Source organism: Grammomys surdaster, unplaced genomic scaffold (assembly GCF_004785775.1).
Source record: "Grammomys surdaster isolate TR1022 unplaced genomic scaffold, NIH_TR_1.0 63, whole genome shotgun sequence".
Lineage (NCBI taxonomy): Eukaryota > Metazoa > Chordata > Mammalia > Rodentia > Muridae > Grammomys > Grammomys surdaster.
Window position 1 is genome coordinate 19,361,510 of NW_021604565.1, and position 70,064 is coordinate 19,431,573.

General features: G+C 38.4%; 2 non-coding genes across 2 annotated transcripts; both read left to right on the forward strand.

The window, feature by feature from the left end:
• Positions 1-40,197: 40,197 nt before the first annotated feature.
• Positions 40,198-40,259, forward strand: LOC114621913. The gene has a single exon (XR_003711491.1). It is a non-coding gene; the product is annotated as a U7 small nuclear RNA (small nuclear RNA).
• Positions 40,260-40,272: 13 nt separating this feature from the next.
• On the forward strand, positions 40,273-40,335 carry LOC114621927. The gene has a single exon (XR_003711498.1). It is a non-coding gene; the product is annotated as a U7 small nuclear RNA (small nuclear RNA).
• Positions 40,336-70,064: the final 29,729 nt, after the last annotated feature.

The window sequence follows — 70,064 nt, forward strand, 5'->3', positions numbered from 1 at the left end:
AAGTCTCTGTCGTATCCTACTTATTCCGCAAATGACTAATTTTTGTTTGACACTCTCCAACTTCCTAACTCCACCCTTCATACCCTTTTCAAGGCAAATCATGGAATCAATAAACTTTAATTTAAAAAAATAAGATTTACTCGTAGGCCTGGGTAGTTTCATTTAATGTACTGCAATAGAGATATGTTTTTGCTAAATTTATCTTGAAATCATTTGTGTTAAAGAATAGCTAGCACATGATACTTACACTATAAAAAGACATAAAATAGCAGATTTTAATAATTCTTAGGTGCCTCTATACAAAGCAGATGTTCTATTATACTTTCCAGATGCTGGACACAAGCATGATTAATTAAAGGCAGTGCCTACATATCATTTTGGTACATTTCCATTCTCAGTTAAATCTATGTTAAAGAAAAGAGAGAATGAACAAAATCTAGGACTACCTGGCTGCTCAGGGAATTGCCAAAAATGATTAACTCTAAATATGCTATGCCAGTAATAGGCAAAAGTACAAAGCATCTGTAACCAAAGAAAGAGGTATTTCCTTGGTGTTCTATGACACCAACTGCTCCAATTTACATATAAAATGGACCCCCAAAGGAGCATGTGTTGACAAAATGGTACCCAATGTGGCATTCAGTAGTGGAGCTTTGGGAAAGTGACAGAATTGCATGAGTGATGGAGTCATATTTGAGTTGACTGTTAAAAGGAAATAGAAATTGTAAAAGGTAGAATCTGATTGGAGGAAGTGAGTTTCTAGGGAGGTGCCTTTGAAGGGTATTTTCTATCCTTCACCCTTTCTTCTTTCTGTCTTCCTCTGTTTCCCTGCTGCCCTCTGGCAGCCACCTCATGTCCCTATGGTCATGATGTTCTTTCTTGCCACAAAGCTAGAAACAACAGAGCTAGTTGATCATGACTATAAGCTTGGAAACTGTAATCCAAAAATAAATGCTTCTTTCTTTTAAGATTTTTATGTGAGACATTTTGTTACCATTTGTTCAAATTTATGCACAGTATATGGTTTTTGTTAAGATTCAAACATACGTATTTGTTAGATATTAATTAAGATACTAATAATGCATTAGGAATTCAATAACCTGACAATACTCAGACCAAATGGTTTTTATGCATTTTACTAGAGAAGATAAATATTTTTGTTCAAAGAATACATTTATTTCTCTACATTTTATCTGTACCATATATTGCACCATATACCTGCACCATATGTTTTGAGCACTGTCTTGTGTCTTATGTGATATATAAAGTCTTTCTGTTTAATATTAGCACAATTAAATATGCAACAAATAACAGTATGTTCAAAGTCCTGTCACGCAGGGCAGAGGTAGAAATGAACTGTCTAGAGCTCTTGGCTCGGAGATCTCACTTTCATTAAGTCTACCTATTCTTCATCAAATTCAGTACCTAACTCATCAACTGTCCCAGTTGTATTTTCCACCAGATTTTATGTTGAGTTCATCATGGTGAGTTTACCTGAGTCATCACAATCTCTATCACATCTGTAACTAAGTAGCATTTTAAAGAGAGAAAACACAAGTTGTAATTCATGCATTAAACAAATACATTAATTAATGTATTAAAATTGATGTATTAAAGTTAAATTAATTAATTTAATTAACATATTGAAATTAAAATTGATGTATCAAAATTAATGTATTTTTTAAAATGGCGCATTTTGAAACTGATCATAAGGGTATATATAGCAGTGGTTCTCAACCTTTCTAATCCTGCAACCTTTTAATAGATTCCTTCATGTAGGGACCTCCAGTCATAAAATTATTTTTGTTGCTACTTTTTAACTGTACTTTTGCTACTATTATGTATAATAACGTAAATATCTGTGTTTTGAGTGGTCTTAGGCGACAATCTGTGTGAAAGGGTCCTTCGACCACAAACGGATTTCAACCCACAGGTTGAGAACCACCAGTACATAGGACTGATTCATTTACAACAAATAGTGCTACCTTCTTACACAAATGGTGAGATAATCAGAAGTGAGCAACCCGCTCTGAATGATTAAGTCACCTGTTCTTTACAGTTTATTTTTGGATTGCTGGAGAATATGCCATCTCCTTTCCCTCTTGTATTCTAAACTGCCACAGTGGGAGAATTCTGTGTGAGTTTACTCTAAACACATCAACAGAGACTCTTCGTTTATTTTTCTCTTTTTAAAAAAATTATTTAATTATTTATTTATTCACTTTACATCCCAATCAAAGCCTCTTCCTTCCTCTCCTCCCAGTTGTACTCTTACAAACCCCTCATAACCCTCCCTACTTCTCAGAGCAGGGGAAGCCCACCTGTGTGTACCGCCCCACCTTGGGACATCAAGTCACAGTCGCCCATCCTCTCCTACTGAGGCCCAGCCAGGCAGTTGAGCTAGAGGAAGGGAATCCAATGGCATGTCACTGACACAGTTATTTTTTTTTCTAATGGTCACTTTCAAAATGGTCTGTCTTTATAAAAATTAAAAACAAATAACTTGGCCTATTTGCTTAGCTTAAACCATAAAGTCACCTATGCATTTTCTGAAGTTCCAAGTGACAATTTTGTGTAGTTCAAGCTACAAAACTCTGGCTTGTAATTTCAATATACCATCTCAGGAAATTAATCATTTTAAATTAATAAAAGTGCTTCAATAGGGTTTGACTCTTCTTGCATTTGATGTCATCACAGGTTTTCAGCTCTATTTTCTCCTAGCTGAGTTTTGGTTCTTCAGGAGTATTTGTGCTGTTTCATGACCAGCCTGGCCAGCTAAGGTAGCTGGAATTGCTGTGCTCTTGGTTCAGTGAGAGACTCAGGTTTAAAGTGAAGACCAACTGAAGAAGATACCAGAAGGCAATTCTGAGTTTTGAACTGCAGGTACACACATTAACATGAGTGCACACATGAGCTTAGATATGTACACATGTGCACCATACATAAATATACATGAATAACCAAAACCCAGCTCAGAGAAAATCTAGCTGAGAAACTTGGGAGACAGGCAGCATCCATGTCTACCCCGATTTTTGCTTATAAACTTTAAATTTGTTTTTCACATAATACATTTTGATCACATTCTTTCCCCACCGCCATCTCCTCCCAGATTCTACCAGTTTCCTTACTCACCCAACTGCATATTATTTCTTTCTCAAAAACAACCACAAACAAAAAATAAAATGACAGTAAATAAACAAACAACAAATAAAGCAAAGCTAAAAAGCCATTTTAAAAAATCGCTGGAGTCTGTTTTTTGTTGGCAAGCTGCTTCTAAGGTTGGGGCCTGCCCTGACTGCCTTTTTTTAAAATGGGATTCTGAAGATCTGAACTCTGGCTTACATACATGAACTATATCTCCCAAGGCCTGATCTGATCACTTTGAAAAAATATTTTGTTTAAAAACGCAAAACAGAAAAATGAAAATGGAACCAAAACGCAATCAGTCACAACTTCTTGTGCAGTGAAACCAATCAACATGATAAATTTGAGAGTCCCCTCATCCTGAGGGAGCATACTGGGGCTTAGTTGAAAGCCTCTCTGAAGAGTTCTCCTTCAGGCAATGGTTGAGAGGAGGTACACAGGTACAGAGATGTGTGGCCACAGCTTGCCTCTGAGAATCAAATGTTTTCTTCTTTTACTTTAAATTTCTTTCATTTAAGTTTTTAACATAATCTATTTTGATCACATTATTTCCCCTCTCCAACACCTTCTAGATTTATCCTACACTCACCCAACCTCATATCTTTATTAATTAATTATTTAATTAATTTCATCATTATGGCATTTTATTTTGTCTAATTCTTCTTATCACTTTGTTGAAAATAGATTATTTCTCATACAATATACCCTGTTTATAGTTTAGGGGAAACTCCACTCCAGTTCCTCCACCTCTCATCTCCTCTGGACCTCCTCTCTTTTTGTCTTTCTTTAGAAAAAGAGAGACTTCTAAAAGATAACAATCAAATATGACAAAATAAAATATAAAAAGATGAAGCAAAAACTACCATACTGAAGTTGGCCGCAGCAACCTAACAAGAGAAGAGTCCTAAGAGCAGGCACAAGAGTTAAAAACTCCTCATTCTCAAAGTCAAAAGTCCCAAAAAATACTAAATATCTACAATATAGACACAGAGGACTTGGTGTTGCCTAAGGCCCTGTGTTTTGCTTCAGACTCTGAGAACATACGTGCATTGCTTAGTTGATTCAGAGGACCTGGTTCTCCTGGTGTTCTCTACTACTTCTGGATCTCATAGTCTTTTATTTTTTTCCTCTTTGTTGTGATTCTCTGAGCTCCACAGGGAAGAATTTGATGGAGATATCCCATTTTAGATGCTTTCTTTACAGACTGTCTGGCTATGGGTCTTTGTATCTGTTCATGTCTGCTTCGAGAAGAAGCTTCACTGATGATGACCTGTGAGTATAGCAGAATATCATTAGGAGTCATCATTTTGTTGATCCTTTATATTTTTAGTCCAATAATGTTTAGTTTTGCCCTCAGTCTCTGAGCTATTTAGTCTTTGGTTCTTGGTTACTCACAGTGTCAAATATGGATTCCTTCTCATGGAGCGAGCCTTAAGTCAAATTCCATATATGTTGGCTACTCCTTCAAGTAGAACTGAATATTTGCTTAGCCCATTAGACTTATTCCTTCTTAACACAAGTCCTACTGAAAAATGACTGCCGGAAACCATCAAACCATCCACACCAAGTCAATTGAAGTTAACCAAGAGCCTCATACTCAGGCACTGAAATGAACTCACCTTCCACATTCCCTTGCTATCATTCTTCCTTTGTTCCCAGAAGTGCATCGACCCAAGAAGATCACATTATGCCTATCCTGGCCTTACCTATAGTTTTAAGATTAAAAGACAAATGGATGATTAGTGGAAAAACAAAACCAATAAATCCTGTCCAGATGCACAGGAGTGAGGAGACGAACATACTTTATCTAGTAAGACAAGATGAGTGTATTATTGAACTAAGCTATGATACTTGGCTGGCTCTGCTTGGAAGTGGTTGAGGCTGTTGAGCAGGCAGTGTTGAGATGACTTGAGTGCCTTCTCCTATGATGTTCTATTAGTGTGCATATCTGCATACCTTGGGTTTTGGTCTATTCTGAAAAGCTCAACAGAGACACTGATAACTATTGTTATAAACCTGATTGTAAAGATCTCTCTCTGGCTGTTTGTGACCCACTCCTTTGACCACAGAGGTTTGAGACAGACACAGAAAAATCTGAGTTTAAGACTATGTTAGTCCATAAAGTATTTTTGAAGAAGCCCTGTGCTTCATAATTAGAACCTGTCTTTAAAAACAAGGCCAAAAAAAAAAAATCTATGGGAGATGCTCCACTGCAATCTGGCTGGCATGTGTAGCAAGATCAATATATTGTAAGTGGCAAGCTGTCTTTTAGAATCGGCAAAATACACCCAGAGGGTTTGCTGCAGTCCCTTTCTAAGCCAACTCCTTTCAGCTAACCTATTAGCACTCATCACCTCTAGTTTTTCTCTGCTGCGCATGTTTACTTTGCCTTGCTTACTGTCTCTCTTCCTCTACTTCTCCTAGAAGGCAAACGTCAGAATAAATCAGAGCTGTCTTGTTCATGGTACACTCTATGACAAGTGTCTAAATCACATTAGACATCCAGGGAATACTTAGCCAAGGCTATGGAATTAATTATCTGAGTGATGCAAACTGTAGCATATAGCACCCTTAACACCATCTAGCCCCACGAAAGCAGGAAAATATAGACAATCCCTTAGTTGGAACTCATTTCTCTCCTTTTTGATACTGTTTCCTCCAACCTTTCAAATATCATAGACATTTGTCAAGCATCCACGCCTAGGCTATGAGTAAGAAAGTATTTACAAAACTGAATTTCTGGTTAGAAAGCATCATATGGAAATAAAAACATACTTGTGTGGTTGACAAAATAAGTACCTCTTTATTTATTCACCAAATTAAATGTTCTCTGGGTCTCTAGAGCATGACCAACACTTGACACCAATTATGGGGCCACAGGAGTTCTTCCAGGTAGAGCATATGCCTCTAGGTTTGCTAGAATGAAGCTCATGTTGAGTGAGCCTATAAGAGTCTACAGACTGAATCTATCTTACTTTAGCATTTTACTTTAAAATACTTTAGTATACTTTAAAATACTTTATACTTTAAAATACTTCAGTGTTTTAGCATCACCTGTTCCCCCATCCCCACATGGAAAACATATCAGTACTTTCTTTTTCATGTCTGAACAAGAAACATGTCTTGGTCATGGAGAATGTTTATTCTTATGAAAAAGACTTGTCTAAGTGGAGGCAAAAGCCAGTGTTTAGGAAGTAATGCTATAGATTAGAGTGGCTTTGTTCCTATGGACAAAATGATCTTGTTCTTAGTGTCCACAATTTAGTCACCTTAGTTATAAAACAAGGATGATAAGTAATAACTCCTAGGCATTAGTTATAATAAACAAATCCACTGTGGGGCTTAATAGAACATGGTACAATTCCATTTCTTAAAAAAAAAATAAGTGAAAATATGCAACCAAGCCTCTCTTGTCTAAAGTCAGAAATCAAACAGATGATGTTTTCATCCCTGGGCAGAAAAATGGTTTGAAATTTAAAAACAAAGTCTACACAGAGATAGAGAAGGAGTTGGCATTCTTCATAAGGAAAGCTATGAACTTTTCATACAGATTTTCAGCATTTCAAACTTTTTCTTCTGTTATGTGAATTTTCATAGCTGTGGAGACAGACCTACCAACACCGAAGTCAAAATATTGGAACAAACTCATCCTTTCTCTAGCCTTTTTGGAGTACCTCAAATCACAGCTGTATGGAGAGATACTCCATGTTCCTGAAATTATCTTGTTTAAAATTATAATTCAATGGTTTTAATATATCTGCAAAATTCTAAACCATCACCACAATTTTACATTTTCAGTATCCCCTTACTCCTAAACCCAATGCCCATACTCGCTTCCCTTCAACATCCCCAGCTCCATTGAACCATGACTGTATTTTGTGTACCTATGGCTTTTGTTTGGTCATATTTTAAAACAGTGTTTCTTTATGTATCCTTAGCTTTGAAATCACTGTGTAGTCCAGATTGAGCCCCAACTTGAGATCCTCCTGCTTCAGCCTCTGAGGACAGCGATTACAGGGGATGTGCCCTGTAATACATGGCTCCATGATGTATTTTTTTAAAATGAAAGATATGAGGGTTAAATCAATGGATGAACTAACATGACATAGAGTGTATAATGTTTTACAATGCAAATTTGAATCATTTCTTGAATGTGTAGAGATTCAGATGTTAAGGTGTATATAAGAGACAGATGATATTGACAACATGTGTTGCTTGTTCAGCATCACATTTTCAGGTATATGTAAATCACATATTTAAATACTACACACAGTGAAGTTGAGGTGAAGAATAACACTCTGGCTGTTTACAACATATCTGAGAAAAGAGTATGTGGATGAGATTGGGTGTGTTTGTGGTTGTCTGACTGTAGACAATACAGATAATGAGGATGCCTGAAGAGAGTGTAAAGTAAGAAGACCAAATGGTTAGGTCTGTGGGTACACAGGAGAAGAAAGGTCTCTGGCAACTGAGGCAGACAAGAAAAGAAACTTCATTTAGGCAGAAAAAGACAGGGAGAGAAGGGTGGGCAAGGATTTTAATGTTCAACTCCAAATAAAATTTCTCAAAACATGGAAAGATCAATTATAAGTATATAATGTATATTATAATATACTTATATATACTTATATACATAATATAACATTTAGAATTAGGTATAGTTCAGAAATAAGTATTGGAAATGTAGTTTTCCCACTGAGAATTGTGCAGAGAGCCTTGCCTTTACTAGCAAGCCCCCTACTGCTAGGTTACATCACCAACTCGAAAACATGTTTGCAGAAACAACAGCCATATGAGCCACATGTGAACAGCTTGTTTCTTTTGTGTTCCTCATTATTAACTGTCAAATTTTGTTTTAAGGATTATGTTGCAACTTCTGAAATCAAGAAAATCAAATTTGGGGAAATTGCAGGGGGAAAAGAAGCAACAACTCTCTACACCACTATCAGAGGAAGACAGGGTTTAGTCAGCTTGATTCTCAGTCTTAACTCTAACACTATGTCAATGCATTGCCTCTACTAGAAGTTCTCCAGAGGCTTCTTTAAAAGTGATTGCTGTTCTGTGCCTTGCTTCTGGATCAAATGAGAGAAACAAGGCATGGACTATGTGGATGGATGCTATACAGAGAGCTAGGTCAGATGGTATTTATACATGGCACTGACCTCACCTTTGATGGATGGATAGATAGAGAATCAGATGAATTCTGTCCTCTCCCTGCAGCTCCATGTAGGGAGGGCAATGGGCCCAGTTATTTCACCAAAGGTACCATGTAAAATCAAATACTGATACCTCCTGAGGCTGCAGATAACTAGGTTATCAAGACTGAATGCCCAGCAGAAACACTTAAAGGTTTGTTAAAACTCAGTGCTGGCTTCACCTGAAGAGAGTTTTATCCAGGTTTGCAATTCTCACAAATGTTTGGTAATCCTGGTGCTGCTTGTGTGCAAGGGCCACACCATTCGGGGACGAGGACCAGTGGTGCAGAAAGGGGTTAAGATCATCACATTCTATAAGCATAGAAGACATCTGCCACAACTCCACAATGGCACTGGTCCTACTCAGTTGCCTTTGCCCACTGAGGTTAGGCATCAAGGCTAGGACACAGGACTCGGACACAGTGGCACTAAGATGCTTGCTGGACTGAATATTAATGTCGCATTGTTTGATTTCCATGCCAACCAGTGTGCAATAATAATACAAAAAAAGGTTGGAAATATTATTTTGAACTTTCACCCATTTTTTAAAAGCTGAACTCTCCTGCATCTTCATTTGTTCTTGATTCTGATACGTGATTCTCTGCATCCTGGGGGTAAATAGATGTAAACTAAGAATGACTAGGGGCCCTGGGCTGCCAAAACGCCTATTTATGTACAATTTTTCTCTGAAAGTACCAGAAATTCTGCCCCTGAAGGGCATTTGTGTTCTGCTATGTCTCAGGAGGGATTTAATAGTTGAGTAATTGGGAAATTAAAACCAAGAGTTTGGCTTTTCCAGCGTAATTCTAAGTGAGGTTTACTTATGTTTCCTTCATTGGACATCTCCTATTTGTGCTCTTGCTGATCCGGCCTATATTCAACATGTCTAGGTTGTATTCTGACTTTTCAAGGGCACAGAGGGAATTGTAATTCTTTGCTTTTTGAGGCATGTTTTAAAAATACATCAGGCTACATTAAATTTAAGATGATCTTGCTAATAACAACAACAAAACAAATTACAGATCCTAAACAATTGAAAGAGAGTAAACACGTCGAAAAGGAAAAGATGGATGTAATAAGAACGTGAATCCAGAACCTAGAAATGACATAGTAATAATGCTCAGGGTTTTATACTTGCAGAAGCTTCTTCCCAGAGCCTGGAGTCGCTAAAATCCCAGAACTGCTCTGTGGCTGCCCTCTACTGGCCAAATTGCAAAGTGAAACTCAGAACAAAGACCATACTGGACTTTCAACAAGACATTCCCAGCATTATACGTATATTTCCAGTGTTTGTAAAAGGTTTGTGTGGCCTTTATTGACAGTACTTCTGCATAACAGAAGTAATTCACTTGAGCTTAAACATTTCTGACACCATCTTGAGTTTTCAGTCTGTAATCTGTATTGTCTAAGGGGGTTTCCAATAATGATTACAAAAGTGTTGACCACACACGAGGATTTCAGTGTATTGTAAAATATGATTCACTATTGTCAAGCTGTGGAAGAAGTATAGGATTTAAACTTGTAGCCGAATTCCATGTCATTTCTCATTCTCAACTTCAGTTTATTTACATGGTCAGCAAACAAGCACAGATCTATGGAGCATTTTTTAATTATTGGAATTGTAACACTGGTTTGTAACACTTTAAAAACTTTTAGTCAGGTGAAGGGACCAGAGAGATGGCTCAGGAGGTATGATTGTTGCCTGTGCAAGCATGACGACCTGAGTTCAAGACTCTAACACATACATAAAAATCAGACATGATGGACCATGCTTTTAACACTGGCATGGGAGAGAAGGCAGAGGAGATAGGCAGGCTCTGGGAGCCCACTGTTCCTGCTATCCTAGATAAAAGAATAACTTTAAGGTTTCTTGAGACACTTTGTCTAAAGAGAATAAAGTAGAAAGCAATAGAGGAAGACCTGAATGGTATTCTCCTCTGGTTTCCACATGTTCATGCATAGATACAGTATCTGCATACTAATATGCATCCATTATACACACACACAAACATACACACAGAGAGAGGAAGAGAGAGCACACCCTATACATGTAAAATTAATTGATTAACAAGATAAAATAAAAACCTTAAAGCTCCAAAAAGGTTAACTGAGGTTAAGCGCATCCAAGAAAACATAAGAAGTAAATAATCCCACAACAGCAAAGTTAAAAGAAGGGATATATATGAATAAATATATATATGTGAATAACAATAAAATCACAAGAATCAATCATTAGGCATTGATATCTCTCAACAAAAAAGAAAGTAGCAAACCAATTTTCCATAACAAAACAGAAGCAAAACTTCTCAATAAAATACTTATAAATCAAATCCGAAACCACTTCAAAAATATCACTCATCATTATCAGTCAGGCGTCATTCCAGAGATGCAGAGATGGTTCAACATATTTAAATCAATAAATATAATACACCATGTAATCAAACTAAAAGGTGAAAACCACAAGTTCATCTAATGAGATGCACAAATGGCCTGTGATACAAAGCCACCGTTTTCATGATAAAAGATAAGTAGATATAGACACACAAGGGACATACCTCAGCATAATAAAAGCAGTTTACAGCAAACCAATAACCAACATCAACATAAATAGAAAACTCAAAGTAATTCCAGTAAAATCAGGAGGAAGACAAAACTGACCACTATTTACATACCTATCCAATATAGTACTTGAAGTCTTAGCTGGAGCGATAAGACAGAGGATCAAAGAGATACAAGTTGGAAAGCAAGAAGCCAAAGTGACCTTATTTGAAAATGATATAATACTATTCATAAATGTCCCAAAAATTCCACAGAAACTCCTACAGCTGATAAATACTTTCAGCAAAGTAGCTGGATAGAAAATTAACTCACAAAAATTATAGCACTCCTATCTACAAATGCCAAACACTATGAGAAAGAAATCATAGAAACAACACCTTTCACAGTAGCCCCAAATAATATAAAATATCATGAGATGACTCTAGCCAAACAAGTGAAAGACTTGAATGATAATAAATTCAAGTAATTGAAGATATTAGAAGATGAAAAGATATCACACATTCACTCATCAGAAAAAAAAAACACAAATGGTCATCCTACCAAAAGCCATCTACACATTCAATGAAAACCCCATCAAAATTCCAACAGAATTCTTGACAAATCTTGAAAGAACAATCTTTGTGTGGAAACACAAAAAATCCAGAATAGCTAAAACAATTTTGAATAATAAAAGAACTGCTGAACATATCATCATTCCCAATTTTTAGTTGTACTACTAATTCATTGTAATAAAAACAGTCATGTTGATCAATGGAATCAAACTGAAGACACAAATAAAAAGTCACACACCTATGGATATCTGTAGGACCATGAAGGACAGTCTGGTTTCTGGTTGAGCACTGGCTGGAAAGTGCTGAAGACCCCAGGTGATTCTGAGGGGCCCCAGGTGGGACACAGATGACCCTAAAGAACAGCATGCATTTCACCATGCTCCCAGACTCCAGGCTCCTGACATGAGGCCGCAGACCTCCATAGCTCTGTGCCTTTCAGTCATGTGGGACAATGCCCCCTAGCCTCTCCACAGGTAGAGGTCATGACTACAGGCCTTGAAGCCTCAAGATAGATCTCCATGTTAATGAGATACCTAAAGGCCAGAGGGGCATAGCCAATTAAACATTCCTTCTCAGACCTTCCTCTTTACAAAAGGTATTTAACCTCTGGCCTGCCGTGAGGAAACTGGGGTATAGTTTTTCATCTACTTTCTACCATTACAATAAAGACCTTAAGACCATGAACTGTTTTTCTTCTTCAGAATCCACTGTGGGGAACAGTGGAGCAGGCCTTCATCTACAGAACCACCGTCTAATCTCCTGCAGAAGACCTTTCTGCATTTCCAGACCCAGCCAAGTGAGACTTTCATCCCCGCAGGTTGCAGCCAGAGACTCTCTCCCTTTCTCCCCCTTCAGCTACAGGCCAACCTAGCCCATACGCTCCCACTTTGTTCTCCGCCCTTCCGTGGCACCCCCAGCGGCACCTGGGGGCCCAAGAGCCCAAGAACCAACTGGCTTCTGGCTGCCTTTTGGCCCAGGGAGCCCAAAGCCAAGAGCTTCAGCTCCTTGTGGGACCTCAGGTTGTGCTTCCCGATCCCAAGCCAAGTTCTGCAGCTTTACATAGCCCAATGTCCACCTGGCTCCAGCGTGGAGTGAACACAGTCAAGTTCCTGCACCTCTGTCCCCATAAAAGGCCCTAGCCTGATGGCAAGACAGACATGGGACCCACACATAAACCCACACACACTACAACCCAGATATCTGTTTTTATAAAGAAGCTGGAAAGACACACTGAAAAAAAAAAGACAGCATCTTCAACTAAAGAGGCTGGTATAACTGGATGTCTGAATGTAGAAGAATGTAAATAGATCCATACTTATCACCCTGCACAAAACTCATGTCCAAATGGATCAAAGACCTCAATATAATACCAGATACATTGATCCTGACAGAAGAGAAAAGGGAGAATACTTTTGACCTCATTGGTACAGGGAAGAGTTTCTGAACAGAACACCAAATAGCTCAGGTACTGAGATCAACAATTAATAAATGAGACCTCAGAAACTGAGAAGCTTCTCTAAGGCAATAGACACTATCATTTGGACAAGCGAAAGTCTACAGAATGGTAAAATATTTTTATCAACCACACATCTGATAGAGTGTTAATATCCCAAATATATAAATAACTAAGAAACTAGATGTTAAGAAAATAACCCAATGAAAAATGGTGTACAGATCTAAACAGAAAATTCTCTATTAAGGAAACTCAAATGTCTGGGATACACTTAAATATTCAACATCTTTAGTCATCGGCAAAATGCAAATCAAAATTACTTTGAGATGTCATCTTATAACTGCAATGATGACTAAGAGCAACAAAACAAGTGACAGTTCCTGCTGGCAAGGATGTGGAGGAAGAGGATCACTCATATATTGCTAGTGGGAAAAGAAACATGGACAGTCCCTGTAGAAATCAATATGATGGTTTGTCAGAAATCTGGGAATCAATCTACCTCAAAATCCAGCTCTACCACTTCTGGGCACATACCCAAAGGATGCTTCATCCTATCACAAAGACAATTGCTCAAACATTCTCATTGCTGCGCTATGTGTAACAGCTAGATACTAGAAACAACTTAGATGTCCCTTAACAGAAGAATAGATAAAGAAAATATGGTACATTTAAAAAATGAAGGATTACTCAGCCATTTAAAAAATGACATCATGAAATATGCAGCAAAATGGATGACACTAGAAAGAACATCCTGATTGAGGTATCTGCAGTATTCCCATCTGCTGCAGGAGGAAGCTTCTCTAATTATGACTGACCAAAACACTGATCTATGCAGATAACAAAATATTATTAGGAGTCATTTTATCACTGTACTTTTTCTGACCCAGTAGGACAAATATAGTATATGCCTCTCATATAGCTAAGTCGGTGATAACAAAGATATAATCTGCAGGACCACAGAGAGAAAGACTAGAGAAAACAGATCTCATTAGAAAAATGAGATAAAGTAAATATTGGTAAATGGGTGACTAGAACAGGAGGATCAAGTTAAGAGTGGAAGAGGAGGAAGAGGAAGAGGGAGTGGAAGAGAGGGAAAGGAAGGTTGTACAAGGGAATACAGTACAAGGGAATACAGGAAGAGACAGATACAATTAAGAGCCAGTTTACAGGTAATATGGAAACCTAATATAGTAGAGACTAAATAAAATATATACATATATGAAGGTGAACTAAGTAATGGGGGACACAGAGCCCCTAGTGGGCTTTTGTCACCAAACAAAGATTCTGATACTGGGGTTAGGTTACATCTAATTAAATTGTTGGCCAAAGAGAACTTATGGGAATCTTCAAACAACCAAAGCTATGGTCAAGACTATAGGTTGCTCTCCACAAACTAACAGCAAGGCCCAGTTGCTGAAGGGAATGCCTATACAACTCAATTAAAATGGAGATGTTGAGCCGTTTCTTACACAGAGCATACACACACCTATGTTCTAGTGTCTTTGGTACAGAAAGGTACTCTGCATGCTAACAAAAGAAAAAATGTAAACATCAACTCATCTAAAACTCTTTAATCTCCAATGTTGTACTCCCAGCAAAATAGGCTAGGGTAGTAAAGGCACAAAGCTTATGGTACCAATAACTGATTTGACTTAAGGTGTACTCCATTAGATGCTATTCCTTAGTACAATCTTAGTGAGTAAGGGTACGCCATACTCAACCCTTCTTGGGTGACCAAGAATCAAGGACTAAATAGCACAGGGACTTAGGGTAAAACCAAACAATACTGGCTTTGGGTGGCTGGGGGGAGTAGTGAAATAAATGACTATATTCTGTATATATTCTGATATACTCATAGTTCAATACCTTGTTCAGCCACCAAAACAGAAGCTTCCTCCTGTAGCAGATAGGTACAAATAACAAAGTTGTACAGCCAGACAATATGCAGAGAGATAGAAACCAACCTCAGCCCTATATGAAACTGTCCATCAAATCCTCCCCTCACAGCTCATTGATGCCCATGAATGAGGAGGCAAAAAGATTGTTAAGAGCCAGAGGAGATGAATAACACCAAGAAAATAAGGCCTTCCAAACCAACAAGAGCAAAGTTCATATGAACTCATATAGGCTGAATCAGCATGCATAGAGATTTTAAGTCTGTACCAGGTCCTCTACATGTATTTTATGGCTTCCAGTTTAGTAATTTTATGATTTTTGTATGTATGAACAACTGAGTCTGGTTTGTATGTCTTCTCTTAGTCTCTTTTTCTTCTGTTGGTGAGTCCTGTCCAACTTTGATATAATAATTTTTGTTTTAACTTATTCTATTTCATTTTGTTTTACTTTTTAAAGGTGAATGAATGAATAAATTAATGAATGAGTAAATGCATGCCTGGCCACTAGGGTAAAGATTAATAACTGAACTGTCATTCATATCTGCTGGGAAAACCAGTTTTATCCAATAGAGTGACACTGGGTATATCAACCACTCCAGAAAAGACTTCATGGTTTTTATGTTTGTTTGTTTGTTTGTTTGTTTGTTTGCTTGCTTGCTTGCTTTTGTTGTTGTTATTTGGTTACTCTTTGGTATATTTTTTTCCTTGTTTTGTTTTTCTTTTTGGGCATTGTGTTATTTTACCTTTTTGATTTTGAGGATCTGCAAGAACTCGGGGGGCAGAATAAATATAATTGAAATATATTTAAATTATAATTTTTTTTGAATTATATAATACATATTCAAAATTATAAAAGTACTTGAGGGCAGTTGTGATTTTGAGTTTAGAAAGTTGATTTTGATTTGATATTTCAAAGTCTTCTCCTGAAGACTTTATAATCTGTATATCTTGAGTTTCTTAACTTCTAAGCTAAGGTTGTAAATGACAAGAGTTTGGGTATATAAAATGTGTTAGCCAAGTTCATGTGGTGAATTTGTTCACCCGTGATCACAAAAAGGCTACTGCCCCACAGTTTCTCAACAGCTTGTCCAGAGGACACATCTTGGCACACAATTGATAAATGAAGAATAGCTCTTCAAATCAGGAAAGGATTTTGATATATTACGGTTGAAATCCTACCCTTTGTAGGGCAGGTTATTTCTGTAGATTGTAATACTTCAAAGGATGCAGCACTAGAAATGCACTAGAAATGTGAACTGATGGGTCCAAAATACCTCCTGTTCTTTTCCATTATCTCCTATTATCTAATGAGATCTATGACTGAGTCCACGTTATACTGAGTTATGGAGACTTTCAGCTTTAGTACTTCTAATCTGAGGGTTCAGAATATCAGACCATGTTCTCTAACACAGGACAAAGTTTATGGAATGGTCCTTCCAGTTGTCTGTCCTCTGCTTTGATATCTACCCAACATCTAAATCTTTGGTCTTGGCCTGCGTTCACCCAGTACTTTGGAAAGAGAACTGAAACTCCACACTCTTCCCAAGACCCATATGGCTCCTTTCTTCAGTCCTGGGAGATCAATTTTCTCTACACTTCCTAAGGACTTCTCACTCTCTTTTCTGGCATGTCTATTGTAATCTTCTGAAGAATCACATGCTTTCTTTCTAGCTGAAGATGAAGACTTATCTTCAAACATTTTTTGCTAGAGGACTTGCCAAAGATATTCAAGACAGATGAGCACCAAGGCGGGGAAGTCAATGCAAAAGATAAACAAAACAGTTTCCATTCTTTTTTACTCTCCCACATTAATAAAGCTGGTACTTGTATTGCTTCATCAACAAATACTCAGCCATAGTTTTGAAATCAGGGAAATTAGAGAGAAATTTCACACACACTGAGTAGAGATTTTGGAAGAAACATTTTTAAAAACTCTGATCTCCAAAATATTTCCTCTCTTCAACTGTCTTGACTCAATATCCACTGCAATAAAATACAGTGAGTTTTCCTCCCCCATCCCAGCCTCACGGTAGTAGAAACCCATGTGTACTAGTGCTGTATTGCTTAGATTATTGATTTCTGCTGCACCTGCTTGTACACAAGTGGTTTCTCACCACTGTGCTGAGGCAGAGCAAGGCAGGGAGAGGGGCTATGTGTGAGAGAGACAATTCATGCCTCTCTCCGGATCACTGCTGGTGATTAAAGATTCATACCAAAATACAGGTAATGCTTCAGATACAAATCAAATTGTAATACACTGAGTGAGAGGGTATAGCATAAAATAAAGCGGATCTCACCAGTGGCAGAATGTTGACAGTGGAACAATATTTACAGCGTGGGATTTTATAAATATTTATGAATGCCATGCTTTCATAGTTCTAAAAGAAGATTTTCTGTGCCCCTATTTGTTGATGTAGTTTCAAAAGATATAGTAATTAGACTTCACTTGAACTACTAAACACATGTTCTCTTTCAGTTTTGTTTATCTTTGCTCTGCCTTGTTTATCTAAACAAATATGAATAGTGATATACAGCATAAAATACTATTTGCCAACAAGAAAAAAATTAATACAATCTTCAAGCTGAAAATTAGGCTGACTCTGCCACACACAATAACTCTGATGTACAAAGATTAACATGTTGTCAATTGATGTTTATTCTGGAATTTTATATGATGAATAATTTTCATCTAAAATCAAAACAAATGAAGCAGAGAAGCTTCTTCAAAAACAGGTCATATATGTTCTTGGCCATATATAGAGAGCACAAGGTTAGGCTATAAAAAGATTTTCCAGGCTCCCAAAAAGATTCTGAATTTAGTAAGGACAAAAATATGTATTGCTACACTGGCATTATGAAGACCAATCTCTCATGAGTATTGTCTGCCGTCCTTGAGAAAATTCAGCTCCACAAAATGAATTAGCTTCAGCTGATGTTGTGCATTTAGATAAGTGTTTGGAGAATACAAATTGAGAGATTACCAAGGAGACGAGGCAGGCACAGATGTAAGGTCTGTGATAAATTCATTCAAGGCTGCTATCAGAGTGCCATACATGTGGTACCTAGAGAATCCAACCAAAGCACTACATATTAGTAGAGTTTTTATTCACAGTTGACTTGGATTTGAACTAGCTTAAATGAAGCAGGAATATGATGCGGGTCATACTTCAGGGAGATCTAAGATCTGGGAGGATCCTTGAAACAGCTAAAATAAAGCAATCAAGACTTATATTGCTCATCAAATTCTTCCACCATTCACATTGGTGGGAATCTCCCTTCACAGAAAGCCAGGCACCCTTTTCAGTAGCCTTCTAACTTCTCATTCCCACACTGTCTCTCATAATCTGCAAAGAAAAGCTGATTGGCTTGAGACAATGAGCTGCTTCAAAACTAAATACTTGAAGCCAGAAGTTATGTGAAGTGAGTGTGGATAGCAGAAACTCTGAACTCTGCCTTCCTAAGATATGCATTGATTTTCTTATCTAGTAAGCAGTGAAATAGCAACTAAGTTCAGAATTGTGTTGTGGGAATTAAGCAGACACGGTGACTATAAAGTGTGCCAATGTTCATTCCCAGATGAATGGATAAATTTTGTATAGCCATACAATGGAATACTATTCAACTTGGAAAAAAAAGACAGAAATTCTCCTACTGTGGCAACGCTTTTGATTCTAAAGGATACTCATCTAAGTGAAAAGGCCAGTTACAGGTTGAAGACCCAATGACAGTGCTTATATGAGGTTTCTGAAACAATCCCTCATCCAGCAGAACATAGAATAGTAGCCATCAAGGGGCTAGTGCAGATGGTAAATGTTGATCAACAGATATAAAATATCTGTTATGCAAGAAGAGATCAAAAGCCAATAAGGATATGAAACTCTGTGAACACTCTTTTTATATGGAAAGTAAAGCAAAAGTACAGAGAAACATCAGATTATCCCATTGTGAGTAACTACTAAGGATAGCAAGTTCTTCTGAGAATGTGAGCAAAGTCTCAGTGAGTATGTGGGAAGGGCATGAGAAATATCACAGAATTCCCGGAGACTCAAAATGGCATTAGTCTATAATCCTGCAATCCTGTTTCTGAATATACAGTCCAAGGAAGTGAACTCAGTAAGCCAGAGACTCCTGTCCTCACTTGTTATTTGCAGTTCTAGTCACAGCAAGAAGAAATGGTAACATCTTAAGTGTCCGTAGACATATGAAAAAAAAGCAAGAAAGAAAATGTAATACTGTTCAGCCATAACAACAGCAACAACAACAACAAAAAGAGTAAAAAGTGCCATTCGTGAGAGTATGGATGTTACTGGGAGTCATTATGCTGAATACATTAAGCCAGTCAAAAAGACAAGAACCGTATCACTTCACCAAATGTTGGATCATAAATCCCACAGAAGTTGAGTACAGAATAGTGGTTATCAGAGGCTCTGGAGAGTGCAGAAAAGGGTGGTATAGGAAAATATTGACCCATGTTACTAATTTAGATGAGGAACTAAATTCTAGTGTTCAAATGAGTGACAGGTGAATGTAGATCAATGATAACGTGCTTCAAAAAAGCTAGAATGTCTATCTACTATAGTCACCACAAAGAAATGATAAATGTCTAAAGATGTATGAATATATAATATATATGTACAATATATTATTCATATTTATATATCACCTGGTACCCAGTAAGAATTTTATCGTCAATAGTTTATTAAAAAAATAAAGTGATATGCATGCTATTCATATGTGCTTTTTGAACTATTACCTATATTTAATAACATGGTATTATGCATTTGAAAACTGAAGGTATGTGCTCATGCCAGAGACAAAAAAAAACAAAACATAAACTGAAGAAAAGGAGATGGACAAAGGAGTGGAAAAAGAAAAAATAAAGGGACAGAAGTAGTGACAAAGACAGAAAAGGAGGGAGAGAGAGAGGAAGGGCTCAGAGATGTATTTATTGGTATTGGTATTGCAAATGTGCATGCATGCATGTGTGTGTATATACATGTGTGTGTGTGGGGGTGAAAACTCATTAAATTAAATATGTTAAGCATAGACTTTGTGCCTAATGTCACCTATGTTTCACAAATTGTTAAATGAACTGTCTGGCACAGAACAAGCACAGTTTGAGTCACTGTTTTTCTACTAGAATTGTTTATTTTTGAAACTTGGTCATCCACAAAAAAATATTTCAGAAACTTTTGTAAAATGTGTGGTGTTTTGATTATTATCCCCAGAAAACTACTTTGGGAGCATAAGTTCAGTAATGAGGTTTTAATGTATTTCTTAGAAAATTCTAGTAAGCATCCAAGATTAAACGGATCAGCACTGGACTACACATTCCATGGTTAGTGATATTTTTGAAGTCCTTACTTAAATATTCAGTGTTTAACTCTATGTCTACCTGCTTCAGGATGGGAACATGCTCAAGGGTATTTGTTTAGTGAAATAAAAATGCATGCACATATACACATGTGTGCAGTGTGCATTTATGGGGTCAGGGTCAGAGGCAGGATCCCACAAAATAGTCAGAAAAAAATTAATATAGCGTTAGGCTGTTGCTCAGTTGATAAAGTCTTTGCCTAACACAAACAAAGTCCTGATTGATCTCTAGCACTACTGGAGTTAAGGTACATACATATAATCCCAGGACTCAAGATGTGGAGTCAGGAGGATCAGAAGTTCAATGTCATCCATGGCTACATAATAAGCAGGGCTCCCCAATTTGTGGCCAGTCTAGACTAAAGACTCTGTCTGCAAACTTCTATTAATCGTAAATTAAGCTAACAAGTGGCTAAATATTGTGTCTTTTATACCCTTTCACTAGAAATTAATCTCTATAATGATCCAGAAGTTCCATTATTGAAAGAACAATGGTTCTTATGCTCATAGAGAAGCACTAGGGAAACCAGGAAGGTTAAATACATACAGTTGTCTCTTCAACAAAAGAGTTGTATACTATTTTTTGCCCAGGAGGATAGAAAGGCAAGCTCCCACAAGCAGGACCATAGATAGCTAATAGTCTAGGTGAGCTGTATGATGGAGATTACACCAGATGTGTTCCCTAAGCCCTTAAAATAAGACACGTAGTCTATTGTTAGAATGCAGCTTCACGGAACAAGTGACATACACTTTGAGAAGAGTTTCAATGTAATTATGCCTCCTTGTGTACACAGGATGGTGTTACACCAGAAAACTTTTTGTCCAGATTGTGCTGTACTTAATGATGCCTAAAATAAAGTACCCAGTGTCAGGCTCTAGAAGTATTCACCAACACTAGCTACTAGTCATATTGAACCAGATTTTCTTCTTGCCTCAAGCAGATTGTTACTCGGCTGGCCATGGTATTTGAAGAGACTCCCACACCTAGATATAAATTTGAAGTGAGAACTCTGCTGAAAGCCTAAATATCTAAACGGTGCTAGTCCAGGATCACTGCTGTTTGCTTATAATTCCTACTTATAACTGAACCATTTGCTTCTTAATCCAAGTTCTGTCTCTCACTGTGAAGGAACTTGAGCACAAAAATATCTACATTTAGTTCTCTCTTAGAGACTTTCTCAACACCTCCCACACAGAGTTGTTAACACTGACAGCAGGAAGATGGGCCCAAGAAACAAAAGGTAGGCAGAGCCCGTTTAAGAAACCTAGGTCCTTGCATCCCTGAAAGGTGATCTATGTAGACAAATGCATGAGCTGTAGATAGGTACAACACAAACTTCTGAATATACCCACTGTCAGGCATTTATGCAGAGACCATAATGACCCAAAGTTACATAGGAAAAATCAAGGGAGCTTAAACCCTGGATACTTCAAACATAAGGGTGGCAGGAGTTGGCTCCCTCCTTCCTCTCATCGAGCACCCACAACACCAACCCTAGTAAGAATGTATTACCCTGACAGCTATCAAGTTTCACTCCTTGTTTGATTTTTTAAGGTTCACACACACACACACACACACACACACACACACAGCCTACAGTCTCTGAGTATGTAGATGAAGCATCTTCCAACACCACTGCCCTGACCAATGGTACATGGCCACACAAACATTGCCCAAGAGACACTGGTCCTTTTCCTAGGGCATAAATACCCCTTTCTCTACCCCCTCCCTCAATAAATGAGCAAGTTCTCTAAAGAAGTTCCCCCACTATGTTCATTGCCTGTGTACTCATACTCATTGAGACCTGGCACTGAATTTAGCCACATCAGGCTAAACTTCTCTCACTCCAGTCTAGCTAGGATCACAAAGGGCCTGGCCATCTGAGGGAGAAATGGACATGAGACAGCAGAGGAGTAAGACTGAAAGAGGGATAAGAAGACTTTTCTAAACATGGTTCCAATGAGTGGGTTCCTCAAATTAATTTATACAGTGCTCTGAATGTAAGTGCATATACACAAGTTACAACTTGGGAAGACTCTGGTACCACAAATACTCACGAGATCTTCTCAACAGGACTTTAGGAAACAGAGTCTACTTTAAATTCTGGTTATAACATGCAGGTAGATGTTGACTTGCTTCAAACCATCAAACTATGTAATTAAGTCCTCTATGTTAAATGTCTCTATGACTTCTCATTGCAATTTGAGAAAAGTTAGGGGAAATTTTCATCAACAATGATAGTGAGTTTCTTTATAGATGCTACAAACACTGAATTAGTAAACATTAAGCTGTTCCTTCTTTAAAAAAATGCAAGATTGTACTTTTAGAATCAGGTTGTATCATTTATTTTGTTGAGTGATACCAAGCCTTGTGTATTTGTGTTTTCTTTTAAAGACATTTGACACACAAAGTTGATTTCTTAACATCAAACTAATATTCAACAGTGTTGACTAACAACTAACAACACTGAATAACAGTCAGCCATAAATCCTGCCTAAATAGTTTTTCTAATACTATTTTATCAGTAGGGCACATGACGACTCTCTTGTGTGCATAGGAGCACTAGACAGTATTTCAACATCATTTTAAACAATGAAATCAACATAAAAAGAAAGATATAAAAAATTTAAAATGCAGATTTAGAGCATCTATAGACAAAAAGTCATCGCAGAGCATGAGAGCATGAGAGAGAAAGTTATCACCTTGCTTCATGAGTTAAGAACTTTCTCACCACATAACTCAAATTTTTAACACTTGAACACAACCCTGCAGGATAAAGAACTGTATTAATTTGAGGATGCCAAGTAAATTTTACATAGCAGGCCAATACTCAACCATCAAAATCCACAAAGGATGGCAATAAACTGTCTTTAAGATTAAAAGTTTCTGATCCCAACCTGCATCTACCTGCATGTTATAATCAGAATTTAAAGCAGACTGTTTCCTAAAGTCCTGTTGAGAAGATCATGTGTGTATTTGTGGTCCCAGAGTCTTCCCAAGTTTTAACTAGTGAACTAGGGTCACTCTCTGCATTGCGTTGACTATATCTTGTCTTTCTACATATGACCCTGATCCTTACCAACTCTCCTCTCTTCACTCTCCACTCCACTGTAAGGTCAAATAACCTTAAGTGATTTTCTTTTAACCTAAAATGTGAATGTCCAAGAAATTTCATGGGCAGAAGAAAATAATTCTAACCATAATATATTAACTACCTACATTAAAAGCTCTGAACTCTGATGAAGACTATAAAACTAAAGGTGTCACCATGTATAAAGACAGTTGAAAAATATATAACAGATTAGCAAGCAAGATTAAATATCACAACCAGACCAACTAACTATATAATGTAAATATTGACAATGGTTGTGGTGGTTTGACTAATATTTGAATGCTTAGTCACCAGGGATTGTCACCATTTGAAGGGATTAAAAGGATTAGGAGTGTCACCTTGTTGGAGGAAGTATTTCACTAGGGGCTTTGAGGTTTCAAAACCCTGGACCCAAGCCCTTTGTCTTCCTTTCTACCAGCAGATCTGGATGTAGTTTTCAACTACTTCTCCAGCACTAAACCTACTATGTCTTTCACCAGACACCCTGCTATGATTATAATGGACTAAGCCTCTAAAGCTGTGAGTAATCCTCAAATTAAAACTTTGTCTTAAAAGAGTTGCCATGGTCCTGGTGTCTCTTCACAGCAATAGAAAAGTGACTCATACAAGGACTTTGGAAAGTTCATGACCCATTTGTCAATTGTTGATTTTAGAGCCTGAACCATTGCTGTTCTGTTCAGGAAATTTTCTCTTGTGCCAATGTGTTCCAGGCTATTTCCCACTTTCTCTTCTTTTAGATTCAGTGCATCTGGTTTTATGTGGAGGTCCTTGATCCACTTAGATTTGAGCTTGGTATAAGAAGAAAAAATGGATCAGTTTGCATTCTTCTACATGCAAACCGCCAGTTAGACCAGCACTATTTGTTGAAGATATTTTCTCTTTTTCACTGTATGGTTTTGGCTTCATCAAAGATCAAGCGTCCATTGGTGTAGGTTTATTTCTGGGTCTTCAATTCTATTCCTTCAATCAACCTCTCTCTCTGAACCAATAACATGCAGTTTTTTTATCACTATTGCTCTGTAATACAGCTTGAGGTCAGAGATGGTGATTCTCCCAGAAGTTCTTTTATTGTTGAGAATTGTTTTTGCAATCTTGATTTTTTTGTTATTCTAGATGAATTTGAAAGTTGCTGTTTCTATCTCTGTGAAGAATTGAGTTGGGATTTTGATGGGGATTGCATGTAATCTGTAGATTTCTTTTGGTAAAATGGCCACTTTTACTATTAATTATTATTTAATCCTACTGACTCATGAGCATGAGAGATATTTCCATCTTCTGAGGTCTTCTTCAATTTCTTTCTTCTGGGACTTGACATTCTTGTCAACTCCATTGACATTAGCAGAAATGCCCAACAGCAGGAAGATAGAATCTAAAGAGATTATCTTCAATAGGTAGACATGGCCACCAGTGGAGGGATTGAGCCACCTATCCACCTCAAAATTTTTAATCCAGAATTATTCCTGTCTTAAGGAAAAGCAGGGATAAAAAAATGGAGCAGAAACTAAAGAAAAGGCAATCCAGAGACCGCTACACCTTGAGATCTATCCCATGTACGGATACCAACTATTGTTGATGCGAAGATGTGCTTGCGGGAGGGAACCTAGCATGGGTGTCCTCTGAGTGGCTCTACCAGCACCTGACTGAGACAGATGCAGATACTTACAGACAACCATTGGATTGAGACCAGGGACCCCTTTGGAAGAGTTAAGTTAAGGACTGGAACAGCTGAAGGGGATGGCAAAAGAAGAACAGTATCAACTAACTGGACCCCATAGAGCTCCCAGGGACTAAGCCATCAACCACAGGCTGGTTCTTGGCCGCAGCCACATATGTAGCAGAGGGCTGCCTTGTCTGGCCTCAGTGGAAGGTTATGTGCTTAGTCCTGTGGGAGACTGATACCCCAGAGAAGTGAGATAATGGGAGATGAGGTGGTAGTGAGTGGGTGGGGGGATTACCCTCTGAAACAAAAAGGGAGGGGGATATGGGGCAGGAGGTTTGTAGAGGAGGGATATGGAAGGAGGACAACATTTGCAATGTAAATAAATAAAATAAACTAAAAATAATACATAAATAAGACATGCTGTTGACAAGCAACAGCTGTTGGCATGCCGATTTGGATGACCAAACCCTCACAAAGCCCCATGCTAAATGAAGAGACACTAGCAATTAATGGTTACAGAGACAGACGGGGGGAAGAGAGAGAGAGAGAGAGAGAGAGAGAGAGAGAGAGAGAGAGAGAGGATCAGTCTTCCCCAGAGATGAGTTCATAATCCATTAACTAGTTCCAAGTGGTCATCCCTCAAAACATATGTGCAACAATGAATAGACTCAGCAGGCTGCATTAATATATATTTGTGTATGTGTGTGCATGTATATAATAATAATTATTATAGAAAAAGGCATAAAGTACAGAGGGGAGGGGAGAGGCAGAGACAGTAGAAGAGATGGAAAGGAAAGGGGATGGGGAATACTATAAATATGAACAGAAAATAAATAATTTTTAAAAAGTTAATGACCAAATTTTTCCTCACTTCTCAAAGATAAGTTTATGATCAATTTTCAAAAAAAATAGTTTTCCTAGTTAAGTAATATACAGGCCAGAGTTACATAAATGTTTCATAATAAAATTTTAATTTTGAACTTTATGATAAAGCAAAGCATATGGAATGCTATGCTTTAAATGACAGCAGTGTTGCAGTCAGATGTCTTGTTATACACCATATCACCTGGCCATATGTTTATATGTGTCAGAAATATACAAATGTATATATGAGGTGTACATTTATATGAATGACACATGAGATATATGTGTGTGAATATAGATCCTATGTTTTAAGATTAGCTTTAATTCTCTATTTGGTGAATTACTTTATATATTAAAGAAACCTAAAACACAAAAGCCCTGACATCCACATATGTGTGTCCCTACAACTTTAAGAATTTCAAATAATGAATCTGACATTTTGTTTCCTCAGGCAATTATTTGGAAGAAAATTATATTCTTTCTTCATTAAATTTGTATCATCTTTAGCTTCTTATTTTGTTATATGTTCCCAGGAGAAAGAGTTAATTATATTTTTGAGCAATAAAGAATGTTTAGAAAACCAGATGTTGATCTAGGAATTAATTTCATCACAAAGATGGATTTGAAACGGGCAGCAAACAAATGATTGTTCACATTGCATTCTATATCAAGTAAAAAATTTGTTTGAGTTATCACATCAATAATGCAAAATAAAAACCTCCAAAGGAGTGGTTGAGAGCCATTATCCACAGGCTAAGGCAGGCTAGTTGTAATGTTCCCATCAGCCTTTAGAAAAGTCCCAGGGAATTTCATAAGCAAGCAGGAAGTAGTGTTCTGAATATTCTGAATTATCATGATTCGGAATTGATAACAGTATTTTCTAACTTTATGTCACAATACAAGAGACAAAAAATAGCTGGGAACATACCAGTAGAGAACAGAAAGAACTTCTTTCCCTAAAAAATAAGAGGGACTTTGGGGGGTTGGGGGGGCAATGGGTGTGACCTTTATCAAGGAATTTCAGTGGCAATGAGCAACAAACACAAAATTTTAATTCAATCTCTGCCAATCTAAAATGTCACTGATAAAACTTTAGATCTTAGCCAGGCAGTGGGGGCGCATGCCTTTAATCCCAGCACTTGGGAGGCAGAGACAGGCGAATTTCTGAGTTCGAGGCCAGCCTGGTCTACAGAGTGAGTTCCAGGACAGCCCGGGCTATAAAGAGAAACCCTGTCTCGAAAAAAACAAAACAAGCAAACAAACAAAAAAAAAAAACTTTAGATCTTAGAAAGCTATGTCAACTTTACAGAATATTTTAAATTAAATTGGCTATTAAAGACCAATAATAGAAAAATAAATTTGCCCAAGAACTTGCACACACACACACACCAAAACAACACTCCTTATAGGTGATATTGTTTTACCACAAATAAAGATAATCACCAAATTTTCCTTAGAAGTCATATAGAAGCATGTGATGGTCATCTCTTGTCCCCAGTGCATACACAGGAAGAAAGCAGGAGAGAAGAGTAAGGTATAACAGGGAGGACCAGTACATATACACACACACAGTCCTGCTTTATAAATCCAACCTGAAACAAAGGAGTTAAAACCTTTAGGCATCAGGATGGAGTTAAAGGAGATTGCTGTTTCAATTGGGAAATAGGGATTCAGATCACTAACAATTATTAAGAAAATAAATCATCTAATTATGTCTCACAGCTAGCATGTACAAACTCAAAGACTAATCTTTGAAACAACAGTCCTGTTACTTTTATTCCACAGTCTAAGTATCTAATTTCATGAAGAGTCAACATCATTTTGGATTTATACTGATTGCAGAGTTTGCACTAAACCAAGGTGGACAAAACTTTTAGTTCCTGCAAAAAGTTAAAAGAAACAAATCAGTAGTTATGGGGGAAAAATGATAAAAATCACTAGTTGGAAAAATTTAGTCTAAATGTAACTGAAATCTTAGGTACATCATGAATACAGCACCAGCAAAACACTTGTTCTGACCTATCTTCATCATTTTCACTTGAGTTGACATAGCTAAGGAAATTCAGAAGGCCACTCTGCCCACAGGCTTATGAGCGTACATATTTAATTTCTAGTCTAGAAAATGCTTTCATACAAATATCTCTATTCCACTGAATCTAAGTACTTACAAGAAATCATGCAAGAAGGTGCTAAGATAAACATAGTTTTCTGTTGTGGGGAGGTATCAGCATTTTGATTAATTGTGTCATATAAACCAACCCAGTCTGAAAATACAATGGTTTAATTCAAACCTGGAACTCAGATGGCGTGGGTCTAACTAGAGTCAGAAAAATAAATGCTGAATATCTCAATGTCCTTCCTTATATATCTCCATAAAATAGCCATTCTTATAAGTTATGTTTTTTTACATTCTCTAAGACACTTATAAATTCAGAGGCTAGGCCGAAGGCTCAGTGGTTAAAGTGCCTTCTTCCCTAGCAGCATGAGAACTGAAGGATAAATTCCCAGAACCTGCATAAGTGTCAGATAGGTGTGGTGACCAGTCTGTAACTCCAGTCCTTCTTGATCACCAGTGTAAGTTGACTAGTGTTACTAGCCATATTGTTGAGCTCTGAGTTTACTTTAGCAAGCCAGCATCAAGGACTAAGGTGGAAGAGTGATGGAAGAGAATTCTCAACACCTCCTCATACATAAACATACAGGAGCACATACTTATACATACATAGATATATGTTCACTCCCACACAAGTATGCATGTGTGTGTGTGTATGTGAACACACAAACATGAAAAGGAAATAATCTGTGAACTTTGATACCTGTCAACATTTTAACTCATTTCTATCAATTAGGATGTACTAAGGAAATCAACTAACTAATCCTGTGTTTCATTCAACACTCTAATATACAAGAAAACTTTATGTTAAGATGAAGTAGATAAAGCAGTGTCATAAAATTTGTATTTTAAACCACAAAACAGACTATTAATTAAGAGCCTATGAGCCAAGCAGCTAATACATATATCCCAAAATCCCACTGCCAGGGGGTAAGTCTGGCACTCTGCAAGCACTGAGCATTGCCACCCCTCCCCAAAAAATGTGTGGAATAACAGACCACCCCAGACTCTAGATAAGTTACACTAAGTGAGCTGTCCGTAAAGTGCAATATGTGTTGGCTATTGTTATAAACATGCATGGTAAAGGCTAAGAAAAAAGAAATATACAATGCGAGGTTATTTGAATACTGAATATTGACCTATGTAAAGCATGAAATCAGACCTTAAGAATAACATTCCATAGTCAAAATTGGGTGTGTCTACTGCTTCTGTTCACCAAAACCACTGCTCACACTTCTTTATTTGTTCATGCACCAAGGATTTGTTTAGGTTCTTGCATGTGACTGACTGTATAAACATGGCTCCTGTATTCATGGATAGAATGATCTGTCTTGATATAAATAGCAATGCCCAAAGACTTAGTGGGCACTTAAATATAAGTGATTGTCTACGCAGATTACAGAAATTTTATGTAACGTGAACAGCTTTCAAGGTATATGATCTTTACTAAATTCACCTGCCACTTAGAACTCACATGATTGCTTATTCAAAATAGAAATTTCTCCTTACTTCTTGCATTTTTGTTGCTAATGAATTCATTAAAATTTTTTACAAGACTTTAATTCTTAAAAACTGAATAGAAGTGCGATTAAGTTCATTAAATCCTGAATAAAATGTATCATAACTATCCATCTACATATCATCTGCTGTAATCATGTCTTCATCAACATAAACTTGGTCTTTGGAAACTAAGTAATTGGAATGTGGGTAAAAACACACCTTGAAATCATAACCTAATAATTTGCTCTCCAAAAACACTATTTCCCAAGTCAGTGAGTATAAAGTCCTAAGTGCAGATCTGAAATGGAGTACAAGAATTAAATTAGTATCCCAAGGGTTTTGGGGAATGCTGAAATCTGCTTTCAACTCAACAAACAGGGTTCTGGGGTGAGATGAAGAAAAAATATAAACAAGATTAGCTACATATTGGTAATCATTAAAGGCAGATACTGGTCCATGAAAGTTTGTCATATTTTTCTTTCCGTAGTTTTATCTATATTTTCATTATTTGAGCCAAGTTCTTCTTAATAAGAGAAAAATGCAACTTGGAATTAAAATAATAGTCCATGATACAAGGACACACAGAAGTGAAGTTCTGAAAAGATATTAAAGGAAATTAAACTGGAAAATAGCTTAAGCAGATTTGTAAGTTTTAAAGATATCCCTCTGGCCCTTGAATAGTGGAGAGTACCTTAGGCAGAAAACCTAGTGCATTTTCTGAGATCAATCATATGCAGACGCAGGAATGCTGGAGGGCTGGGCACAGAGGATAGTGGAAAGGGTAGCCACTAGTTCTCTTGATGGGCTGCTTTGAGAATGGCAGGGCCATTGCCAATGTGAGGTCAGCAGAACCAGAATTAGGAAGCAAGATATTCAGCTGGATCATGACATTGCTATGAAATTCTTATGGAACCTCAGGAAAGCCAGTTAACTCTGAGCTTAACTCAGAAGAAATTGTGGTCACAACATAATGTGAACTATTTTAAATAACAGAGGAATTATTAATTCAGCATTTAAGCATAGATAATATGACCCTAGTAAACAGCCCAAAATAACAACTATGAAAGTTTTAACTTTTCAATTTTGAAAATGCTTTCAGTCAGTTTAGATAGGCAGATATTTATTTTACATACGGAAACCACTCATTTTTATTTACATCAACAAATTCAAGAGTAGATATGTTCGGAGATCATAATACTTATGTAAGTGCAAGCCCTTTCTGAGAAGTCAACTCAAACATGATTAGTAAACAATGACTTAAAACCTAAGAGGAAGCATATAAATTTATGTTCCTATCATGCCAAATACAAACAGCTAGGAGGAAACAATTCAGGTGCTGAAATTTGAATGGAACCAGAGCTCTTTATGTCAGCGTAGTAGGAAAGAAAGTATTCATAAAGATATCATTCATTTGTGCATCTTCTTGCAAAGAAAAAAAGGTGGACACTAAGAAAATGCAAAGCCATTAATGTTTTTAATGGAATAATAAACTGTAGGCATATACCTTTCAACCTTCTTTAATAAGGGATTAACCTCTCTTCTAGCCCACCACCACCAGAGGCAGTGGAAAAAAAGGCTACTAAGATACAAGGAAAGTGGACCTGTTTAGAAATAGGTTTTTGCGGAGATTCCAGTCTTCATTGTTTTCAGTCCAGTCCTCTAGTAAACACTAAACACAATCAACAGCTGTAGTCCTGTCCACTCGGCAGATACCACATTTGAATCAGTAAGGGCAGTTCAATCCAAAAGAAACCATGAGGGTCACCAACCACCCAAGGCCACTGAAGCCACAAGAAGCCTCGGGGACCTAACAAAAGTTTCTTTCTATGAAGTCACCACAGACAAAACTCTATGATGCAATGTAAACTGAACCAATACCTGTGTATCATGAGTGAAGAATAGCAAGGTGGAGTAAGGCGAACCAATGGTCAAGCTCCCACTGTCTGTTGGGGTCATATTTACATTCCTTCTAAACATATGCCTCCTTTCACGTGTCTGCTGTAGCAAACATCCTTTCACTGGTGTGCCCCAGGAAAACATTACTTGACATAGTTGACTTTCCAAAGAGATCAGAAGTTCCCACTTCAAAAAACACACTAATTTTTCACACTTGCAAGCTGTTTGAGTCTATCTAAAGGTTTGTCTCTGATTTAGAACTTAAAATCACAAGGCTAAAGACATTGCTCAGTGGTTAAGAACACTTTCTGCTCCTGCAGAGGACCTTTCTTCAGTTCCCAGCACCCACATGGCAGCTCACAATCTTTCGGAACTCTAGTTCTAGGAAAGCTGATGCCCTCTTCTGGTGTCCATGGAGACCAGAAATGCACATAGTACACATACATACATGCATGCAAAACATTTATACTAATTAATTAATTAATTAATATAATATAATAGTAAGAAATCCTTTAAAAACATCACATTTATTTGTGATAATCCTTAGGTATCAGATTTCAAAATTGATCTCCTTTGAGAGCAAGTGCTCTATGACCCAATAATTTATACAAGCTTTAATCTCTAATTTCCTTTTGTCTTTATTGTAAAGAAAATAATGTTTTTTAATGAAAATACAATATATTGCTAAAAGTGTATATAATTTGCTTTTCTTGTTGCTGTGATAAATACCTGACAAGAAGATAATTAAGGGATAAAGACTTAGTTTCTTCTTAAGGGTTTGAGATGACACTGTGCATCACTGTGAACACATCATGGCAGGGAGAGAATAAAGCACTCGGGCAGTGGTCGCATCTCATCTATAACTGTCAGCAAGCAGAGCAATGACTGCTTATGCTCAGCTCGCTTTCTCCTTCTTGTTTAAGCCATGGGCATGCCCAGAGAGCCAGAGCTACCACATTAGGTGTTGACCTTTCAAACAAAAGTACCTAATCTAAAAATCCCTCAGAGACAGCCCAGAGGTTTGTCTCCAGAGTCTTTCAAATTGGCAATGTTAGCCATCCCAAGTACAAAGCATTTCTCAGCTCTTCAAGGGATTAAAATAATTTTTGCTACATCCCAACATGCTTACACTGATATGAATTCCAGCATTCTGTGTAACTCTGACCTCTGTGCACATGGCCTCTGTCCCTCCCATTTGGGGAGTTCCTACAGGAATGTGGGATACCACTACTAGAAGAGCGTGTCCACAGCACTTCTCAGAAACTAAGAAAATAAACATTTATTTTTACAGAAAACAAAAAGACAGCTCAGTTGAAGTGCTTTTAACATCAGTTATTTACACTCTTTTAAAGCCTTCTATTACAGAAAATCCCATTACTTCTTGCACTTGGGCTTGCAAGTTTAAAACATGATTTACCACCACTCAAAAACTAAAATGCAAATTTTACAACAGTTGTCACTGGTCCTTAACAAGGACTGCATAAATCCCTTGATTTAAAGAATTGGAAACACAGAGAAGCAAGTGGAGGGCAGAGAATCCAATAGGGAGTTAGTTCAGCCCAAAGATCAAAGAGAGCTCAGCACCTAATTAAAGCTGCCTTGCAAATACCCCCAAAGTGGAAAAAAATGAGTTCTACTGGAATTTGGTGCTACCACTCTGTGGAACACCATCAAGAACTAAGAGTGAGGAAAAGAAGAACCCAATCAGCAGCTAGACAGAGAAAAGGCAGACAAGTTCAAGGGAACAAAGGGTGAATAATCTCCCTTTGTCCATGCCCTCTTCTATCTGGGATGTCACAAGAAAATGCCATCTATTCTTGGGTCTTTCCACACTGGTTAAGACAACCAGCCAAAGCCCCTTTGGGTGATTTTAATTTTTAGCAACCAACCATCACCCTAAGAAAGATAGATACTTCTTGTTTTCTCTCACATGTGAGAACCAAACTTTCTAGATACATAGAATCATGACTATAGCTATGCTGTGAAACCAAAAGCAAAATTGGGAATCAAAGAGATCTAGTTGGAAGCAGAGAGGTGAGGAAGAAGGCAGGGGTGTGGGGTGCATATGCTCCAAGTATGCAGTATTCTTGCTTGAAAATGCACTTTAAAATTATTAACACCTCCTCCTTTCTAGTGGGCGAAGAATTCTGGTGTGGTTCAGCTGGATGCCTCTTTCTCAGTACCTCTCTTGTGGGTGGAGTGAAACTCTCAGACAAGATTTTGGGATTTGATTTTCAAGTTCACTTGAACATTTGCTACCCAGACTCAGATCCACATGGGTTGTTCAAACAAGGAATCATTTGCCTCATGATCATCTCCACTGTGCAGTGCACAGCAAGACATCTAGCTCTTTTTTGAAAAGAGAGTGAGATGGAGACAGATGAACGATGAGAAGAACATGATGGAAGCCATGTTTTGTAACCCAATCTTAGAAATAATGTCTCATCATTTTTCCTTTATTCTGTTCCTTAGCAAGTGTAGAACCAGCCCACCTACAATAGGAAGAGGTTGGAAGATATTAGTGGCAGGGAGATGTGTTCACTGGCAGCATGTCAATGGCCACCAACTGCGTGTGTTTATAATGATCTGATTAGTTTTTGAGCTGCCATGATGCTTGAGTTCACACCTTGCCTTTATTATTTGCTAGGTATGAGAGCCTTGAAGAGGCATCAAGGCACTTCCTTCCTAGTTTGCTCACCTACAAAAGAAGATTGGTAATGGACATGACACATGTTCTGGAGAACTTCATGTAGGTTCATTATGTGAATAATGGACCCCAAAATATAGAATAGTACTTTGTGCATGGTAGGCAATCAAATAACACTAGGTAGTATTATTTTAATAATTAGATCACATAGAATGTGCCTCTTCAACTCATGGAATACATTGAAGAGGAAGGCATCATGTTTCACATTGTGAAAATAATGCAGTACAAATGAGATGGTCATGAAAAAAAAACCGAAGCCACAGTCATTTTAGGCAAAGCTGAAAAGCGTCACTCTGTTGGCAACAGACATTAGCAACTCTAATGTTTAATAGCTATAGTTTCAGCCAAGGAATCAGAGTGTTTCATTTCTGTTCCACTCCCTTAGCCTCACATCCTGATGTCACAATAGCTTATTGCCCCAATACCAACATTTCCTGTTCAGTACTGAATGAAGCAAGCTACTCTGGCTGATAGTACTCTGCCTGTAGCTCTGAGGTCAACTTTTATCCACCTCTCCTTCTCTGCAGATGACACCAACACTATACACACAAACCCATCACAAATATACAGACTCACAGATACTTTTAGACTCAGACACAATTCTTAGACATAATATTTAGCACTCAAAACCACCTGGAATTTCACAGTAACCCTTATCAATAAACATCCTCAATAAATGAGGCTTTTTGCTTTATTTATTTATGTATTTATTTATTTATTTACTTTTAGTTTTACAGCACGACAGTCTCCTCATGGCAAGCTTCATTCCATTGGGAAATAAGAATTCCACTCACTCCAGGAACTTATATTGCATGGTCATGTGAGCTTAATGACACAACAAAGAAATGTCCCAATAACTCATTAAATTTTTCATTACAATTACCTATTGTTCTTACTTATGGGAACTTACACTCCCTGGAACTAGGTTGTGTCTATGAGACCCACTCCATCTCCCTTTTTTTCTGGTTACTCTCTTCTGAGCTAACTTCCAGCTTGAAGGAGACTTTTTAATTGCTGTATGAAAAGAGAAGACTGTTGGTGAGGCAAAGACTACCATCTTTCAATTTACTGTTCTGACGAAGCTATAAATTCTAGTTTAGATTCAGCTAGAATGTGTTCTAGCAAAGAGACCTATTAAAGTTCAAAGATTATCCTGAGAAAGACAATATATCAAAACAAATGATAGACATACCTTAGAGATGTGGATTCCTTGCCATCAATGAGTATCATGACGTCTCTTGGTGTTTGGTTAAAATTGTTTTAGAGTTTTATCAGAGAAGTCAGTGTTTCCTCAGTAGCCCCTTGAAGGTGGAACCTTCAGAGCAAGCTCTGAAGCTGGGCCAGTCCAGCCGCTCATGCTCATTCTGGTCTCAGATCAGGTTCTAGCTTCCTCTCCCCTCCTGTTCTGTGTTGGTCAAAAGCAGATCTTTACGCACTCAACCCGAGCTATCTGATATGCCAGGATCTTCCTACTACATGGATGATGCTCTGCTAATTCAAAAGATATTCTTACAAATCAGGCAGTTTTTGCCAGTTACAATTATAGGACATCATTAATCACAGGAGTTCCATGAATGTCGTCCTTCCAACATTGCTTCTCTTGTATTTTGTTTACTGTGCCACTACTTCATTCTGGGAATTGTATCACATACAATATCAAATTATATTCTTTCAGGGAGACTGACTTGGATTCTAACCTAAGCAATAGATGTGACTTTTCCTTGGACACACAGGCAGCCATTGAAAGCAACTCATCTCTAAGCCACAGGGACAGTCTCAGGGTGTTCATGTGGCCCATGCCAAATGAAACAGAGCTAATCCTAAGAATATTTCTGGAATGTTTGTAAAATAACAACTCTCTTTTCTCTGGGGTTGCTAATCAGACAGGATATAATCCTGGAACTTCTGGAAGCCACATTGCTTCCTCTTGGAGACAGCCAGCCTGCGAATGGGGCCAAAACAGAGAAACAAGCTATGGTTGGAGGATATATTGTTCCTGCAGATATTGTGTGATTACCTGGATTCATCCATGCTGAGACATTTCAATTAAATAAACCAGGATATTCCCCCTTGGAGCCTACGGCAATTTATAATAGACTTATGCCTTATAAAACCAAAGAAACCAATTTGCCTTCTGCAACTTTAGTGGCAGAGGGTTAGTATTCTAGACAGAGAAACCTGTTTGCAATAGGCTGTGAATCTTCAGAGTAGGTGTCCAGCCCTTTGTTGTATGAAGAGAAAGTTGCAGCATTTATTCTATACATCACTAGTGACTTACTCATTTGCTAGCTGAGTTCCTTTGTTAGTTGGGGGAAAAGTAAAGAGTTTGAATTTTGTATGTTAAAGTAATACAAAACAAAAATATAAGGGAAAACGATGTCTGTAATAGAGGGATACAGTGATATACGTGATAGGTACTGTGAGGAACAGGCACAGGAGAGTGAATTTTGTGGTAAAAATGGGAACCCACAGTAGTTACTATAGAGAAATAATATCACTTAAAATATAAGGCTGCAAAATTTAGTGGAAATTAAATTCCCACAGCACCAGACAGCCCTATAAAAGTTGAAGTATTCGGAGCTCTTTATGATTTTCTTATTTTCTGTCATAAATAGCTCCATTTTTTCTTAGTTCACATTTCAGAAGACAGAGCTCTCAGGCTATCAACAACAAACTCTGCTCCTCTGGAATGATTTTATTGTGTTCACATGTCTCACAAAAAATAAATAAATAAATAAAAGACTTGAGAGGAGCTCAGTCATTCCATACTGACTAGGCAATGATACCGTGAAGATCTTGTATTGCTTACGCTACTTCTAGCCCACTTTGTGAAGCTTAAGTCTGCAGTCTGTCACAGGCTACCAGCCCATCTAATTAATTCTTTTTGGTGTATATTACTTGTACAAAGCACTGTATGGCTGTGACATTTCATTCACATATGTGATGTACTTTTATCATGTTCACACTTCCTATGGCCTTGTTTACTACTCTCTTTCTTTAGACTGTGTTTTCCCTGCTAATGTGTCCTCTATTTTTGTCATCTCCACCCTTCCCTTGGATTCACCTTTGAGGAGGAAAGAAGCTATAATACCTGTCTTTCTGTATTTGTTTGTTCTTTTTCACTTAGCACAATGATTTCCTGTCCCATTTATTCCCCTGAATGTGAGATGATATTCCTTTTTGTATATGAGTAACATCACATTGTGTGTACATGGTATACACTACACATTCTGTGTTACAGGCATATAGGCTGACTCTGTAATCTGGATGTTTTCAAAGCACCATGCCAAAACATGAGTACGTAGATATCATCTACTGCATGCTGATTTTTAGTCCATTGAGTATAAATCGGGAAACTATATATCTGCATCATATGGTGTTCTATTTTCAATTTTTGTGGAACTTCCATAACAAGGTCCATAGTGACTAAGCTATTTTAAAATCCCATCAACAGTGTGAAAGGAGTCCTTTTCCCTCACTATCTTCAACCAGTATTTGTCATTGTGGTTGTTTTGATTTATTTTTAATGGTCATTCTGACTGTGGTGAGATAGGATTTTATTTGCATTTTGATGGTAAAAGGTGTTAAACATCTTTTTTTACTAGCCATTCTGAAAGTTTACTTGCCAATTTATTAATTGGTTTATATGCTCTTTTCTTCTTCTACTTCTACTTCTTCTTCTTCTTCTTCTTCTTCTTCTTCTTCTTCTCTTTCTCCTCCTCCTCCTCCTCCTCCCCCTCCTCCTCCTCCTCCTCCTCCCCCCCTCCTCCTCCTCCTCCTCCCCCCCTCCTCCTCCTCCTCCCTCCTCCTCCTCCTCCTCCTCCTTCTCCTCTTCCTCCTCCTCCTCCTCCTCCTCCTCCTCCTTCTTCTTCTTCTTCTTCTTCTTCTTTTCATTCTTGTTCTTTTTATTTTTCTTGTTCTTCTCCTCCTCTTTCCTCTTCCTCTTCCTCTCCTTCTCCTTCTCCTTCTTCGTTGTCATTGCCATTTTCATCTTTGTCTTCTTCAGGTTTTTTTTTTTTTTGTAGATTCTGTATAAAAATTATTTTCTCTCCCATTCTGTAGGCTGCATACACACTCTGTTGTTATTTGCTTTCCTGTTGTTAAGGGTTCAATATGTAACCCATGTGAGAACAAAACTCTTTATAGACCAGGCTGGCACTGAGTTTATAATCTATCCACCTCTACCTCTCAAGTTCTAGGATGACTGGAATGTACTACCATGCCTGGTTAATTCCAGTATCATTTGTTAATGAGGCTGTCTTTCCTCTAATGAATGCTTTTGATAACTTTGTTGAAAGCCATGGGGCTATAGCTTCATGTATTTACTTCTGGAATTGTATTTGATCCCATTGATTTACCTGTCTGTTTATGTGCCTATGCCATGATGTTATGTTACTTTGGCTTTAGAGTCTAGTTAGAAATCAGGTACTAAAAAACACTAGGATTGGTTGTTTGTTTGTTTGTTTTGTTTTTGATTCAAGATTGCTTCAGATATTCAAGGTCTTTTGTGCTTTTTAGAACATTTTTGTTCTATAATCTTTACCACAGAAATCTTTAAGTGCCATCATTAGATTTTATTCCTAGATATTTTTTCTGGTGCTGTTATTTTATGAATTAATTGTCATTTATTTTTTGCTAGGCTCTGCATGGCCATGGAAGGGATGGCATGACATGGTTCCCACTGCTGGAGCAGGACCAACAGGGTGTGGTTCTCTGTGAATGTTGATGGTTGCTATGGGCATAAAGATTGTTTATATAATAACATATATATTTTACTTTATGCTCCTCCTTTGAGAGAATGTTCTTCTTTGCTGGGTAGATGACTCAATAATAATCAGAAACAGCACCATTCCTGGAAGCAACAGTGTGTTCTGTGAGCTGAGACCTTCAGGACAGACCTCCTGGCTGTGGGAAAGAATTCTGAAAACATGAATCCAAGACTACATAGATCAATATAAGGGCTATCCTTTACGGGATTTCTGAACTGTGCAAACTATAAGGATGCAATATAAATTATATGAGGGTGAAGTGGAAATTTCTAGTTTCTTTGCAGACTCAGTTGTGTCAGGTAATGTTTTTCTGGAAACTGTCTTATAAGAGGATGTTTTTGCTGAAGCAGACATGTAGGAGGATGTTTTGCTGAGAAAAGACATGTGGTGTTTTTTCTGGAAGCAGTCTGGAAAAAGGACATACAATAATTTCCTAGAGCAGATGCTTGAGAGAACACATGATATTTTGAAAGGGTATAAATATAACAGATCAGACAGTGGACAATGCTGTATGGTATTGGTTTGCCTTTCCTTTGCTGGTCATTGTTGGACTTTGTTGACAAGGCTTTGTGGTTTTGGTTCGCCTTGCCACTCTTTACTGGCCATCATTTGTTGTGACTTTATAGAGAGAAACACCACCAAAGAACTTCTGGTGGTTTTCTCGTAGTTTCTTGCTGCTTCTGCAGCCTCAACTGATTGGCAAAGCCTTGTAGTTTCTTCTGGATAGAATTACCATGCTGATTCATGAATGGTGTTTGCAAGTGGATCAAGCTGCTGCTGCTGATTCATATGAACTGAACTGCTGATATCCTGACAACACAGATTGGATTTGCTCCAGAGAACTATTTCTAAGCATGCCCACATCCACCTTTGTCCTTTTAACCTTTCTTTTCCACTATCTCTGGTGGGTGGTGGGCTAGAGAGGAAGTTAAAGCATTTAAGAACCTTTATTAAAAGTAGGTTTTGAAAAATATAAGCCTACATAAGGGGCTTCACAGACCTAAAAGAACAGAGTCAGCTGCACTAAAGAACCAGTTTGTCAGAAAGATATTAAAGACATAAAGAGATTTAGAGAGTGGTCATCTCAGGACAAGATTCCAACCAACTAAGTTTAATATTTGTGTTTACAAAGACAAGTCAATTTCTGAACTTATTTATTGTGTCTAAAAAGATGTACTTGTTGTCTTTTTCTAAGAATCAAGGGGCTAATGTCATAAAATGCTGATTTCAATAGGGAAACTGGGAAAAGGGGAAATGACTGCATTCATATTTAAATAGAAATAGGCTTTAGTCTGCAAAATAAAGTTATCTAGAGAGAACTGTTTGGAGAGCTAGCATAGCTCATTTAGAATTTTTTTAACAGCTCTCCTGACTTTGGTTGCAAAGCCCAAAGAGCTATTTAGAGAGCTAATACAGCTCTTTTAGAATTTCTCTAGCAGGTTTTCTGACTTTGCTCAGAAAACTAAAAATGTTTTTAGAGAGCTGTTATAGCTCTGTTAGAATTTTGTCTAGCAGGTTTTCTGACTTTGTTTGGAAAACCAAGAGCTATCCAGAGCGTTATTACAGCTCTTCTAGAATGTTTGGGACCAAAGTCAGAAAACCCATGAGCTACCTACAGAACTATCTAGAGAGCTATCTCTAGCAAACCACCGAGTTGTCAGCTTGAACTGATTATTGACTTTGACTTGTTTTGTCTGCTGCTCCCAAGCACTCCTTCCTTAGAACTCCTAACCAAGCTGAGGCTGGTCCTCAGCAAATATTAGACCTAAAATACAAAGAAATGGGCTCACTGTGACATCTTAAATACTAATACGACACACACAAATAAGATAATTTCTCTAATTTCTTTCTCAGTAGGCCTGTTGCTGATGTACAAAAATGTTACTGATTTATGTACGTTCAGTTTGAATCCTGACATTTTACAGAATTTTACAACAAGTTAAAAGTCTTTGGTGAAGAATTCAGAATGTTTTAAAAATATGATCAAGCGATATGCAAGTAAAGATACTTAACTTCTTCCTTTATATTCATATTCCTTTTAAGTTTTTCTCACTTCATTGTTCTGACTAAAGTATCAAGCATTTTATTGGGTATCTAACTTTAATTTCGGGAGCATTTATCATGAAGAAATTTGAATTTTGCCAAAAGATTTTTAATCTCTCTACTGAGAAGATCATATAATTTTTTCTTCTTGAATCTATTTATGTGCCTGCTTATGTTTATTGGTTTGCATAAGTTGAACTGTACTGCAATCACTAACTAAAACAAATTTGATCAAGGGTTATATTTCAAATGTGCTCTTGAGCCAGTTTGCAAGTATTTTGTTGGATATATTGGAATCTGGATGCATCAAGGATATTAATCAAGACTCTTTACTTCTCATTGTATTTGAATCCAATGAATCTGAAAGCATTGCTTCTCTTTATGCTTAGAATCATTTGAGAAGCATTAGTATTATTTCTTTCAGAGCCTCATAAAATCTGCAGTGATTCTTTTGATATCTAGGTTTGTTGTTGTTGTTGTTGTTGTTGTTGTTGTTGTTGAGAAACCCGCATGCTTAGTGTCCACCTTTCAGGTTATTCAAGACCTTTTCAAATTAACAATTGAGATGAATGGTCATAAATCAGCCATTTACCAACTTGACACCAAAACACATTACTTTATTGCTTTAAATATTACCTCTGGAGTTTATTATTTATCTCCTCCTACTAATTGTGGCTTTGGCTTATTCTCCTTTTTTTGTAAGGTTTTTAACTGAATTATTAAATTATTTATTTAATTTCTCTGATTTTTTAGTGTAGACACTGTAGCTATAAATTACATAATCAGTACCCTCTAGTTTCTAACAAGATATATTCTCATTTTCCTTTGAATCTAGAGATTCTGTAATACCCCATCAAGATTTCTCCAACAGTCCACTGATTGCTCAAAAGTAGATTGTCTTGACTTCCTTGGTTTTGCAGTTTCTGATGATTGCTACTTTGATTTGATTACCATTCAAGTGAATACAAAATTATTTTTAAAGTATTTGTTAAAGCATGTTTTGCATCCTAACATAAAATCTATTTTGTTGAACATTCTAGGAGCTTATGGAGAGAATATATATTATGCTGTGTTGAGCAAAAGTATTTGTACCCGTATGCTAAAGTTATTTATCTATAGTGTAATTTAACACTGAAGTATCTTTGTTTCTTTGGGGGAAAGCATTTCTTGATGACCTACCAATTAGGATCTATTGCTGAACACCACTAGAATTGTATTGACCCTATCATTTGTTCTTCTGTTCCTTTATATCTAACAATATTGTTCTTTGTCTTAGGGTTTTACTACTGTGAACAGACACCATGACCAAGGCAACTATTTATTTATTTATTTATTTATTTATTTATTTATTTTAAACTCTGAATTTTATTTTCCTCCTGGTCTACCCTCCGACTGTTTCACATCCCATATCTCCTCCCTGCACCAGTGACTCCCACCCCCAATCACCACACCACTCGACCTCTAAACTCCCTGGGGGCTCCAGTCTCTTGAGGGTTAAGTGCATCTTCTCTGAGTGAACCCAGACCTGGCAGTGTTCTGCTGTACATATGTTGGGGGCCTCATATCAGCTGATGTAAGCTGCTAGTCCAGTGTTTGAGAGATCTCTGGGGTCCAGGTAAACTGAGATTGCTGGTCCTCCTACACAGTCACCATCCTCCTCAGCTATTTGCAGCTTTTCCTAATTCAACCACAGGGGTTAGCAGCTTCTGTTCATTGATTGGGTGCAGATATCTGCATCTGACTTTTTCAGCTGCTTTTCTGGGTCTTTTGGAGGGCTGTCATGATAGGTTTCTTTTTGTGAGCACTCCATAGCCTGAGTAATGGTATCAGGCCTTGGGATCTCCCTTGAGCTGGATCCCACTTTGGGCCTGTCGCTGAACGTTCTTTTCCTCAGGCTTTTCTCTATTTCCATCCCTGCAGTTCTTTCTGACAGGAACAATTATGGGTCAGAATTTTGACTGTGGGCTGGCAGCCCCTTCCCTCACTTGATGGCCTGTCTTCCTGTTGGAGGTGGGCTCTATAAGGTCAGCATTTAACTGGGGCTGGCTTAGGTTCAGAGGTTCAGTCCATTATCATGAAGGCAGGAGCATGGCAAGTCCAGGCAGGCATGGTGCAGGAAGAGCTGAGAATTTTACGTCTTCATCTGAAGACCACTAGGAGAAGGCAGGCAGTTAGGACAAGGCTTTTAAAGCCCATACCCACAGTGACACATCTACTCCAACAAGTCCACACCTACTCCAACAAGGCCATACCTGCTAATAGTGCCACACCCTGCTCCAAGCATATACAACCCCACCTCTTTTTCTTTCATTTTTTAAGAAAATTGAGTGCAGTAGAGTTCAGTGGATACACATCTATAATCACTAGTGCTTCCTGATGTGTTCTATTTACCAATGTGTGATGTCCCTTGTTTCTTCTGATTCACTTTGGCTTGAAGTCTGCCCATTATCTATTCCTAGAATTATACTGTACCACAAACCACCACAATAATTTCACATTTCTCATAAACCTCTGCACTAGACAGTAAGTTCAGAAGTTCAGATCTTAGAGAACAGCCTTCATAGAACTCAGTTGACCTGACACTTCGTCTGCAGGGAGCTCTGGATTGGCTGAGGACTTGCTGACTTGAGCAATGTTGCCTGGGATGTTTTATCTGTGCTGAATATGCTCGAACATGGCCTGGGCCAAATGGTGACACACTGCAAAAGAAGCAGATAAATACAGTTTGACGAGTATCCTTGACAGTGGTGCAACATCACTTCTGCCACACTCTTAACCAGTACAAGCTGCAAAAGCAGCCACGGCCAAACAGAAAAAAAAAAAATGGAATTAATCCATTCACGGACAAAGCTTCAAAGTTGCAATGTAAGATACATGCATATAGAGTGGATCATTGCAATAAATTCAGCCTATAACCTCTCACTTAGGTACCTGAACAACAAATGTAGTGACTCTGGGCTCTTACCACTAGACTCTATTTTGCTAAATAGTTGGCATAAGAAAGTAATAACCAAATTTTTATTTGACTAGAGTGATTCAATAAATATCTTTGAAACAACAATAAAATTAATATATGCCTTCAAATTACAATGTACCATATATATATATATATATATATATATATATATATATATATATATCTTATAGAGTGTGCAGTCTAATGCCTTCTAGTCAACATTTATCATTTGGGAAAAATGCTAATATACGCTGCAATTTCAACTAAAATTTCAAAAGACTTTTTAAAAAAATAAGTCACTTCTTTCGCAACCGTGAACATAAAATTTTCAGTTTTGACTAGATCAGTTCATTTATCAGCCTGAGTTTGCTCATAAACAAGATAGAACAATAATGGAAGATTATTCATGTTAAATGTCAGTATTTTGTATCTAGTTGCTTTCTTTCCCATCATTAGTAATTGTTGAAGGAAGCAACCATCATTCGCAATCATTAGTTAGACATGTGAATCCTTGGTCCTTCTTAATTTGCCTCTGGCAGAGTCTGTAGGTTTCCAAAATGCTGGCATCTCATTCAGCTCTGCTACTAAAATTAATGGCTAAATTTTCTAAACAGCAATAGAATCAGGACTAGAATTTGAGCCCATCTTCTCTATCTCTTCTCTCTGCTCGTGATAATATGTATCTTTTCACCTCAGCTGGGTCCATATGCATGCATGTTTGTTTTTTCAGGGAATCCTAATGAATTGGAGAATCATAATAGACATGTACTCTTAATGTCTAATAATAGGACTTTGAGAAAGTACTATAAATGAGATGGAGAAAGCTAAATATATTACTAATACAGTTAAGGATGGGATCGAAGGAAGGAAGGGGAAAATCAGATTAGGGGATGTGCATCAATGAGGTTAGTAATGCCATTCATAGAGGAACGAGGCAAATGGCAGTGGAAATCAAGTACTTGATTTTGCCCAATGATTTTGTACAACATTTTACACATCTGGTTAGTAGTCTTTTTCAGGCAATTGTAGGTCTGAGATTCAGGATGGAGAGATCACTGATCCATTCATTCTTATAATAAAAAATACAAATACTTATGAGATATAGATTTCATGCTTTGTTGAGAATAGCTTACAAGGAAGGCCAGGGGAATGCTTGTAGTCTTAGTTAATGTTCCATTAAGAGACACCATGATAAGGCTAATTCTTACAATGTTTTTAAATTGGTGACTTGCTTATAGTTTTAGAGTTAGTCCATTATTAATGTGGGACATGGGATTAATTTTCATTATTTGCCTAGCTACGTTATGAATGGCATTACTAGTCACATTGGTATACATCTCAAAAACCAGACTAGAACAGTAGCTGACAGCCTTAAATACTGATCCTGAGGTAGCAGACAGAGAAAAAGACACTGCACCTGACATTGAAGAGGAATTTTACTCCAACAACGTGGCTGCTTTGGCAAGGGATCACATCCAAAGGCCTTCCTAATATATATGGTCTAGCTGGAGTGCAGATACACTCTGGATTATAGTAGATCTGGCTGGAATATAGACATGCTCTTAGTACACACCTTTAGTCCCTAACAATGAAGGCAGGGTTAGTTTGTTGCAGGAAGCATCCATGTTTAAAAGTGACATCTAATTGAGGGGCAGACAAAGTGGTGAATCAGAGAAAGATTTGACAGAATGAGTCAGAGATAGGATTTGCCCAACTCTCACAAGAGCAAACAGGAAAGAGAGGGTACTTAAGAAGAGCACAGAGACAACGAGCTAGACCCAGGTGGTGTGTGTATATATAGCACTTTTACCAGAACTGTTTTACAGAGACAGGTTGCAGAAAGAACAAGCTAGACACAGGTGAAGACAGAAGGAGCCTGGGAATAAGAATGAGCCAGAAGTTTAGAAAATATTGCCAAAGTTAGTATGAGCCAAGCAGAGCAATTCAGTCAAAACAAGAAAAGCCTGACTGAATAGGTGGTCTTGAAAGAATAGATTGTATAGAGGCTAGAAACATCCAAGCCTATGTCTAAGGAGAGTTAGGACATAGAAATGCTGTGGGCTCAGCACAAGCAGTTTATTCACATGGCTTGAGTATGGCTCTCATCTCATCCCTTCCTCTGAGGAAAATAAATCTGACATTTATATGACATGAACTTTTGAAACCTTAAAACCCATTCCCAGTAACATACTTCCTCCAAAAAGGCCACACCTTCTAATTCTTCCATAGCAGTTCCATTCCTAGCATTCACATAGATGAGCCTATGGGTCCATTCTCATTCAAGCTACCATACCTGTGCTTGAGGGACCTTCTTCATTTCAGGACTATGCAATCCAATAAGCCTTCCTGGATGCAGGACCTTATCATAAATACAGCTTCACATGTATTGTGACTTACCTCAAAGGCTACATTATTCCATAGAGATATCAATGAAACAGACTCCATAATGTTCAGTGCTCAGTAAAAGCCCAAAGTTAAGTTATCTCACCAATGTTACCAAGGAGAAATGGCCAGGAACATTGATCTATCAGTCTGGGGCTCCTTTCCTTCATCTGCTGTGTAGGCTAGACATAGTTCCTAATAAAGCAGATGGTTTACAGTCCCACATGAGTCCCAGTTCTAATACAGTCTGATATGTTTTGAGGATGCATTTGATGATTAAATCCTTTCTCCCTTCTACAGCTTACTGACTGTTGTGTATTCCTACACCCAGAATGGACAGCATCAGAGTGAGTGAGTAAGGCTCAAGACTTTAGACTCTTCTCTTTTCTGACACTTCTCTTGATTAGAAATACCACTGGCCTCCAATTGCTAATACCCTCTAGCCTGTAAAGCTTAGTGCAGAGACTGGCCCTAGGAGAGGGTCTCACAGTGAACAAGGATTCATGCCACAGGCAGAATAAGAAATTAAGAGCAAAGCCCAGATTTCTAGCCAGTAGTTTTCAGCATTATCTTTTTTGTTTTGTTTTGCTGTTGTTGTTCTTGTTGTTCATTTTGTTTTTTGTTTTTAATGTTTATTGGTGATTTACCTGAATGTATGTCTTTGTGAGAATGTCAGAAACCCTGGAACTGGAGCTACAGACAGGTGTGAACTGCCACGTGGGTACTGGGAATTGAACCTGTGTCCTCTGAGTCCTCTGGAAGAGCAGTCAATGCTCTTGACTGCTGAGCCACCTCTCCAGCACTAACATTATAGCCGTAACAGCTTCTATTTATGTTTTGCTATGGGATCCGATACCAACAATGGCTTGCTACATGCTCCTTGTTTCCATTAATCCTCACAGGGAGAAGTTAACTTTTTTGTCTTTGTTTGACAGATAAAGTGACTGGGACTTAGAGAGGTTAGACAGCCTGGACACCAAATGTCAGGAAAAAAGATGAGAAAGGTGCTTTTAGCCATTCAACAGAACAAAATTCCTGAGCGTACAACATTTATTTTCAAATGAGGTTTCAAAATGTGCTGTGTTTTTTTCTATTGTTCTTTAAGCCATTCAGTATAAAGGCTCCCTCATCCATTTATTTGAATATACAGCATAGTCAGTATATGCTGAATACTAAATGTTGTTCTCATTTACACAATCATTCCTAAAGGGACCTGACTCTAGGTAGAACAAACATTGGGCATTTCTAAAATAAGTTATTTAAATTGTAGGCTAATTTAATAATGAATGTGGTCATGCCTCATGCTGAACCACAGATGATTTTTAGTGATAAGAAAATATCAAACAAGGAATATAAATGAAAAGGGCATGCCAGGAAAGTATGGGAAAATGTCTATACTTTTTGACATAATTCAATGAAAATTAGATTGCTTTTAGTAGACAATAATAAAATAAACCAACCAGAATGACTAGACCGGAGAACGACTGCTCAATTTCGATTCCTAAAAACTTCAAGTGGAATGAAATGCCAAGGAAATTGATTATTTTTTTTTTAATGTTGAGAAAACTAGTGGTTGAAAATTTATAATTTTGTCTGGTTTTATTCTTTGAAACTTACCCAGCCCTGTCATGATCTGAAATTTCAATTACAAAGTTCAGCCACCAAATATCCTCTTTGGTGGAAGTCAGAATGTAGCAAAAATAAATAGAATTCCCGCAAAGTTGAACGCTTCAGGTTTAAAACCAAGGAGGGAAAATCTGAGTTTAAATTTTGCTCTATACCGACGTCAGCCACTAGATGGCGAGATATGATGCAAAATAGAGTCAGCAGAGGCCCTTAAAGCCATGGCAGAAACAGTTGAGGCTACAGATGAGACTAAACCATGCTGTCTGCACGAAAAAACGATTCAGAGCAGTTACCCTGCTTTTAATCTTTATACTATATTTTAGTCATTTGTTTTGTGTGTTTGTGGGGGTAGAGAGGTGTGTGGGTACCAAGTGGTTAGAGAACAGCTCGCAAGAGTCCTTTTCGTGGGAATCTAGATCACCAGGCTTGTTGGTATGTGCCTTTACCTGCTGAGCCATCTTGCCAGCCCAGTGTAGTTGTTCTTAACATGTGCACATTACTTCTAAAGATGTTTCTTGATTTTCTCAAATTCTTACCTAGAAGCATTAAACTAAGTAAGACATATTTCATTGCCAGGCTTAAGTTCTGACAACTCCTCTTTGTAAATTGCCTTTTTAAAAATTGCCTAAATTATTCGTTTATGTATATGGGCATTATACGTACATGTATGCCTGTGCAATACCTGAATTCATGGTGCCCACATTGACCAAAGTGTTGGAGCCCCTGAAACTGGACTTACAGATTTGTGATGAGAATTGAGCCCATGACCTCTGAAAGAGCAGCCAATGCACTGTGAGCCGTCTCCCAACCCCTGTCAACCTCCTTTTAGGAGTTTAAGTCCATCCCATTGTTTGACAGAATCTCTTAATGTAATCCATTACTTTTCTTCTGTCTTATTTATTATAACCACACACACACACACACACACACACACACACGCCGTTATCTCCATCATTCACCTTGGCTCCTTCTAAAGCCCCTTCATCCTTGTGTATCTGAAGTGTGTATTTGCTTCACTGAGCCCCTTTGCAGTCACTCTTTGTGGATAGAGAGCTGTGGTGGTTTAAATACGCTTGGCCAAGGGAGTAGCGCTATTAGGAGGTGTGGCCTTGTTGGAGTAGGTGTGGCCTTGTTGGAGGAAGTGTGTCCCTGTGAGGGTGGCTTTGACAACTTTCTCCTAGCTGCTAGGAAGTCTCTTAGCAGTCTTCAGAACAAGATGTAAAATTCTCAGCTCCTCCAACACCATGCCTGCCTGGAAGCTGACATGCTTCTGCCATGATAATAATGGACTGAACCTCAGAATCAGTAAAGCAGCCCCAACGAAATGATGTCCTTTATAAGAACCTTGGCCTAGGTGTCTGTTCACAGCAGTAAAATTCTAACTAAGACAAGTCCTCTGTTTGCCTTCATGTTATGTCTGGTGGGATGCCCTGTTTCTGGTCTAACCTAAGCCAAGTGAGTATCAAGATATGAGAGCAACATTTCTTTAAAAGAAAAGAATGGATGTGATAGATTATTTTACCTGTCAATTTTGACTGGAACAGAGGGCAACAACGTAACCAGTCAACCTTGATTTATGTGTGAGTCTATGAAGGTATTCTGAAAAGGCAGTACACTTGAATCTACAGACTGAGAGAAGCTCTACCCTTACATATGGAAGTTACATATTAGCTAGTTCACTGATGATCCAGCAAAACAAAAAGACCAAGAAAGGGAAATCTGCTAGCTTGTCTTTCTCCCTCTCTGTCTCTCTCTGTCTCTCTCTGTCTCTCTCTGTCTCTCTGTCTCTCTTTCTCTCTCTCTCTCTCTCTCTCTCTCTCTGTCTCTCTCTCTGTCTCTCTCTCTGACTCTCTCTCTCTCTCTCTCTCTCTCTCTCTCTCTCTCTCTCTCTCTCTCTGCCTGCCTCCCTCTCTCCCTCCCCCCCTCCTCCATAGACAGACATCTTCTTCCATTGCCTTCAAACATTTCTAGACCTCAGGCCTTCAGCCTTGGGCCTTAAGTACACCATGAAATTCCTTGGTTCTCAGGCCTTTGAACTTGAAATGAATCACATTCCCTGTTTCCCTGGTTGTCTGGCTTGCAGGCACTGTATGAGAGCAGGAAGGCTTATCAGCCAACATTACTGGGTGATAACTATCCTCGAATAGATCTCTTTTCTTCTTCTCCTTTCTGCCTTTCTTCCTCTTTTCCCTTTCTTCTTCCCCTTTCCCTCTGTTCTTCCTGCCTCTCATTTTCCTTTTCTCTTCCTCTCTCCCCTCTTTTCCCCTGCACTGCATCTCATTCTCTTGTTCCCTGGGGAGGTTTGAGTAATACTACAGGCCACATAAATGTTCCAGGAAGGCTGACGAAATGGGGCTTCAATAAAGGCCAGTTAGGCAGCTTATTCAAAGTTTTTCATCAATAATTGCTAAACATAGAACCAGAGACTCCTGACACCTGACTTGGCACTCCACTTCGTCAATAGCATCTTTCTTTGATCATGAAATGAAAGAACAGAGTAGCAATTTGGAGAGAAAAGCCTGCCAAGCGGACTTAATCTTTCCCAAGTGCTATCAGTGAAACAAGAAGAGAGAGAGAGAGAGAGAGAGAGAGAGAGAGAGAGAGAGAGAGAGAAACTTTCCTGCTAGCCTTCCTGTCGTTCTGTGGTAGTTGACTTTAGGAGGACATTATACCCCAAAATGGAATTCTCCTAGAAACTGCAAAGTCCAGGAAAACCTGAGGTTCCCCAAAGTAGCCTTTGTGGGGCGCTCCCGAGAAATATGTGAGTTGTTGTTTCATAAAGAAAAGAAAAGTTCACAGGATGCTCTCATGAAAGCTTCCCTAAGCAAAGACATTTCACTCATCTCATTCCTACTGTGCCTGGCCTGTAGCAGATGCTCAGTATTTACAGAAGAAGGGGCTGAGAGGGAGGCATGGGGGGAAAGAAGGGAGGAAACCGGAAGGGTGGGAAAGAGAGTTGGGAATTTATGTTAAAGGTATAAACAAATACTAGTATGACTTTGTTTATTCTTTGTGTGTGTGTGTGCAGTTGAGACAAATACAAGTCAGAGCTCTCCTCAGTTTGACCTGTTTTAGGACTGGCCACTAAACAAAATGATTCACCTTGTATCTCTTGTCTACACTGAACAATGACAGTCTCTGACACTTTTGCTCAAAATTATCATTGTCTGGGGCTAGAGTAGTGTTTCTCAACCTAGAGCAGTGTTTGAGACCCCCTTTGGTGGTGAATAACCCTTTCACAGGGATCTCAAATACCCTGCATACCAGGATATGCATATTTGCATTTCTATTATAACTAGCAAAATTACAGTTATGAAGTAGCAATGAAAATAATTTTATGGATGATGTGTCAGCACAACTTGCCATACTGTATTAAAGGGCCTCAGCATGGGGATGATTGAGAGCTCTAGAGAGATGAATCAGTGGCTAAGAGCACTTCCAGAGACTCAGGGTTTGACTTCCAGCTCCACATAGTGAATTACAACCACCCGTAACTCTTGATGTCTTCTTTTGGCCTCCATGGGCATACACATGGCATACACATACACATACAGATACACACACACACAACATACACATAAAAGGAAATTAAGATAATTTTATGATATTCACAACAGTTTTGTCCTTATCTGTGTCAGCTGTGATTTCTTCCTCAGAAGTCATGGGCATCTGATGTTCACCCTTCTGCTGTACAATTCCTCCCTCTTAAGGGACAACAGCATAGTTAAAAGAAATACCAAGATTGATTGCTTTTTTATTTTAATTTGTTTTAAAGTTTATTGTTGGATATCCCTGTTTGAGCACATGCCCCAGGACTGATCGACCAAGAACTGAACCATGATGCTAAGTTAAATCCACAGACAATTATTTCACCAATCAGGATTTAGGGAAAGGGAATTTCCTTAGGAATATGTCTTTGTTGTACATTTATTCTGTTTCCATTGGTTGGGGCATTCAACTGTGGCAGGGGACTTGCTTTGTCTAACATTCATGTCTGAACTTACCTACCAGGATGTCAGTTACCAGGAAACTTAAACTTTACTCAAGTCTTGGAAACTTAAACTTTACTCAACCACCACTCAAAATAGAAGTCGTATTTTCAATAGTTTCTTATATCTCTCATGTTGGGGTCCATTCCATGGGGTAGCTTATATCATAAAAGCTTATACACAGGTGCACGCAGTTCTGTTGGGTGGTTGGTTGGGGTCCAAGCTTATTGTGGGTAACTACAAAACAGTTCTACTGACTTCTATGTGATTGGTTTCCAGGAGCTCAGAATATAACTGAATACGTAATCAATCTTGGCATTAGAAAGTTTCCTAGTAACAGCAGAAACAAATAAGAAAGTTTCTTTATAATGGCAGACTAGCCAAGAAACAGTTACCTAGGCTTTAACATTTTACCTAGGTCTATCTAGACATTCTATCTAGACATTAATATTTTACCTAGCTCCTAATATTACTCTGAAGCCCGTGGAAATTAGGGCACTTAGGCATTTGTACATATAAATTAATTTTATCATGAATTTGCTTTCTTAAATGATAAAACATTAATTACTGCATTCAAACACTTAACTTCTCTGAACCCATTGTCACACAATTGCCTATGTTACATAAAATATAAACATAGATAGGATAGTCAAGCATAATTTTATTTACATTTTCCAGGGTTGCACTTAATGTAATAACTGTTTTTACACTAAATTCACAAAATGTATTTTAAAAATTTGTTTTAGTGCATAAAAACTCAAGAGAACCCGTTGGCAAGTGCTCTTTGGAGCAGACGGGTAAGTCTGTTAGCTTAGTTACACAGTGGCCTGTGAGCCGAGCACCTTCCACAGAGTGCCTATCAGGGTGAGCTTTCCCCAGCAAGGTTTGGTGCCTTTTCCTTTCCCCCAGCTCCATAGAATCAGAAGATCCAGGTGAGGGCCTGCCTTGTTAATTCTACCCCAGTTTCGAGAGTCTCAAGAGAGTTTCCCATCACCACCAGCCTTTTAACTGGTAGCGCAGAGTTTATTATTATTCTTTTTTGGTAAAAGTACAAAGACGCTTTGGAGTAATGGCTGAACTGTGAAGAGTACCCTCTCGGTCCAAAAATCAAGAGCGGTGGACCTGTTTACGCAGCTTAGTTTCTGTGCAGAGAGAATTTGTGTTCCGAAAAAGCCGTCACATGCTTTCATCCTCCAGAGATTAACTTTATTTTTGGATGCTGGTGTAATATAAGTTATAAAGCCTCCTTGTAATTCACTTACTTAGCCAAGTATTGTGTTTGTACCTTACGCAGAAACAGGTTTGATTTCTTCCATGCCTTGGGATGCCTTCACTGTAAGACATTTCCTTTGAATGAGGACATGGAAATAGTTTCCTTCGCCTGCCCGGCAGGCTGCTGAACTTGCCAGGTGATTGGAAAGAGGGGACAGTTGCAGTGAACAGCAACCTCTGAGCGATAAGCACCCACGTCTGGGAGGTGGGATCTCAAGAGAGGAGACTGTGGTCTCAGTTCCGTCTTTCAGCTTCTACCACTTTCTGATAGTTTACAGATGACCCGTTGCAAACACGTGATAGCTGGACTTTTCATGACCATAGCCATGTGATAGCTGACTAATCCATGATTAGTCTATTAGTAGTCTCTGAACTAAGCCTCCCATTCCATTTTGCTTTTGTTTATCACATTTTCATATATCTTTCCCATAAAATTAATATACTTTGAAGGCCCTTTGGCAGTGACTTGTAAGATGGCCCTTTGTAGCAGTTTTCATTAATCATCATTATATCTGCTACAAAACCACAGATATTTGATATTTTTATAGGGAGTATAATGTACCAAGAAGTTTCTATGTTTTAAGCAAAACTAGATAAATGTTTTAATTACCAATGTAATTTTTTTAAAGAAACTAAATTTGGGGCTGGTGAGATGGCTCAGTGTTTAAGAACACTAGCTACTCTTCCTGAGGTCATGAGTTCAATTCCCTACCACCACAGAATGGCTGACGACTATCAGCAAAGGGATCTGATGCCTTCTTCTGGCATATAGGTGTACATGCAGAGAGAGTACTTCCGCACTTAACAATTCATAAATAAGTAAATTTTAAAATATTAAAAAATAAATTAAATTTGGAATAAAACTAAGTTAAGATGAAAAATATGTGTTCTCTTTATGGGACCTCTGCAATTTTTTTTATCAGGATAGAAAGAAATTGAAGATGAAAAACTATGTGTAAACAGCTTCCCTCTGAACTCTAGAGTAGAAACTAGTGGTTATATGATTGTCTTCATGTGGCAAAAAAAAGAAATTGACTGATGAAAAATTCAGGAGCTGGAGCAATGGCTCAGAAGAAAGAGAACTGACTACCCTAGCAGAGGACCTAAGTTCAGTCCCCTGCACCCACGTGGCAACTTACAACTACCTAGGACTCCAGTTCCAGGACATCCACTACCCACTGAAGACCTCTATGGGCTCCTGCAAGTATGTGGTGTGCACGTATACACTCAAGCAAGTGCCCATCTGCATGTAAGCCCACACGCACAATGCACATGTGTAAAATAATAAAAACTGGGCAGTAGTGGTGCACGCCTTTAATCCCAGCACTTGGGAGGCAGAGGCAGGTGGATTTCTGAGTTCGAGGCCAGTTTGGTCTACAGAGTGAGTTCCAGGATAGCCAGGGCTATACAGAGAAACCCTGTCTCAAAAAAAAACAAAATAATAATAATAATAATAATAATAATAATAATATATGTTGCTAAGTGTGGTGGCATGTGTCTTTAATTCCAGAAGTCAAGAGGCAAAAGTAACTGGGTGCCTGTCCTGCCTCTTCTACACAGAGAGTTGCAGGCCAGCCAACATTATACAGTGAGGCTCTGTCTGAAATCAAAATAGTAAACCAAAATGATAACTAAAAGTAAAAATCCAAACTGCACAAGGAAAATCTGTTTTTATTCAGTGATAAAAGATGGAAAGCTTCAGGCCTCTGCCACATGGCTGGGTCCTGGAAACATGATTAGTGCGAGTGGAACATGAAGAAGAGACAAACACACAAGCACACATTCAGAACACTAGCACCATGTGAGCTGTGCATTCTGATGGAAATGGAGCAACAGCCACAAATCTCAGTATATTTATTTTAAATATCTGAATTGAGGAGGCAGGTTAATAGTACATGGCTTAACTCGGAGGCAAGGTTATTACATACAGCTTATCAAGTAGGCAGTTTTAGTCAGTCTCAATGCATGTGCGCGTGCGTGCGTGCGTGCGTGCGTGCGTGCGTGCATGAGTGCGTGTGTCGTGTGCATGCACGTGCGCGTGCGCATGAGAGAGTTAGGAATGGGAGGTTCTCTGTAGAGGTGCAGAGTCTCAGGCTGTAAACATCCTGGAAGAAGTTCAGGTTGACATTTTCTGCACGCGCTGTCAGTCTCCTCACAAAGTCTGAGGCATTGGGACCCTTGATATGACCACATTCAAGTCAAGAGTACGCATTCATCCAGGACTTCATCTGCCTCTCTGTATTCACTCAAAACTTGGCTTCCTCCCCCCACAGGCTTTCCAAGTAGATATTATATCTTTATAAATTTCCTCACCATCATGTGCACATTTGACTATCAGGACAATGTGTGTCCCTTTGTGTCCACTGCTCTTCCCCTGTGGACATGTAGCTCTGGTACTCCACAGTCACAGTATGAACTGTACACTTTCAATGTATGCCTAAGTGATCCACAGCTGGGCCTGATAGAAATGAGAGGATTTGGCTTGGTAATTTCATGATAACTTTTAGATCTAAAACTCAGTTTTTAAATTTGCGTCCTTTCATTCAGTGTCCACAGAACTTCTCTTCCGTCTTCTGGGAATGCTGCTTATGCATTGCTAATGGAGAAGATACAAGAAAGCAACTAAGCAGGTATAAAATCAGCAAGTCACAAACAGGTCAGGTGATAAAAAAATATATATAGTATTCTACTCCCCATCAAAAATAAATCAAGTGTTAGCTTATTATTAAATCCCAATTGTTAACTTGTGTTTTATGGAGGAGAGTCTACCTTTCAAAGAATTTGAAGTCAGTATAGAACACCAGCCTCCAAAGAGGGGCTCTGTGGTGACGGCTCTCGATTCTGATGACTGCATGCCAATTGCAGGTGAGGGTCAGAAAAAAATAGACAAATAAAGACAGACCTCAGCCTCCGATGCAGGAAGAGGCCTTTGAGTTCTTGACAGGATAATGACACAGCATAGGCTAACCTCTCTTGGGAATCATAACCAGATGTGTTTCAGAACGTTGGCACTATACCCCTTCTGAGATATGATTGATATGTTTACTCAAAATGTCGAAGAAGATAATGAAGTGGGTTAACTCCCAGCCCTCCCTCCACCTCAAGCCCCCCTCCTCCCCAGTTTGCACAATTGCAGATCTTGTTTGGAGCCATCTATACTTCTCCAGTAGGAGCTCTCAAGAAATGGGATAAGCGCTACCTTCCGAAGTAGTAAATTCTGCTCAAACTCTCTGACAGGGAAGAAACTAGTTTTTCTATGATTCTCTTGGTCACAAGTACTCAAAAGCTGTGGTTGCATGTGACCCCTGGTACATCTGCTATAAGTTCCTTCTCTCCCCACCTTTGGCTGTTTCCCCCAGTCAGAATTAAACATACTAGCCCCAGGAAAGCTCCCCTTTCTCTGAGAAATTACTCCATCTTTCATATAGAAGCAATATTTATAAATTTGATAGTTTATATGAAGTTATGCTTGAATTATGCTTAACTCACAAATCAGCAAGAAAACTATTGTTGTATAGATGCTGACTGGATTAGTTTCTGTGTTTTCTTAACCAATGTCTGCTATGTATTTCTTTTCCTGAGATTTGCCTCATTTATATTAAAACTAAATTTAGATTCCAAGATTTTAATTGTATGCTTCAGATTTGTAGACTTGCACTTAGCTACGGTATTACTAAACCTATTAATTGTAAGAGAGACGCATTTCCTGGAGCCTGGTATATCTTTCACTCTGTGCATCTACGTCATTATTCTTTGCCTTCATTACAAACACCATTCTCATCTGAGACCACATCTCACACGTAAATGAATTGGACCAATGAAGCACTGAGTAGATCCAAAGTTGACCTTTGTAAACAATTAAGACCATCCTGGAAGAAAAACAACAACCACAGATTTTTTTCATTGAACATATTTTACTATGCATGTTCCTCACAGGTAATTAAAGCAATATAGTGCCTGTGACTCAGCAATTAATCAAATTGACCAAATAGGAGAGGCAAAGCAGGACAGAAGCTAAGATCTGTAGGTGACCATCTTTCCAAAGCCACATCAAATAGAGAAGTCAACCCAGCAAACTGCTGTCACAGAAAGTAAGGAAAGCATGTGAGAGATCACACTTTCGACTCTGAAGTAACAAAATTAAAAGCCATATTGAAAAAGGCTAAAGGGAGAGATAACTTGTTGGTGTTACCCTTAACTCCTAGAAGTCCAAAGTGAAGAAGATTTCTGCCTACAGGATGGAGAAAGAATTATTCCATATAAAGGATAGCAGTTCAAATTCTATTACACCAACCAAGGATAGCAGAAAAGAGAACCAGACTGCCCTCTGGAACACAAACCAGGAAACCCTTGCCTTAAAAATCACTGATATCTGATTGGTAGAATCTGAACGTCTTTTTTTCATTCCAGAATTAATAGATGAAGCCTCAGACTAGCCCTAGTAGTAGGGAGAAATGGAGGCAATGGTAGAATAGACTTCCATTTCTGTCTACATTTCATTATTTCCAGTCTTAAAACAAGTCTCTGAAGATAGTGACGTTCCTTGCAGGAAAGTTCCACTTTTTGAGTCCTGGCTTAGGGCTAGGTATCATGGGGCTCTACTCAACACTAGGTTGTATTATGGCAGAAGTGGTACTTACATACATTTAATTCTCTTTATCACCTTCAATACTCAGGTTGTATGACTTAACATCAGCCTTGATGACCAAGAAACCATCTCCACCACCACCCTCTTAAATATAGACACCACAGCTTCTGCTAGCCCATTTCCATATCAAGTTCTGTAACTATGTCAACATGAAGAAAAGACTTTGTCTCCATGGGATGGACTTTTGTGTCAGTCTGTGCCATGGTCACCGGTGGTATGTGATATATAGTCTCTATGCTTCCCTACTACTCTATAGGTGCCTGCCACCATGAGACTTGGGTACAAATCCACTAAGCATCAGCATAGTGGCCAATGGACTGTTACTGTCAATCCTGTCTCACATTTGAAGAGCATTGTGCAGTGCAAGACCATATTCTCCTGAGGTAGAACAGGGTGGTGTGTGTAATATTTTGTTGGGTTAAAGTGTGTCTGATGCCTGCCCCGCAACAGGACTAGACCACTAGGGGAGACAGAGGTGCAGGAAGTTTGACTGTGCTCTCCCCATACTGGGGCTGGGCTGGACCTCTCTGGGGGTGGCGAACACAGTGTGAGGTCCCTGGGGACTGCTGTCAGTAGGGGGGATGTGTGTGTGTGGGGGGGGAAGGCTGGGCCAAAACGCAGCTGGGGACAAACTGGTTCTCAGGCGCTTTTGAGCACCCAGGTGCTGCTGGAAGCAGTGAAAGAGCTCAGAATGAAATGAGGATCCACGGCTGGATTGGCCCACGGCTGAAAGAGGAGAGGGGATGAGAGTTCTTGGCTTGGTCCCAGCAGCTCACTTGGCTTGGGCTGGTAGTCTCTGGCTGGGAACACAGTGAGGTCTTCTTCGGGAGATTAGACTGCAGCTCTTTAGGTGAAGGCCTTCTCCAGTGTTTCCTACAGCAAATCCCAACGAAAGAGAAACAGTCCATGGTTTTAAGATGTTTATTGTCATGGTGTAAATTAGATAAAAAAACAAAAACAAAAAAAAAACAAAAAAAAAACCCAACCAACCAACCAAACAAACAAACAAAAAAAAATGATACCCCAGTTTCTCAGGGCGGGCCTGAGGTTAAATACCTTTTGCAGGGAGGAGGGTCTCGGAAGGAATGCTTAATTGGCTAAACCCTTCTGGCCTTTAGGTATCTCGTTAAAACGGAGACCTGTCAAGGCCACGCAACCTGTAGTTATGCCCTCTACCTGTGAAGGGGCTAGTAGGGGCATTGCCCTACGTGACTAAAGGACACAAATCTATGGAGGGCTGCTGCCTTGTGTTGGGAACCTAGAGTCTGGGGACATGTCGAAAGGCATTCGGTTCCTTAGGATCACCTATTCCCACCTGGGGCCCCTCGGGATCACCTAGGTGTGCTTCTGGCCTTGAACAGCTATGTGTTCAGAGTGTGAAATAGTTTGGCAGCACTAGTGGTCCAGAATACGATGTATGAACCTAGAAGTATTCTATCCATGGTGATTCTGCCCAGGGATGGGTCGAATTTTGTAGTACCTGAGCATACACCAGGAACTGTGGATGAGGCATGAAAGAGCCTACCTTAGACAGGCGTCTAGGTATAAAATATTCTTTCTAGACACACTACTGGTTATTTCTGAACATCACACTGATGGTGTATTTTGAACTAATGTGGGCTTAGGTCCCCTTTTAGTAGTGTATTAATAACCATTCTGCAAGCAATATTTTGGACCCAAGCTCCATCTAATGCTGTGCCAGGCGGTCCTGAAACCATAGAAAGTGACTCCAGGCTCGGAGGAACTGAACTCATAACTTTCATGATTTGGAAAAACAAGCACAAATAAAATCAGACTAGGAAGATTAGAACACATGCCTAACCCATCAGTGCCAGAGTAAAAGTTTCCAGGAAAACATCACCTCGCTTGATAACACATGAGAAACCAAAGGGAGAGTAATGTATGTGGGAGATGGCTCAGACAGAAGATTTAAAGCTACCATCTTAACAAAATTCAACAAGCTGGAGGAAAACACAGACCAATGCTTCAATACTCTAATGAGCAGAGTTAACAGAGAGGTCTAAAGCAATTAAAATGAAGGCAAAATATTTAAAGAATAAACTCAGAGAAATAAAAAATCTGATAGAAGTCATCAAATACAAGAAAGAATTAATGATCACAAATACAGGATATTTGAGAACTTACACTTGGAGGCAAAAATGAAGAAAATGAGAACTAGGAAGAACTGGCAGAAACATTGGGGACATTGTTTAAATAGCACATATTTGAAAATTCGAAAGTACTTGAGAATGTCAAAGGAGTAGAATACTTAGTTAAAAAAAATACAACGAAAATAAGAAACAGTAACAAAACCTTCCCCTACTCTAAGGGAGAGCATAAATAACCAAGCACGGAAAGGTCAAATGCTAACAGACTTAACCCAGTCAAGAACAACAAGATACCTTATAATTAGGTTCAAAAAGTAAAAGTTAAAGAATGCATGGATGCTAAGGAAAGGAAATAATTCAATTTTTGGCAATTTTTCTGACAGACTTTTAAGAAAAATATCTCAGAGCCCAAATGAGAGTATCATGAGATCTTCACAGTGCTAAAGGACAAAGGAAACCAGGCAGATAAATGTAATGTGCTTAATAAAACCAGCCATTAAAAGATAAGAGGTGACTGCAGGATTCAGAGGGCTTGCTACTTTCCTTGAGGACCCAAGTTTGATTCCCAGGACCCAAACCGAGTAGCTTACAGCAGCCAATACCTCCAATACAAGAGAGTCCAACAACCTCTTCCAGCCTTAGTTGGCATCTGTATTTACACAACACAATACACACCCATACACACACACACACACACACACACGCACACCTTTTTTGGGGGTTTGGAAATGTCTTTATCTCTCCTTTGCTGATTTATTTTTAAAATATTAATATCCTTTGAGTGTGTGTGTGTGTGTGTGTGTGTGTGTGTGTTTATATCCTCCATTACAAACATTTCAGGGAAGCTATTCACACTGAAAGGGATATTAATAAGCAAAGAAACACAGTAAGGTATGAAACTCACTGCTGAATTACAATATCTAAAACTGTTTGCAGGCCTTACTGATACACCAGCCATTTGTTTGGTAAGAACATTAAAAAACAAAATTGCAGTGGTAACCACACTGGCATATCAGGAGACTGGCTGTCTGGGAGAAGGATGATGGAGCGAACAGTTCAACATGGAGTAGGGACTGCAGTGTACACTGTACTTGCAGTTTTCTCATTGGTGTGTCATCTAATGTTACCTTGTTTTTGTTCTTGTCTTTCTGATCATGCCATCTTGCTGCTATTCTAAAATAAATGCTTTTAAAAGCTTTATGGTAACCTCGAGACTCGAAAATATAGCTCCCAAACTAATAATAGGTAAAGAGTTAAAACATACTAGTAGACCCCAAAACATGCTTTCTGATATTGGAATGTACACACAAAAGCTGAATACAAGGTACAGAAAACAAACTTAAAAATATTCCAATATTTGTTTGCTATAAGCAATTGAAACAATCAACAGAATTGGAGAAACAAGTCTCAAATAAGACAGCACTTGGTATCAATATATAAAGAGTTCATAAGCTCAGGGACAAAACCCAAATAATCCAAATAGTAAGTGAGAGAGTATATCTAAGTAGATGTTTCTCAAAAATATGTAACTATGGCCAATGTGTAGGTCTATAAAAACCATTCCATAGCTCTAACCACCAGGAAAATCTAAATACATATGAGATACTGCCTCTGTCAAAAATGAGTGTTATCAAAAGACTAACAATAACCACTGCTGGTGAGAATCTGGAGAAAATGAAATGCTTGAACACTGTTGGAAGGAATGTAAATTAAAGTTGTTCTTTGGAAAATAGCATTAAGTTTCCTCAAAAGACTAAAAATAAATCTACCACATGATCAGCAGTCTCATTGCTGGGTACGTACAGCAAAGAAGTGAAAGCAATATGTTAAAGTGACGTATGAACTCCAATGGCTATTTCAATACTATTTACAATAGCAACAAATAAGAAGATAAGTGTATATGGCTGAGTATCAAATAAAGAAATGAAATTGCTGGAAGTGAAAATGGCATTCAGTCACAGAGAGAACAAACTCTTGTCATTTATGATAATGTGAATAGAACTGAAGTCCATCACACTAAGCAAAATAAGCCATGTGCACACATACAGAATCTAATGTGGTTTGATTTCACAGGAGTTGAGAACAGAGTAGTGGCTTTACGAGGGTGGGAAGAGGAGAGCTGATGAAAGAAAGGACAAAGCAAATGTTGACCAGCAGATAATCAGTTATAGTTAGGAAGGAGTAAGAAGAAGCAAGGTGAATCCGATGACCACTATGAACTATGTGACTTTTTCATCTGTATCCTTTTTACATATCACATTTTATTCACTAAGCCAGTATATTTGACTTCAGTATGTGAAACATTGTGATGTCAAAGTGCGACAGTGTGACGTTATGATGGAGAACTGTGATGTTAATGGAATGTAAGGATGACGAGTCTCCTTTGAGGTGGCGCAGTGAAGCATTGTGATATCACAGTGGCTGCATTGTATTGTCACAATTCAATTGGAAGGTGTCAAAATGCAGCTTTATGATGCTATAATTCAGTGTAGTAAAATTTACCTCTAACTGCAAATAGAGCCTATCCCACCTATATTCCACAAAATCGTGCTGTTTTGTTGATCTTTGTTTTGTTGGTTAATTTCACATGAATAAAATCTAAGGAAAATATTCTTGTTCGCTATGATTTTATTTCAGTTCCAATCCTATACTCTGGAACTTCAGAATAGAGATTAACTACATTTTTTTTAAAGCTGGAACAAAGGATTTTAATTTTTTTTTACCATAAAGCAATATCAAATAGATAAATATGCTCACCCTGATTTAAAGCTTAATACATCTATGTATGGAATCAGTTCACAATACCCTATTTTTCTTCAAGCCCCTAGGAGATAGAGCATCAGGCTGTTTCATTTGGAAGTAGCTAAGCCATGTAAGAATGTAAACACATCTCTAATTTCAAGTAACTATTTCATCTGGAAACAAGGTGTCTCTAGCTCTAATTTGTATGGGGAATTAAAGTGAGATGATATGATTAAACTAGTGTCATTAGGTGGATATTGACATTTTATTAAAAGGATTATCCTAGCAAATAACTACACTTGGACATGTCACAGTCATCTCTAAAGTTAATCGATTCCATTCTTGTCCTCTTATTCCAACCTCAATCTGTATCTCCTACAGCGCTCTTCATTTTAATCAGTGACATTGCTGTTCACACAGGCGCTCAAGCAAGAAACTTTGTAGTCAACATCAACCTCTCTTAATGAGGAAAGTGTGGTGGATAGAAAGATTACTACAGCAAGCATATGCCATTATTGACTACAGTTTAAGTGATTTTGGTGATTACCCACATGTTTGGAAGTTTAACCTTGCTGGACTCATTTCATCACCAATAAACCCAGAGACACACATGAAGTAGACACAAAGTTCTTTAATATTAATAGCTGACAATCTATTAGATGTCAAGGCTTTACGTGTCCTTTCTCTATTGGTTGGTTTCCCTTTCCACATGCTTTTAGGTCTTCTGTTTATTTTGTTAGCATTTATTATTCTCAGGGACAACTTTCTGTTCAAGATCTGTCCTTTAGCTGATGCTGAGGGTCCTAAAGACTAAAACTGGCACATAGAGGCACTTTAGTCTACCTTTGCCTCATATCCAGATTCCCAAATCATCTTGACTTATTTTACTTCTTTACTCTTTCCATTCATATCCTACCCAACATCATCCTTGGAGCCCTTGAAGACAACTCAAACAGCATCCTTTCCTGTCTCCACTGCGTGCCTTGCCTTGTTTCTTCCTATTTACAGAGAAGTCACACTGAGCTCATAATCCCTCCTTGCTCAAACGGAGTTCTACATCCTTTTGCAGCTCCACACCTGACCAGCATCTACCACTATCATTTCAGTACGCAAGCCTTTTGCCTCACACAGCTCCAGACAACACCTGCTTCTTTTCTGGTCCTCTGCCCTTCCTCTTTCAACCACTGCCCATGCTGCTCTTTTGGCCCAGAATCCATCCACAGAATCAGTTCTTGGAGAGGACTTTAGTACCTTCAAGTAATAATATTATGGCCCTTTCTTACATTCACAACTCATCATTACTTTTTCTAAATGATGAGAAAAAGCTAGTAGTCTGTACTTTTTATTCATATGCCACCAGCATTAGTTTGATGGACTATCAAAACTAACAAATCCACAGCAAAACTAACATCTACTTTTTCTTAAATACAACTCTGTGTATAATGAAAGACAGGCTATGGGATTAGTCATGAAGAGTCCAATAGGTGGTCAGTTGAATTAATGCTTTTCTTTAGAGATATTTTGTACTTGAGTTCATATCACAAGACTTGGATGCTAATAACAACAAGCCTAACAAGCAAAATACTATCAAGAAAAAGAGTCAGATGCAGAAGGAAAGATGAAGAGAGAGAGAGAGAGAGAGAGAGAGAGAGAGAGAGAGAGAGAATGAATTACCCATGCTTCTCAAGCAGAACATAAATTGTCATATGTATATCCTGGTGGTTGTGTTATTTCAAATACTCTAGAAGATAAAATCTAAACAGAAGAAACAATCACTATTACCTAGAATCAGTTTGAAGATTTCTTAAGAACATGCAAGAAGAGTAATAGTTTTATTTTACAATTAATTTATTTTATATATTTGTACATGAGGCACACATACATACAAACACACATGAAGGCACTCACACATATAGACATGCTTGGGTTACGGCACACACATTGAGAGCCCTGATATCAACCTATGGGAGTCCATTCTTGCCTCTGACAAAATGAGTCCCAGGAATCAAACTCAGGTCTTCTGGTTGGATGGTAGGCATTTTCACACCCCAGGCATCTTACTAACTCAGTCATATATTTATATTTCCACCAGTAAGTCATATCTTTTAGTTTCATTCATTTGCTTTTTGTTTTACTTTTGATCAGGGGTTTGGTTTTGTTTTTTATACAGGATCTCATATGCCCCAGACTGACCCCAAACTTGATCTATTGCTGAGGATGGCCTTCAACTCATGATCATCCTGCCTCAGATTCCCTAGTGCTTAGATTTCTTGTATGCATACCACTCCTAGTTCATTAATTTGTTCTGAAAATCTACAAATAGCATTTGCTATCCTGTTGGTTTATTTTTACTTAAAATCAGACCTCCTGCCACGCAGCTTAATCATACATTTTGTCAAAATATTTGACATCCCAGAAGATGCTCTTGCACACACTCGAAGTTCTCACTCCTTCATAGGCATATACCCACTGCCTGAATGCCAACCAGTTGAAGTTCCTGAGTCCCTTGTGTATTATTTCAAACTCATTATGTAGGAATTACAATAACAAAGACATTGACCCCTAAAGTGCCCAGGAAAGTGGCATACTCCCATTTGTGTCTTGCAGCCGCTCTGGGCTCTGCCTATGATGCAATCATGTTTACATAAGAATTAGTTCTCGTGACAAGTGTCTGGGTTTTCATTTAGAGCTGAACAGGACTCTCTCCACCACAAAGAACCACTGGATCGTAGAGAGTGTGTTCTTTTAATTTACTTCCATAAACAGACAAAAATTGAAATCAGCTGTCAGCAAAGTCCAAATTAAAGACCTGAGCATCAGAGCTACCACTGAATCAAGATCAGTTTTTAGGCTGGAGTAGTGGGAAGTCAGATTTTTAAATTTCCAACAAGAATATATTGTTAGGAACAAAGTGAAGATTTCATTTTAACTGGGGTTTAAATATACTGTGCATTGTTTGCTTTTCAGAAATTGAATTTAACTTGAAACTAATATCATTCAAAAAATCCAGACCTTCCCTTGCTTAAATGTTGTTCATGATCTCAAAGTATAATGTAATAAATGTGCAATTCCTCACCATCCCTAATATGATTATAATGGATACAGCTCTGTCTGCTCAGCTTACAGGCTGTGACTCTCGTTGATACGGCTCACAATAAACTGCTAATGCTTCTTCTAATGATTTTAATGATTACTGTAATTCTGTCCTGGCAGATTTTTCTTTCTTTTATTGTTTCACGGTGACACTGATGCTGAGACTAAGTCTCCTATGACCATACTTTGCAACTATGATTTTAGGAAGAAAGTAAGCAAAATTCTCAGCTTGAAACATCAGATAACTCAATAAATAGTAAACAAATTCATCATGTCTATTAAGGTAAATGTAGACATCTGTGGTTGTGTGTAGTGCTGGATAATTAGGTTATCATAGGCATGAATGTAATTAGGGGACAATATGGCATGGTAGGGGAAGCAATCCTAGTTGTATGTCAGATCAGGATCTGAATTGTGACTTGGACATTCCCAAGAGTGCATTACTAATGTTTTTGAATTTTAATACCATTTGGAAATAAGTACATTAATGTTTCATATGGTTGTTTTAAATGTGTAATTCGATCATATACATTACATGCTTACCATGAAGCCCTGCCTATTGAACGTTCTCAACGAAACAATTGTTCTAACAATTTGACCAGTTAAACTCGGCAACAGATTTTTGTGTTTCCAATGTGTCCAGCTCCAAGGGTTATAAAAAAAGCGTATGGGATCATGTTCATGTCTTAAACGTCTAGCAGTTAGTTTCAATTTTGGCAACTCTAGTTCCTGGAACAAGTAATTTTTTACAAGTTGGAAAATGACTGAATAGAGAGGAAGGAAGATGAGAGCTATGAGGAGCTAGAGAAGGAGAGAACAGTGTAGAGGGATCTCTATCTGACCATACTATGAACCACCGAGAGGAAGAGAACAGTGTAGAGGGATATCTGAACATACTGTGAACCCCCGAGACTGTGGATTGGAAAAACTTGTCTCTAGCTGTGGTGTGGCTCAGCCCTAGCATACACTTTTAATCCAAGATCTTATTGTGAAGAAGATTGAATAAAGTCAACCATAGGTCAAGAGGCAGAGCAAGCAACCAGTTGACATAGGGGCAGGGGAGCACAAAATGTGAGAGAAAGTCAGGAGAACAGATAAAAAGATGCATAGGAAGTAGAACAGTGGGACATTTGATTTGGAGGGGTTTAAAGGGAGTGTGGAAAAGAACTGGTGGTGGTGGTGGTGGTGGTGGTGGTGGTGGTGGTGGTGGTTGTGGTGGTGATGGTGGTGGTTGTGGTGATGGTGATAATGGTGGTGATGGTGGTGGTGGTAATGGTGATGGTGATGGTGGTGATGGTGGTGGTGGTGATGGTGGTGGTGGTGGTGATGGTGGTGGTCGTGGTGGTGGTGGTGGTGGTGGTGGTGGTGGTGATGGTGGTTTGGTTTGGTTTTTTCCCCCTTTTGAAGCTTGGTTTCCTTCTGGGAGGAGGAAGGTCAGCTGGGTTTTTTTTTTTCTCTGCCTCTTTGAACTAGCAGAATTTCACCAAAGCATCTGACTCCTGAGTCTTCATTTGGTAAAATCCAATGTTAGGGATTTTGTTTTAAAAATCAATAATGATTGAATATAACTAATACTGTATTTTATTGAAAAGCGTGAGAATGTGTTCCTTCTCATGTTATCTTATTGTGTGATGATCGTCTTTATTTTCTAGTGACATAAGACCATGCTTGAGTTTCATAACCTCACCAAAAAGAGCCACAAGCTGGGGACCAAATGTTTATGGGGACCAAATGTCCATGAGCTTATAGGAGACATTTTTCATTGAAACCACCAGAGTCAGGCAGTGCATTAAGAGCTTCAGTTGAGCTAGCTAATTACTTTACAAAGCTTATCTTTCACTTACTATATCCAAAGTCATTTTTCCTAAGCATAGATCTACTAATCTATTTACTTAAAGTATTTTCCTTAGAGTAAAATCTAGTTGAATATTTTTTTCCATTTTAATAGGCTGGAGTTTGAACATAGAACTTTAAGCATGCTATGAAAGTACTCTACTACTGATCTACAACACTAGCTCTAAGATATAGTGTCCTTACCACGACCTACCAAGTCATTCACACACCTTCTGCCCAACCCTTAACTTCATGTTCCTCGATCACACTTGCTTGCCTTATCTGTCTACCACCCTCAACTCATTCCTAGCTCAACACCTTTGTGCTTTGCTTTCCATCATCTTAGATTGACTCTTGTTCAGACTGTCTCAGCACATATCCTGTGGTATACCATTCAAGTTGAACTCAAGTGCCATCTCTCCTTACAGGACATTCTTCATTGTCCCGACTTGACTACCATATTGTTACCCTGATTCTCAGTCACCCTCAAGTTTTGGAACAAGTTCAGTAACACCAGCAAGTTAGGCCAAATTAAATAGATCTCTATTGCCCAGGATAGACTCTCCAAAAGCAAGCTAAAGCTAGGTAGCAACGGGGGCAAGTTTACACATCCCGGGCAATTTTTTAAAAATGTATCTTTCAATGAGATGATATAAACTATGAACTGTTTTCCCTTTAATAAAATGGTTCAAGAAAGATCTGTGAGGCAAATTTTATGTCAGCTCAAGACAACCTGAACTCATCCAAGCTGCTTTAAATTAAAGTCCAGACCTGAACATCAGCCCATAGAATTCAGATTCCTTTTATTTCCATGAAGACAGAAAGAAGAGCTACGATTGTGAAATGACCACCCCACTGCTTTGAAAACTTGAAACTGACCATGAAAGAAGTCATTGCTTGATTACTTGGGATTTAGAGTAACATCTTCTCTGGTTTTATAGATAGATAACTGAGTACAGTTGGCCTTCATCACACACACACAGACACACACACATGCATGCACACACGCACACATGCACACATGCACACACACACCTGTACATGTGCACGAATGCATACACAGAGAGAGCCAGAGAGAGAGAAACACACAGAGGGAGAGACAGACACACAGACTGAAAACAAACACACACAAATACACACACACACAAAAATACAGACAGGAGAGACAGAGACACATGCACACAGAGAAAAAGAGACACACACAGAGAGAGAGACAGAGACAAAGAGAGAAACACAGAAAGAGAGAGAGAGAGACAGACAGACAGACAGACAGACTAAAAACAAACACACACAAATACACATAGAGAGAGAAATACAGACAGTGGGAGAGACAGACAGACAGACAGAGAGACAGACAGATGCACATGCACAGACAGAAACATACACAGAGGGAGAGACAGAGACAGATAGACAGACAGACAGACAGACAGACAGACAGACAGACAGACACAGAGAGAGAGAGACTGAGAGAGAGAAACACAGAGGGAGAGAGACAGACAGCCACACAGACACAGAGACAGAGACAGAGGATTACAGATGAAGATGGTGGCAGGGTGAAAGTGATTTCAGTGCCCTTCCTCAGAATCTTTAACATTATAAATAAGATCCTATAGACAAAATCTGCTGCAAATGACCACCTTTCCTGCTAGCACCATCTCACTTCCTTATAAAGCATCCATTCTAACACCCTTTCAGAAATAATGTTCTTAACTTCATTCTTAATGTACCTTCTTCTGAAGCCACTTACAATCTTCCTTGAATTTACAGATGAAGTTGGAATTCCTCTTCTGACAGCCATTCATTCTTACTCTAGGACATGCATTTTAGACATAGTTTCTAACCAAAATATGGCCTGAGTCAAAATATAGCAAATGAAACTCTTATTTGAAGATGTGGAGAAGTGATGAAAAGCAGTGACTATTTCCTGTCTCATCCTTGTGATTTTCAAACCATGCCCACTGCTCATAGAAAACACAGAACACTCTGTCCATAGAGGAGATTCTGGTTACACAGTAGCAAACATATATCTACTAATGCAGAATGTTGAGACATAACAAGATGCTATGTGCTTTCAGCTTCTTTCAGTACAAAACTCTTCTTCCAGAGCCTTAAACAATGTTGTAGATAAACTCTTTACAAGTTGCCTAAAATATTTTAATGCTTGGGTGCCTGGAACAGAGATACTGCTTTGTATTTATAGTGAAATCTAGTCTTGGTTTATTTCATACAACATCAATTCAGTCACAACTTAAAAGAAAATCTTGCCGAGGCATGGTGGTACAACATGAATTCTAGGCTGTCCTGGTTGCGTAGCAAGGCCCTGCCTTACACACACAAATAATATAAGGAAATCTGGTACTTGAGCTCCTGATATTCTCTCCTGATATAAGAGGAACTCTGTCCTTTATGTCTAGAAGGATGAACACATATCCATCTTCAAGCCTCAGGAAAATGAAAGAGCAACCACACTGACCACATCCCTCACTCTGACCACACCTATCACTCTGACCACACCCATCACTCTGACCACATTCATCACTCTGACCACACCCATCACTCTGACTACACCATCACTCTGAC